This window comes from Mustela putorius, unplaced genomic scaffold (genome assembly GCF_011764305.1).
Source record: "Mustela putorius furo isolate JIRA1106 unplaced genomic scaffold, ASM1176430v1.1 tig00003859_pilon_pilon_pilon, whole genome shotgun sequence".
Classification (NCBI taxonomy): Eukaryota; Metazoa; Chordata; class Mammalia; order Carnivora; family Mustelidae; genus Mustela; species Mustela putorius.
The window spans coordinates 20,271,202-20,343,290 of NW_025422011.1; the positions used below are offsets into that span (position 1 = coordinate 20,271,202).

Below are 72,089 nucleotides of genomic sequence, written 5' to 3' on the forward strand. Positions count from 1 at the left end.
ACTTAGGCTTTTCTTCTTTCTTGCTAGATCTCCCAATGTGTGTGTGTGTGTGTGTGTATACATAAATATATATATGTTGTGTGTGTGTGTACCCGAAACATCTCTCTTCCTCTTGTTTCAGCCAATTCAAACCTAATCCATTCAATTTTGACTATTCTTTTACTATTTATTTTGCCAGTAATAAACTCTATTTTACATCCACTGGCAATGCATAAATTCCTGAGATAGAAGAGAAAGCTAGGGCCCATATAAAATAGATACCCTGTTACTTTATATGACTGTATCATGATTTACTTAACAATTTCTTCAGTACTGTTTGGGGGCATATATGTATATGTGTATGTATTTTTCAGTTATAAATATCCTGCAATAAGTATTTGTATGAATTTATGTTTGCCCATATTTCTGGTTATTTGTTTGGAAGAATTGCTGTGAAAAAAAAAAATCAGCATCTGACAGTTCTTTGTCAACTTGATTTCTTTAGGATTATAACAGCTTGCATATCTACTGATAAGAATGTGCCTCTGGGGGTGCCTGGGTGCAGTGGGTTGGTTAAAGCCTCTGCCTTCAGCTCAGGTCATGATCTCAGGGTCCTGGGATGGAGCTACATATCGGGCTCTCTGCTCAGTGGGGAGCCTGCTTCCCCCTCTCTCTCTGCCTGCCTCTCTGCCTACTTGTGATCTCTGTCTGTACATGAATAAATAAAATATTTAACAACAACAAAAAAAAGAATATGCCTCTGTGTGCACATCTTATAATTTTACCTTGCTATTCATTTAGTCTGTTAGCTCCATAGATGAAAAATGATATTTCAATATAATTTAATTACCGAAGAGGTGAAATACATGTGTGTATGTGTGTGTGTGTATGTGTGTGTGTGTTCATTGGTCACTTCTATTTGTTCCCTGGAAAATTGCCTGTCCATGTCCATTTAAAAACAATCAATATACCAGACAGGTAAATAACTAGGTATGTGTGTGTGAGATTGTAGATAAGAGTTCTTCCAGTTACTTAAATATTTACTTTGACTCCTGTGCCTCAGGCACTATGACTGCTTTTGAAAATACTCTACATTTAGATTTTTATAAATATAGTTCAGACTCTTGCCTCCATAAACAAAATTCTCCCTGCCAATCATTCTTACCTGGATATTTCATTTGTATTCTTTGGAATATGAGATAAAAGTCTGCACATTTCTTTGTTCTGTTGCAACATAGTCTTGACTGCATTTTCATAGCTTGTGGAAGTTCTTAGAGAATAATATGTCCTCCTTATAATCTCCCTATATGTAGGTCATAAATTTATCTGTCTAAAAATAAAAACAAAAGCAAAATAATTAAAAACATTACCAAACCTTATAAATGGTGAAGATGTAGTTCTGTTCATTAACATTTATTCACTTATGAGAAAAATCTAAGGTAAGGTGATATTCTTGGAAAATTTGGATTTCTTCCCAACATGTGATTTTATGTTTTTGTTTTTGTTTTATTTTTACTCTCAACTTTTTTTTTTAAGAAACTATTTTCCACCAACATAATTTCCATTTTGTTTGCCTTTGTGGAAGAGCAGCTTAAGGCCACTAAGTGGTTGTTCCTACCCATTCAGTGGCCTGAGCAATTGGAGATATGGACCAGTGGACTGGGTGAACACTCCAGGCTTTAGTAGGGAAGTGCTGACTAGGCACAGAGGGCCCCCTGCTCATCTGCAGACCAGTCTGTGACCTCAGGCTGAGTAGCAGCAAACTCAGGAGCTGGAGTCATCGACTCACCCTGAAATTCCTTCTTGGTCACAGCCTTTTCATCAGTGGCCTGCTTTTCCTTTTCAGTCTTTTCAAGATCTCTGGAAAAGTAGAGATCCGGCATGACCTCCCATGAGTGTTCATGGGAAATGGTGCCAGGCAAGCTCAGAACTTCCTGGGCCGGCATCTACCACTTTACACCCACTGCGTGAGCTCATTTGTTGTTGCAAGGGATGGCGTTGTCCACATAGCACAGAGGAGAGTCTCTGTTACATAGAATAATAAGGTTAATATAAGACATCTCTCTGAGAGCCTTTGTGAGGGGATGAGAGCCGTGCAAAGGCTGGTGGTCATCCCTGGGATCAGCAACCACCAGAAGTCTTGGCTTGTGGAAGGCTGCCCTGAAGGTTCCAGGAGTGAAGCAGCCAGCATTAGAAGTGGTTCCAGTAGCATCAGCAAATGTCAGCACAGCTTGCTGGCAGGTATTTCTGGAGGATACGACATTGATATCATCAAAGTTTTATATGGCAGCAATAGGATGAGCTGCCAGAAGCTTCTCCCAGATTTTCTTCTCACTTATGATGTAGATACTATCACTTTTCCTTTGGGAAAGGATGTACTGTTCCATTGGGAAGTCAAACTTTGTACCACCTGAATGGGTTCCTGCTGCAAGGAATTTGAAGACATCCTTCTCCTGATCATTTGCAGGCTGTCAAGGTCTTTGAACATTGTGAAAGTGTCCTTTTAAGTTATGATGGGAACACAGAACAATGCTGTATGGATTTTCCCTGGGTTGTGCAGAAAGGCTTTACTCTTCTTACCTTTTTAAATCAGGCTGTGGCTACTGCAGTCTTGACCGTATCACCCAGGTCTCAGACCTAGGTTCCCTTTTTATCACTCTGTGTCAGGGATATATCTTATCAAACATTGTCTTTTACTTGATTTTCTAGAACTAGTAATATTTTCTAGTCCTGCCAGTGCCGTGTCCCTTCTATTTTCCCCTGGGATATTTCTGTCCCTTATTTCCAGATCACTGTCTTCCTATGTACTGACTGCTGACAATTAATTATCTGTGATTCTACTCTTTGTGTTCCTCTTTTAGGATTAAGCTGGCTTGGGTCTGGGAGCTAGTCTTTTTCCAGCCATGCTATCAAGAGTTTCTTTCAATATTTTAATTGGGTGTGTTCCTGCTAGGACCTGCTCCACTATAGGGTGGGGTTCCAGTACAAATTATGGTCTTGTAATTCAGCCCAGTTCTACTGTAGTTATGCAACATTTTTGAGGAGTAAAGAAGCATACTGAATCTGCCAGGGCTAAGTTAAGTATTTATTAGAGATATACTTATTTCTCTTTTAAGTGACTATTGTCATGTGTGTTAATATATTTTAAGTCACTTCTCTCTTGACATTGACAAATCCAAGATTACCAAAAAACTGTTCATCCTTTACTAATTGATAAATACATTTTGATTCCAGAATTGCATGATCATTGAAATGAAATGTATGGCAGCCCTGCAAAACCAATAGCCCACTAAATGGTGAAAATTATTTGTCCATAAGACTTAGATTAAACCAAAGTCATTTGGAATACCTATTCCTTCACTTGTGTTTTTTGGTTTCTAAGATTTTCTTATAATGTCAGTAACGAATAACCTAGAAATTCAGACACATTTAACTGCTGTTAATATAAGGAAATTATTCTTGATTTAGAAGGAAATTAATTATGCACATAGCTTGAAGGATCTCCTCTAGTTTTGTTAAGGCACGGAATGCCATTTAATTATTATATCTATAGCAAGCACATAAGTTTCCAGAAAATTATTAGGTAAAAGAGGACTTTTGAAACTGAACTTAATTTATTTTAAGTCCTGTATAAATATTATATATTACTTGTACTTATTAGACTGTTTTAAAAATGCATAGAGCAAATACAAATTCTATCTCTAACTCTTTAAGAGTTCTGTTGCACAGAAATTATGACTGAATTTGATGTGAGTCAAGGAGAATTTTAAGTGGCTTATGATATTTCAATTTGAGGTCTAAGATGCATCAATAGCATCAGAGATCTGCTGAAATGTGAGGACTGAGATTGGGGGAGAAGGAAAAGAAGGTTAAAGAAAAGGGTCAGAACTCCCTTGTGGAGCAAATTTTGAAGTGATTTCTTTCTCATAAATAATGGAGTGAGGCTTCAAAATATATATGAATACACACATACACACACACACATACACACCTCCACCATGCTCAAAAATTGAAGTGTTTCTTTTCAAGTAAATTGATTTTTGTTTAGTTTTATGTCTTTTAAATATTTTTTTCTTCTTTGAGTCAAAGAAATTACATAGTCATTTTTCACAGGCTCCCTAGAAGTCTCTTTAATCAAATGAATTATAAATTTATTTCCATTACTCTAAAAATGTAACAATTTTATAGATGAATACTTATAAATATTTGACATCATCTATGAATAAAAAGGTTGGTACCTTGCTCTATTGATTAAAAATTTAATTTCATTTTATGTTAAGTTTGGCAGCACCCATTTCTTTCTGTAGGTTTTTCTGAATAATTGCAAAGAATTATACATTCATCCTCTTTTATTTGCAGAGAGTTAGTTAATAGCATAGCTACTAAAGGAAATTTTAGAAATTTTTTTAGAAAGTGAATAAAACAGATGAAAAGGAATGGAGAAAAAAGAGAAAAGATAAGTATATAGAATAAGGTAAAAAATACATGCTAACTATATTCATAATGTCTTGTGTGGTTTAAAGTAGAAATAGAATTAAAGTACATGATAATTAACTTGAAAGCAGCATGATAATTTTTTGTGGGCCAGTCCATTCACTGAGAATAACTAACAAAGCTGGGGGAAAAAATATAAGACAAAAATTAAATTTGAGAGCATATCACAATAAATACTTATTAAATTATAATTTTGAGAGAGAAAGGAAGCTAAGCAAAGTGAGCCAGACATTTGGAAACACTTTTCCTATTGAAGTTAATTTCTGATTTGATATGGGGGTTAGGGATGTTTGGTTATTGAGCTAAGAACTTAAGCAGAAATCTGAAGCTGAACATCTGAGTGTCCAAACTGTACCTTTATTATACCAGGCGACTGGTAGAATAAAAACTTGAGTTGAGTTCCTGTCATAACATACAGTTTCTATAAACTTCCAGAATTTTCTACTAGAATACAAAAGAATAAAACTAATCCAAGGAGTAAAACTAGACTGGAGATAAACCAGTTATCACTGAAAATAAATTTGAAGCACCTAATTTCTGATAAGATTAAGGTAATCTACTCCTAACTAAGCTGCCTGACAGAATAAACTTAAACCCTATCTAGAAGGTATATATACAGATACGAATGAGCTATATAGTTTTTACCCACAAATCAGTCAAACAACTCCATAGAAACATTTCCAGATAAGGTGCAGCAATTCGCAACTGACTAATACTCCTGTTACATCTAATAAAGCCAAATAAGTTACAAAATCATATTTTTAAAGGTATCAGAGGATTTGGGGGCAACAAGACCTGAATGAGCTAAAATTCACAGAAAAAAAGTGTGTTGTGATGATTTAAGGATGATCAACTGTTTTTGCTTTCCTTATAACATTGACTGGTTACTGCATGTGGGCTAATGCCAGGCTTATCACAGACAAGATACTCTCCACAGGTAGAAAGATACTCCAGTAGTATACTTTGCAGAAACTTGGGGCCAGAGTGGCATATGAACCTTTCAGTGGTCTCAAATTTGAAGCTAGTTCTGAGCCCTGAGGTTGCATACAAGGCTGGAAAACTAAGCCAAAAACATATATAAAGGAGTTCACTATCTTGCATGCTTAGGGCAAAATAGATACTCATGGGAAGAAGTCCAGCTTCACAATGAAAATAGTCTCTCTTAGATATATTTATAAAATTTGAAATTGCATGGGCTGGGAAGCTGAAGAGCTAACTTGGAAAATCAAGAATAGCTGAGATATATTATTACAAGACTGAGAGACAAGAACCCTTAGCCCTGAAAGAATCATGCAGGGAAAATAGGGATAAACTTGCTGTAGACTGAACCTTTTTTAAAAATTAATAAGTACAGCATGAGATAATAAAATAAGACTGATAATAAGGGGGAAAAAGGCAGTAAAGGCAGACCTACCAATGAACTGGATATTGGAATTCAGATGTAAACACTCAACTTAGAACATAAAAAGAAAACTGAAAAAAATATAAAAGTGTAAGAGACATATGGGACACAGGCAAGTGTATTAACATACATGCAAATCAAGTTCCGCGGAGAGAATGGAGAAAAAGCAGTAATTGAAAATACAATGTCTGAGCAATAAAACAAGTGGAAGACATGAATACACAGACTCAAAAAGGGAAACATACTCAGAGCAGTATAAACACAGACAGAAACACACACACAAAATCACCTCACTTCTACACATTGTAGTAAAACTGTTAAAAACTGAAAGTAAAAATATTGAAAGTATACAAGGAAGAAAAAATATGTTACTATCAAAGAAAGAAATATTTGTCCATGCTGACCTCTTAATAGAAATAGTGGAAACCTGTAGCAAGGGTATGGCATATTTAATGTACTAAGACAAATAACAGCCAATCTAATAATCTCTACTCAGGAAAAAAAAAAATCCTCAAAAATAAAAGTAAGATAGAAGAAGGAAATTGGAAGCAAGTAGGCTTGTGTGTAAAGAAAGGGATTTTTCAGATTAAAGTTAGGAGATAGTAATGAAAACAAGGATATGTAGGAGAAAATAAAGAGAACTAAAAAGAATAAATAAATGGGCAAATATAAGTAAATTTTGGTTAAAAATGAGCAACAATAACTGAGTAAAATGAACAATATTTAATACTTTGATGAGTTTAGCCCTATGTAGAATTAAAATTCATGGCAACATAGATGTGTATGGTACATATAATTTAATAGATGTAGGGCTCTAACTCTGTTAGGAAAGGTGTAAATATTGTTTTTATTAGACTGTAATAAGATAATTGTTGATATTACAACCCTCTGAGTTACAATTTAAAAAAGAATTAAAAAATCTGTAAACAACTTAAGCAATGTGTAAATAATTTAAAGAAGAATTAAACAATGTGTAAACATGTTTAATAGAGTCAAAAAAAGAGAAAAATGTATGATTAAATCAAAAGAGAAGGGGAAAAAAGAAACATAAACCAAATCTCAAAAAAGGGAATAAATAATAGGAAGATAGAAAACATAACTACATCATTACTTATAATAAATGTAAATATATATTTTGCTCCAGGTAATTGACCCAATTTGGGTACTGCATAAAAGTACAAATTCCTCTTACATACCGCTTACATGAGATGCATTTTAAATACAAGAATGAGACCTTTTAAAAAAATGCTATATAGGAAATCAAAAGCAATTTGGGACAACTGTATTATTATCACAAAATGTAGATTTTGATGCAAAAAATTATTAGGGATAAAAAAGGATTTTCATAATTTTTAAGGAATTTAAGAAGAAGTGTCATAATTCTAAGTCTATGCACTAAATTAAACACATATAAATCAATAATTAAGTGAAGAAAAAGGATAATAGGCTCATAATTATGTTAACTTTTTTAGCAAACATCTAAAAACTAGAAAAAGCAAACAAAATTTCTGTAAGGTTAAAAGGCTTAAACAATCTAAATAATTGATTCAATGTAATTAATTGTCATATGAAACTAGTATAAACCATAATATCATAGAATTTATTTATTTATTTTTTTTATTAAAAAATTTTTTTTTAAGTTGGCTCCACACCCAGGATGGAGCCCAGTCCGGGGTTTAAACTCATGACCTTGAGATCAAGACCTGAACTGAAATCAAGAGTCAGCTGCTAAATTGACTGAGCCACCCAGGTGCCCCACAAATATCATAATATTAAGTTTATATTGAATATTTACCAAATTGACCAGATTCTTACCATAAAGGTTCAATAAATCTTAACAATTGGCAATATTCATGGTAATTTCTCTAACCACAGTGGATCTAAGCTAAATAAAATTTGATAAAAAATAATAAATATAAAAATATCAACTAAAGGGGTGCCTGGGTGGCTCAGTGGGTTAAGCCTCTGCCTTCGGCTCAGGTCATGGTCTCAGGGTCCTGGGATTGAGCCCTGCATCAGGCTCTCTGCTCAGTGGGGAGCCTGCTTACTCCTCTCTCTCTGTCTGCGTCTCTGCCTACTTGTGATCTCTGTCTGTCAAATAAATAAATAAATCTTAAAAATATATATATATCAACTAAATGGAAATTAAACGATGTATTTCTAAATGATATGAGGCAAAGAAGATATTAGCAAACATCTTAAATGAATGATATAATTCAGATACAGGTAAAAATGTGTGATTCAGCTAATATATAGACTTAAAAACATACAGTATGAAAGAAGAAAAACTGTATGTAAGTGATGAATCACTAAATTCTACCCCTGAAACTTATACTGTATGTTAACTAGCTGGAATTTAAATAGAAACTCGAAAAAAGAAAAAAAGAAAAGAAATGATTTGAATGTTTATATCAAAGCCTAGAGAAATCAGCAAGTAAAAATGAAATATATTGGAAGGAACAGGGACGCCTGGGTGGCTCAGCTGGTTAAGTGACTGCCTTCAGCTCAGGTCATGATCCAGGGTCCTGGGATTGAGTCCTATATCAGGCTCCCTGCTCAGCGGGGCACCTACTTCTCCCTCTCACTGCTGCTTCCCCTGCTTGTGCTCTCTCTCTCTCTCATTCTCTTTCTCTGGCAAATGAATATATAAAATCTTTTTAAAAAATTAGAAGGAAGAACATAATATAAGAAAGAAATAAAATGTTAAAGAAATAACAGAAAATCATGGAAACAAATAATGAATTTTTGAAAAAGTAAAAAAAAATTAATGTCTTCGAAAGAGCATTTAACATTAATAAGAGAAAAAAATCAGTCTCAAAAATTAAAAATTAAAAAATCACTAAAAATTGTATATAGATGGTCCTTGACTTCCAAGAGCTTGACTTAAAATGTTTCAACTTTATGGTAGAGTAAAATCAATATGAATTTAACAGAAATCATAGTTTGAATTTTGATCTTTTCCCAAGCTGCAGATATGATAAGATCCTCTGCATTGATTTTGGGCAGATGAAATGAGCCATAGGACCCAGTCAGCCCCATGATCACAAGGATAAACAACTGATAGAACTGTTCCGTACCCATACAACCATTCTGCTTTTCACTTTCAGTATAGTATTCAGTAAACTACATGAGATATTCAACACCATATTACTAAATAGTTTCCGTGTTTTGCCCAACTGTAAGCTATTCAGGTGTTCTGAGCATGTCAAAGTTAGGCCAGGCTAAGCTTATGATATTCAGTAGGTTAGGTTCTTTAAATGCATTTCCAACGTCATGATATTTTCAACTTATAATGGGTTCATTGGCTATAACTCTATCATAAGTTGAAGAAAATATATATAGAAGTAAAGTTAGCAAATAGATATTAAGCACATTTTTATTTCATTTTATTTGACCATTTGGCGAAAGTGAACTGGTTTCTTGATAAATACAACTTTACAAAGATGAAATCGGAAAAAAACTAGAAAATCTGAATTATCTGATATCAACTGAGTAAATTAAATCATCATTGAAAAGTTTTCCATAAAGACAGATCAGTCGATTTTGCCAGTTATTTATTCCAAATATTTTAACAGAGGAATAGAACTCTTTAACAAACTGTATTAGAAAATTCAAAAGAACAAAATTTCAAAGTATTTTTAATAAAACCAACATAAACTTACTTCTAAAACTTGGAAAAGATATAGCAAGTAAGGAAAATTTGGAACAAAATCTTCTCTTGAATATAGATGAAAAATTCCCTAATAAAATATTAGCTAATCAAATATAGTGATAAAAATGAACATTATTAACAAGTCAGGTTTATAATGATGTATTGTATGATTACAAACATAACATAATAAAAAATGGCATTTATTCTAGGTAAGCAAAGACAATTTATCACTAGAAATCAAACAGTATAATTCACCACAATTGAAGAAAAAAAATCACATGATTATTTTAATAAATTAGATAAAGCATATGAAAACGTTTCTCATAAAATTCAGCAAAAAAAGACTATAACTGTCACTTTTGCTTCCAGTATTTTTTAACCATTTAGTTTTTCTTCAAAACAGTAAAAACACTAATAAAACTAAGTATCTAATAAAATAAAAAACTAATAAAACAAAAACTAATAAAAATAAAATAAAATTCAGCAAAATTGAAATGAAGGGAAACATCTTTCATTTACATACATGCACATACATAAATTCTTACACAATACCAAATAAAAATTCAGTGAACTCAATGGAGAAATATTCAGTGTAACCTCTAAGGCTAGAATCAAAACACAAATGCTCTTTAGTACCAGTTCTGTTCAGCCAGTGTTATAAAACAGGGAGGGAAAAATAGAAAGAATATGAACTGGAATAGGAATAATAAAAGAAATTCCCAGGTAAAAAATTATAAATGTTGAAGATTTTTTCAGAAAAGAAATATTTAAATTAATAAGTTAACTTACAAGATCCTCCAATACAAGTTCTCTTTATAATAACCAATTTTATTTTCATGTGAATAAAAAGAATAAGCTGGAGAAAATGTAAATACTATCATACAGTAGCAAAAAATTCAACAATTACCCAAAAACAAATTTAACCAAAAATGAACAAGACATTATATTAAAAGTCAAAGAAACGAGAAAAATTCAAGGTTTAATAAATAAAGCAATAAACAACTATGAATTTAAAGACTAAATTTTATAATGATAGCAGTACCTTTAAATTGATCTAGAGATTGCAAGCAATCTCAATTAAAATACTAACGGATTTGTTTGTTAATTTTTGTAGCAATTAACACATTGACTTCAGGAATTTATACATAAAAGCAAAGGGCAAAGTTCAGACAACACTCTGAAGCTAAATGAAATTTATTAACTCTACAGTAACCAGTATAAAACCCATTATAAATATACAGTAATAAAGGTAGTGTAATATTGGCACAAGAGCAGACAAACCTGCCAATGGAAGAATTTAGAATCTCTGAAAATGATTCCATTTGCTTATGGTCATCTGTTTTATGACCAGGTGATAGTGCAGTAAAGAAAGGATGATCTTTGCATAAATGGATAGATTGGACGTTCATAGAGGAAAAATGATATGTGTACTACTGTTTTACACCAATCATAAAAACTAATCCCAGAATTGCTTATCAAAAAGTAACACAGCAACTTTAAAAAATTACCTCACAGAATCTTCTTAAAGTGGACATTTTTTTTCTTGTGAAAGTAGGTTCTAATAGAAATAACCATATTGGCAAAAAATAACTTGTACAGTTTTAAGATTTTAAAAAAATTCAAATCAGGGGTGACTGGGTGGCTCAGTGAGTAAAGCCTCTGTCTTTAGCTCAGGTCATGATCTCAGGGTCATGGGATCAAGCCCCGCATCAGGCTCTGCTCAGTGGGGAGCCTGCTTCCCTCTCACTCTTGCCTGCCTCTCTGCCTACTTGTGATCTCTGTCAAATAAATAAATAAACTCTTAAAAGAAAAAAAAATTCAGATCATTAAATGGCATCATTAAATGAATGATAATCAAGCTGCAGAACTGAACAAGAGATTTGTAATGCATATACTGAATAAAGAATTTATATTCAAATCTATAAAAAACTTCTATAAATTAAAAAGAAAATGACAGACAACTTAAAGAAAAATGTGCAAAAACATGAACTGGCACTTCACAAAATGGGGATATGAACGTGTAATAAAAATGGAAAAACTTAAGCATATTAGCCTTTGGAATATGCAATTTAAAGCTCAACTGAATATCATTACACACGAGCTAAAATGGTTAAAATGAAAAATTAAAAAATGCTACTAAATGTCAACAAAGCTATGGAACAATTGGAGCTCTCCTAAATTAAATGTAGAAGTATAAATTGGTACAGGTATTTTGGAAAATTGTTTCCTAGTATCTACTAATGCTGAATATATGATCCACTCTGACATATATACACAAAAGGTATGTCTGCATATGGTCTTAAATAAATGCATAGGCACACACACACACACACACACACACACAGAGGCATGCACACAGATGCTCTCAGAAGTATTTGTAATAGTCAAAACTGGAAATACTCTAATGTCTATCCAGAACAGATTGAATGAAAAATTGTGACATATTCATACAATTACATAATACACATCACAAGAATAAATGAATTTCAACTATACAGAACAAAATGGAGATCTTAAAAGGATAATACTGAGCGAAAGTAGACAGGCAAATAGGTCAGACAGTATGGTTCCACTTGTAAAAAATTTACATAAGGGGGCATCTGGGTGGCTCAGTGGGTTAAGCCTCTGCCTTCAGCTCAGGTCATGATCCCAGGGTCCTGGGATGGAGCCCCACATTGGGCTCTCTGCTCAGCAGGGAACCTTCTTCCTCCTCTCTCTCTCTCTCTCTCTGCCTGCTTCTCTGCCTACTTGTGATTTCTGTCTGTCAAAAAATAAATAAATAAAATCTTTTAAAAAAATTTACATAAGGCAAAACTAATATACAAACTTAATAATTATGATAGTATTGTTCTTGGGGTGAGCAGTTGTTACTAAGAGAAGCACAGAGACTTCTGATGTGCTCTTATATAATGCTTCTTTATATATTCGTGCTGTCTACAAGAATGGGTTCCCTATGACCAAAATATTTTAGCCCTCCCATAATGATTCCTTCATTTTTTGGCATATAAACTTAAGTTAAATTTACTAAACAAAGCAAACAAACAAAAGCCTTATAGAATGCAGCTGACACCATCCTTAGACTGAAATTAATATAGCTCTACATGCATATTTTAGAAAAGACTAAAAGTCAATGATCTAAGGAGCCATCTAAAAAGTGAGAAAAGGAATAGCAAACTAAACATAGTTTGTTTAGTTTTGAATGATTTACAGTACCAGAGTATTTTGTCATGTTTGGGATTAAGCAGGAAATAATGAAAATAAGTATGGAAAATAATTAAATAAACAGAACAGAGAAGATGTATAATATAATTTGTTTCAGAATTTTGTTTTAAAAATGTGCCTTTTAAAAAAGATAATATGTGCTTATTTTGGAATAATTTTCAGATCCACTCTAATCAAATTAATTTAATAAAGACCTCTTCTACCTGAATTCCCTGAATTCTCTCAGCTGCACTTAGAGAAGAAACTTTTAAGCATTTCTTGTGTTTTCTTGTAGATAAGTGTATATGTAGGTGAATATATGATACAATATATGACATAATTATTTTTAAGAGTGGGATTATACATATTATGCAATTTATTTTCTTATTTTTTGTAGGTAATATACATCTCTTGTCTGCATGAATGATCTATTTATGTCTATCCTATAAGAAAATGTGCTATACATAAAATGATAAATCACCTTTAAAAATCCTTATTTAACTATACCTTGGGTACACAAAAATCCACCCATCATAAATGTACAAATGAATGCTGTCACAAAAGAACCAAACCTTTGGCATTAATTCCGGTTCAAAAAAACTTGAAACAGAAGCCACGACAAGGATACATTAAATTCGTTTTTCTTTGTTTTTGTTTTTATCTTGTAAAGAGAAAAGGAATAAGTTTTCAGGAAAACATAATGTATTTGCCCAATCTGTTTTATTTACTTATCTTTACGTTTCCCCTAGCATTTTCTCAGGGAGCCAATATTGTCTTTCTTCTCTACCCAATAGTCTTCACATTCTGGCAGAAAATTCCAGCTCAGCTCCACAGTAAGAAAGATGAACTGTTACTGACACTGGAAGTATTAGAATTCAAAATCCTCTGAAATATAAGGTTCAAAATCTTGTCACCTTGGACTTGAATTGAAAGCACCTTGAAGCAGTTGGTGAGAAGGTCATTGATTTCAGGGTAACCTTCGAATGATTAAAAATTTCTCACCTTCCAGAGCAAGGGGAGCAGTCTAGGAAGGACCCACAGGATTCAAGGATTAAATCAGCATAGATTGAGTCAGCTAGAGTTGAATATTGGGCTCATCTCTTTGGGCAGCGTCAGGATAGTCTTCTGATCACAAAGAACCTTAGGTTTCAAAAACTAGAAGAGAGAAGTAATTGGCCTTGGGGACTTTCTCAGTTCATCTTTGTTAGGAGATCCAGCCCTCTCATCCCTCCATTGGAATTTCTCAGTCCCTTTTTAGTTTCCCTGATTTCTGTTGCCACGGTAACAATTCAGAGCCCCTACTGTCTAGTTCATCACTGAAAAGGCAACATTTCAACATTTTCTAACACAAATTGGCAAGATATGTAGCTGTTGGCAGTACTATCTCAGTGGGACTCCTGGTAATCTAGAAGGAAATGTGTGGTAAGGCAATTAGAAAACACCAGTAGATAACTGAACATTCCATGTATGAGAAAACGCCTTTGGGAGGTTTGCTACAGTACTTCTCATGTTTGGAATGCACTGCAGTTTAGTAGCAGTACTCAATTCATGGAGCTTTTTGATGTGCATGCAGACATCACACTGACTGCATATTGCATACAGACAAATTGACATGCTCTCTCACCTCAAGGTACTTGCACCCTACTGGTACAAATAACATATATACAGTCACAAGTCTTAGTGCAAGAACACAGAGAGGAGAAAATCTGTTCTGTGTGAACAATACTAGGAAGGCTTCAAATGGGCAACCTCTCTTGACCCTCTCACAGTAAGCTTATGGGGAAGGTACTAGAGACAGAAAACTACAAGAGTAAAATAAAAGCATGGGCATCCTTGGGCCAGATTTGCTAAAGAAAGGCAGAAAGTCCCCTATGACTTCAGAGTACGTGTAAATAGAGTGGCAGAAGATGAAACTGGACAGTAAATATTCACTTACGTATATTTTACATCTATCTTTCAAATGACTCTGACAAAAGCTAATGTTTTTCCTAATAAATAACCACAGGACTGACAAAAAAGAAATACATTTTCCTTTATTCAAGTTGAAAAAAAAATCCAAATACTATTAATACTACTATTACTACTAATGGTAATATTAATACAGCATCAGCTTGATGCTTTAATAAAATATAACATTAGTTCGACCATTCAAAATGACCAGTTTGGGAAAGATAAAATCTTGATGTCAATGTTTTACATCAATTTAATACATGATACATAATACATAAGCATTTCATATGCTTAGGCATCGATTAATTCACTAATTTATAATTTTTCAGAGATTTTTAACATTCAAAGACATTTACAAAATTATTTTTTCCTCTAATAAGTGGGTCCTGGAACCACATGCATATACATTTACACATGCACTAGTTTTGTGAGGAAGTAGTTGTCAAACAGCACTGGGATATTTAATGTGTATTGTTCATGAACATGAAGGGAGATATCTTTGGAGAGTAAGAATATCAGTTCACACTCATCCAGGCTGCATATGTTCGAATGATGGAAACAGTGGACTAGAAGAACTTGTGACTCTCATGGTTTCTAACTCAATAAATTAGAAGTTCTACAAAGCATGGTCTTTCTTTAATTTTCTAAGGACGTGTTTCTTTGCCATATTAATAGGGCTCTAAATTAAGCTGAATCGTGATGTTGGTTTTGGTTTTGTTTGGCTTAGACTTAATATGTACAACTAATCGCTTTCCACTTTGAAGCCCAAGATAACTTGTATTACTGATTGGTGCCTAGAATGAAAGTAGAAAATAACATTTCGCTCATGAAAAGGGATATATTTTTTTTTTGGCCTTATTTAGAAGAAAATTATTTCCCTTAGACTGATTTCCTGGTAGAATTTCAGAAATTTTGAATTATTTAAAATACCAGAGTTTTGTCATGTGTGGCATTAAGTATGTGTACCCTTCACATTGCAAACTGTTTTACAATAAAAATGAAATTTTACAGAGAAGAGGTGTATGTAGGCTCAAGGGATCTTTGGAATATTCACATTATTTCTCAGTAATTATAGTTACTTTTCTTCTATTCCATTCATTTTTTTAAAAAATTATTTATTTATTTATTTGACAGAGATCACAAGAAGACAGAGGCAGGCAGAGACAGAGGAGGAAGCAGGCTCCCCACTGAGCAGAGAACCAGAGGCTTAATCCCAGGACAGCGAGACCATGACCTGAGCTGAAGGCAGAGGCTTTAACTCACTGAGCCACCCAGGTGCCCCTATTCCATTTATTTTTATAGATGAATAGAACTACAACAAATGACAGACCTAGTGAAGGACTATTTATAGTCCTTTAGCTATATATATATATATATATATATCTTTAGCTATATAAGTGAGAAACTCCCCTGAATTGTTTTCATTACTAATGTATTAAGGCATTCCTAGAGGCAAACTGCAGATAAGATTTTCACCTCCAGACCAGAAATCCAGCAGAGCCTGGCAATGGTTCTATAATGAGGGTGGTAGTAGGTGTAATATACTATATTCCCAACAGGGGATCATTTGCAGAATGTCACTCTCAGAAGTGCCTCTTAACTTTCAGATCCTTGTGCCTACCAGGGAAACATCTGGACAGATTTCTAAATTCAGCATAGCAATGATTGTCTATGCAGTTAGTGGTAGCTGTGTACTAGCAGATCTCTTAAGTGTGCATAGTATAATTTGTTAGTAGAAAATATTACTGTAATAGGAAAGATAGTGTACGTCTTTAACGTCAGAAGGATTTGAGTGGTGTTCTAGGCAGAATTCTAAGCTGATCCTTAATACCCATGGCCTTCTGTAATCCTCCTCCCTTGAGTAACTATGAATGTGATAGGTTATTAGTCCTTTGATTATGTTACATTATATGGCACATGTGAAGTGATATGGCCATACTGATACTTTTTAATTTCCTCATTAATAATAGAAATACTGTGTAAAATGTTCCTTGCACGATGTCCATGACAAAATAGTACTGAATGATAGCTATCATCATTAGTATTAACATAATAAATTCTATCACTCCATGACTGTTAAACCTTGTAAATATTTTTAAATATTTAAATTATTTATTTATTATTTATTTATTTATTATTTATTATTTTATAAAGATATTTCTATTTTATTATTTTTATTTATAATTATTATTATTTATTTATTATTTATTATTATAAATTTAAGCCTTAAAATATGTAAATATTACCAAGCTACCCTCTGTAAGAAGGCTTTCTTGATCTCTGAGACATGTATAATTTTGAGAGCTTTTTTATGTGTACTCAATACAGTATTTATTATATTCCAGTTTATATTCTGGTACTAATTCCAGTGTCTACCTTCTTCATTGTACTCCATTGTCTACCAAATTTAGCAATTAATCAAGTACTACTGATTCTAGCCCTGAAAACATATATATATATATATATATATATATATATATATATATATATATATATATATAAATTTGATCACCTTTTTTCCTCTCATGTCTTATCTGGGTTACTATAATGGTGTAAAGACTAGAAAGAACTAATCTTTCTGTTACTAGTTGAATTTATAAAGTGAAGCATAGAAAATTAATATGTAAAACAGACAACAAAAAAACAGGGCTTTCCACTTGAAGTGCCAATGGAGGGTCACATCACTGAATGCCCAGCTCTTCCTTGCTCTCTACCATGACATTTGAGAAGTCTCTAAGTTGTATCTAAGGATCTGTGGAGCCTATTTTGAAAACCCCAAGTTTATAGTGTAAAGACTGAATAAACCCCTGACATCCCAGTAAATTCTGAAGTTACCTGGGGCTACTGAGTTTGAGACATAAAAAATTTCAAACGTTACATCATAAGATACAATCTTATGACACATCATTAAGATACCTCGCTATGATACATATTTTAAAATACATCATTAGTCAGATGTGAAGATGGATAATAACATAGTATGTTCTGTACCATCAGAGATCTGAGTTCTTTTTGAACATTTCATAACAAAAAGATATTGACATTGTGTACTTGCAATTTACCCAGATATTTGAAGAAAATTTTCAGTAGGCCACAAATAAAATCAATGAATAAAATCCTTAAAACTTTGGAAAATACAGTTTTCATGTGGAATTATTTTTTTCCTTCCTAGAAATTCTCTTACACTCAGAAGCAAAGAAAGACTAAATTTAGGAACCCCAGAGAATATATTGTTTCTCAAAATCATTGGAACTTAATGATGAACTTCAGATTCTAAAAACGTTAAGTGGCAGTTTTGCTTTTTCTTTTGGTAAAAATGTGGATTGAACAGAGGAAAACTTAAAATGGAGATGTAATATATCCATAAATAGTAATACTGAATTTAAGTAATGCATTTCTAGTATGTGCCAAGCATTATGCTTGGTGGCAGAGTCAGTGGAGACTAACATAGATGTGGCTTCCACCTACCCAACATTTATTAAAAAGCCAAAATACTCTTCTGTGTGTACTTGCTTCAAACTATCTGTTGGCTCTTACTGTTGGTGTTTTGTTTTTACTTTTCCTGCTTCTGCTTGATTTGATGTACACTGTGTTCACTGGGCTCCAGGTATAAAGTGCATTGCTTTAGAGCCCAATAGTAGTACTGTTTTTGATTCCAGAGTTTTATTCCCAAATATTGAGTCTTCATTGGGCTGCAGAGATATGCAATAAAATTATCTGCACAAGATTAAGATAGATTTTTAGTATGGTTTTTAAAATAAGCTAGGATATTGTATGAGTTTAGAGTCAAATATTATATTGGGTATATTTTAATTTACTCTTTTATCATTTGAAAAATGCTTTCTGTTTTCCATCATTTCTTTTGATCATTCACTTAGAAGTAAATTTTTAATATAATTGCTCTTTGAAGGTAATGTGTCTTTTTTTTTTTTTTTTAGCTACATTGAATATTTTATCTTTGGGGTTTTATCTTTAACATATTTATTATTGTGGATCTGAGTACTGATTTATTTTAATTTACATCACTTGAGTTTGTTGTAGCTTTATAAATACCTAGCTTAATGTATTACAGATGTTTTGGAAAGCTACTGCTCTATATCTCTTCAACTATTGCTTCTTCTTCATTTTTCCCTTCCTCTATGGCACTATAACTACACTTGGTCAGGCCTTTTGCCCAAAAGATCATAGACCTTTTATGAACTTTTCCCATTTCCCATTTCATATATTAACCTGGATATGTTCTCCTGATCCTCTCCTTTGCTCTGTCTAGTTTATGTGTAAACTCACCCATTTTAAGTCTTTTATTTCAACTATTATGTTCAGGTTTTTTTTTTTTTAAACTTAATTTAGAAAATAACTGCTCTTCTTTGGAAATATACTCAACTGTCATCTGTTTTCTTGAAACAGGCAACCATAGATTTCTTTTCTTTTCTTTTCTTTTCTTTCTTTTCTTTTCTTTTTTTTTTCTTTTTAAACTGCAATACCTAGCTCATCTGGGTGTGTATTGTTTTATTTTTCTCTCTCTTGGTTCAGCTTGTTGTGATGTGTGGAAGATGTTTATAAAGATCATGGAGGTTTGTATGGTAATATACTTTTTCAGCAGAGGTCTGTCCTATTCTCTGGTAAGTTGCATAAGTGAAGTCAAGTCAATTTACTCCAATTAAAAAACAGAAACAAAAATAATCTGTAGTTGGCCACAGTTATTATAAGGTCACTTATCATCTCCTTTTGCCCTCTCCAGCTGAGAACTCATTTTACTTAGTAGGGACTCTCAGTCTTGGTGAACTATCCATCTCTCCTCCCTCTGCAATATTAAAATTCACTCTGTTTTTTGCAGCCTTTTGCTGAATATCTTGGCCTCTTTCTGGTGCAGCTTAGGACTTCAGTAAATGCTTCAATTAGAAGAATATACAGTGTTCAGCTTATTTACTTGCACTTCTCTTGGGCATCTTGGTCCTTCAGATCTGCTCTCTTGATAGCTTCTCACTTTTAATTTTTCTTTTGCCAGTCTGTGAGATAGCCCAAAGCTATGCTAGCTTCTCTGCTTCTTAGCTGAAATTCTTCCACTGAAATCTTATCATCCTTCCTCTTCCTAAGTTTGGGCCAAATTCTGAGCTTTCAAAGTGTCATTTTCATCCCCCTCAGGTGCCTTTTCTCTGTGATCTTCTATCCTCAAGTTCTCATTGTCTCCAAAGCCCCTGTTGCCTTAAAACATGTGTTTTTGTTTGGATTTCTTTTGTATTCAGCTTTTACTTCTCAGAAATATTGTCTTTCTGCAAGGATATCTATTATAATTAGAAATGGAAGACCCAAGGATTTAATTTATGTAAACAATATTGATTCAAGAATGAATGGAGTTTTTCTTGATTTCAGGAGCTGAATCTTGATCTGTATTAGAATGGGCTGAACAACATGGTATCTGTGTTAGATAGGTCCTTCTCTTCCTGGCTCCCAAAACTCTTGTACCTAGCCAGGTACAGATGTTGAATAAGATATTTTCCTTCAGGGGCGCCTGGGTGGCTCAGTGGGTTAAGCCTCTGCCTTCAGTGCAGGTCATGATTCCAGAGTCCTGGGATCAAGCAGAGAGCCTGCCTCCCCCTCCCTCTCTGTCTGCCTCTCTGCCTACTTGCGATCTCTCTTTGTCTAATAAATAAATTTTTTTAAAAAAGATATTTTCCTTCAGTTTTCAACAATTGGAAATGTTTAGGAGTTAGAACAGAGAAGTTTTGTACCATTGTAAAGGAAAAAACTATATGGCCTTGGAACTAAGAGGTCTCAGTAGAAGACAACTTCACTTTAACTACTTTTTGTTTGTTTGTTTGTTTGTTTGTTTTAGCTTAGATAGTCCTGGGAACCAACATCCTTAGAAATGGCTTCAGGGTTGTGCTGCAGGGTATCAGCAACCATGATAGCAACATAACTCAGAATTCAAGTGGCTTTTTGGGCAGAAGGCATCCAAGAGGATGCTGAAAACAAATGTATGATAAGAAATGTTGATTAGTACCTGAGAGATGCAATCTGGGATGCTAGCAGGTTAGTGGGAAATGAAGTAGCATGGGAGGTAGAAAGGTTTAGTGAAATTTGGTGAGATGAAGAGGTATTCTGTTTATGCATTTTTTATTTTAATTTTTAAAATTTTGACTCAAAGTCTATCTCATTTATGTAGTATAATACAAAAGACCTTGATGATCTCTGACCACACACATTCTTTTCTTTTTCCCTTTACCTATATTAAAATTAGGTTTATCGGGGGGACAGGATGGTGGGGAAGTAGGAGGAGGCACCTTTTAAACCTGTACCCTAAAGTGAGCTGATTACCAACCAAAGAACTCCGATCACCCATGAAATCAGCCTGAGATCAGAATTATACACGTCTGGATCTCTACAGGGGCAGAAGACGCCAGTGGGCAGGTAAAGCAAAGTGAGAACAGATAACAGATATCAGAAGATAAACAAAAGGGGGAGGGAGCCACCAGAGGTGAGCGGTTGGAAAGTAATACCCTAATACGAGACCGGTTGGAAAGTAATACCCTAATACGAGTGAGAGTGCCCAGTGTCTGGGGACCAGCATTAACTTGGAGACCGGTTAAAAGCACTTTAAAAGAGAAAGGATTGTGGGAGGCGGGGATTGTGGAAATCAGGGTGGCTAGGGACAGGGGCTTAAGTCTCTGGTCCCAGGACATCCTCCCCTGGCGCTGAGGCAGAGAGAGTGCTGCAGAGAAACCATGTCTTGGTCCCTAAGCCGCCAGCGTGCCCAAGAACACCTGGGGTCCGGCTCCTTTGAGGGGCTGGAAGCCTCGCCAGAGGCCAGAACATGCGAGCCCTGCTATACAGCCTGAGATGTGCGCGCCCCTCATTCCCCTCTGAAAGAGGTACACAAAGGCCCGGCCGGCGCTCTGTGACCCGCGCCATTGTTTCAGAGCCTAAGACAAGCGCCCCAAACTCTGCCCTGAAAGAGGTGCATGAAGGCCCAGCCTAGTGCTTTCAGACCTGTGCCCTGTTCTCAGAGCCTGAAACACATGCGCAACCCACAGCCTCCCCTGAAAGAGGTGCGCATGAAAGACCCGCGGATCCCCTTACCCAAGAATCCAACACTGCCACTGGATGCAAACAGCAAGAGGTTTATTGTCACGCAGGTACCGGCGGGTGGTCGGTAGCTCCGGCTAACCGAACACCCCGACCGGAGAGAAGCAGGGTCTTATATAGGAAGGCACAAACAAGTTTTGGGTGGGGCGCAACTCATTGGTTGACAATTTGAACTTTGAAAAAGGCATACTTGGAGTTTGCTGATTGGTTCTGAGGACCCGCGCGCGAAGGGAGAGGCGGGAAGGGGGAACAAGCTGATTGGTTCTGAGAGCCCGCGCGCAGGAGGAGAGAGGTGGGAAGGGGGAACAAGAAGGGGGAAGGTAGGAATGCCATCATGGCGTCTCTATTATTTCTATAAGCCAAGCAGTTACAGAAGGGCAAAAGAACAATTAATAAGCAATTAATAACCTAATCTACGCCTAAAAGCCAGCGGTTTACAGAAAAGCAAACAAGCGGTTAGTTATCCTATCTATTTTCTAGGGGAGGGGACTTTCTAGGGGAGGGGTCTTTCATTCCCCCCTTTTTCTTTATCATGGACAGAATCTTATATCCATTCGTCTTGTTCTTGCATGTCCTGCCCTTGCATTGAGCTAGTCCAGGGCTCTGTTTGTTTAAGGAGTTGGTATCGCTGTGTCAGTACCATAGTCTGAACAACAGACAGGCGATCTTTAATGAACTGTACTAACCTGTTTAAGACACAAGGACCAAAAGTTAGAATTAATAACAGAATGATGAGAGGGCCCGTTATAGATGACAACAAAGTAGTAAGCCAAGGCAATCTGTTGAACCAGTTTTCGCAGTGGAGAAGGGTGGAGAGGGGGTGTAAGGCATCAGCCCCTTCTCCATTCTCAGCCAGCCTCCTGCTCCCTCATCATTTCCCCCTGAACAATTTTGACTCTTAAATCTTTAAGGTGGTTGAAGGTGGAATGTCTCATCTTCTGTAACTTCTTCCTGCTGAATAGGGGCGTAGAGCTGTCCCTACCTACTGGGGTCAATATTGGTCAGTGGAGGAATGTATAGGGGAGTTACGAAAGGTGGAGGCAGCCGAATCCAGCGCTGACAGTGAAGAGGCGTCCTCTCACGCGACAAGGATCGTCTGTCGTGGTGAAGTCATTGCAGCAATGGAGTCTCGGTACCAAGTTTCGGCACCAAGTAGAGAAACATTGAACAAAGCAACATATTAAGGTTAATGAGGTGATAAAAATGAGAAGCCCAAGAAGGAGATTTGGCCATAGTCCTCTTTCAAACCAGGAACTTAACCAATCACTAAAAGAGAGAGGGACCTTGTAGAGCCTTAATCTGGGCATTTATATCCTTTATTAGTCCTGTGATATTTTTGTGATAGTCTGCGATGTACATACAACATTCTGTCTTGATAATTGCACATGTGCCACCCTGGGCTGCTGTCAGGACATCTAAAGCCATCCTATTTTGTAGGACTGCCTTGCATATTTGTGAGACTTTGGTATTAAGGAGGGAGATGCCATTTAGTGGATCATTGAGTGCCTCTGTAGTATATTTATTAAGGGTTTCTACATGCCACATGACATCCTCTAGTCCCACAGATGGAACAAAGATGGATGCAAAGTGATCATACCATTTAAAAACAGATCATGTCCATCTTTGTTTTAAGTTGGGGAGATTAGCTGGAGTTGTAATGGTTTTAGTAATGCGCCCATGAATCCAGGCAAATCCTAAAGTACAGCGACCTACCCATCCTGGAGGAAGCCAGGGCCACAGGTTGGTTCCACATATCCAGTGGGTTCCATTTGGAGCTGGCCATCTGATGCCAGGTCGCCTTACCCAGTCAGTAGCCTGGAGTACTATTACTTGGGAACACATTTCTATGTCTAGCCATCCTAGACATAGTGTGTTATTTGCCCAAGTACCACTCATATGATTCCTTTGTTCCCAGCATAAAACTGCCTTCTGACTGAGCTGTCCAATCATGGGTGTAAGCCACAGATGTGTATCCCAGATTTGATATATGCCATCCTTAGTATAGCGATGAGGAGGGTTTTGGAACTTAGGCCCATATTTGATTGGGGAGTAATGGCTTGATAGCAATCCCCTTTCTTCCAAATAGCTCCATGGGCATGTAGTACCCGGAAAGCATATTTGGAGTCAGTATAAATGTTAATTCTTAGGCTTTGGCAATTGCAAAGGGCTAGTGAGCACTATGGCACACCTAGCTTATCTTATTCTTTCTATGAAAACTACTGTCATCAGAAAACCAACTGTCATTCATATTTTTAACAGGGGCATCTTAAATCTGGCCAGATAGAGTAAGCAAGATTAATCACCTCTGAACATTTTTGCTCTATAGAGAAAGAAGTACAGTGGTCAGGTTCAGGCATACAGGTAACTAGGTTTAAAGTTTGACAAGTTTTAAGTATTATTTCTGGTGACAGGTTGGCTTTTAGGCAATTTCATTATCCCAGCCACATACAAGGTGTTAGTTAAGTTATATAATTGTAGGGAATTAATCCCATTTTCCAGTTGTTTAATCATGTGCTGTGGGGTCTGCTAATATCCCCACAAAATAAAAAAAGCAAGATCATCTAAATGAGCTATTGTGTACCTTCTCTGAAGTTTACCTCAAATTGTTTACCTTAGGTAAACAAACATTTAAAGACAATCAAATCTAGAATTCAACATCCATAAAGGTGTGTTATTAAAACATAATTTTTCTCTCTAAAATAACCCTCATTTACAGAGATAGCCAAATCAGGACTAATTCACTTGTAAAACAAGTCCAGTTTTAACAAACTTGGCCTATTATTTACATAAGCTCAGCAAGAACAGTGAGTGTGATCAATAGATCTTTTAGAATCTGCTTTGCTGGAACTTTGTATAAGGAATCTCTAGGTTGAACTTTTAGTAGGCTCTCCGGGCCAGAAGCCAAGCCCTGTACTTGCCATCAGGCATGCCTGCAATACCTGTTAATTTGGGCGAATGCCTCTTCTGAGTCTCCGCACCTACCAAAGAGTGACATTCTTTACTCACCTGGTGAGGCTGCTGGGAACTCTGTAAGCAAGGTTATCAGGCCAACAGTCCCAAGGGGCTTTATGGCTCCAGGTTTCATAAAGTCAACCTTAGTTCCTTAAAGCTGTCTGGTCATATCTGAGTTTATGCATGTCTTTCTCAAATATGACATTCCAGTCAAAGCCTTGGTAAAATAACCAGTTTCCAATGGTGTCCTGTTACAAGGAGAACAGATTCTTATTGAACTTATGCAAATGACTGATTGCCAGGGAAGAATGAATACTTACTGAGACCTTTCGGTTTCAGAGGGTTCAGATAGAGAGAAAAGCTTGAATGTTTTGAGGACTTTTACAAATGAGCACTTATACATCTCTATAAGTTACAGATAACTTAAGAAAAAGTATCCCTAGTCTGGAAGAGCAAACATTAGAGAGAACCAGCAATGTTTAAAGTAAGACAAAACATTAAGAGACACAACACTATAATCTCTTAGTTCATTTAGTCCCATGTTACTAATTCTGGTGAATGCAGCTTTAGTCAGTTTTGGAAATTCTTACCTATTTCAGTTTTAGGATTTTCAAGTATATCAAATATCTGTATTTGTCCTGAAAGTCCTTTATAGGAATCTCCTTGAAGATAAAACTCATTTTACAAGAGAATTAAAACAATTATAAATGACAAAAACTCAAAATGGATATGGTTAGAGCTAAAGAGACACGGGAGTAACAATTTAGCTGCAAGGAAATCAGGTTATTTCTGAGATACATAACATTTCCATAATTACAGTATCAAGCGATGATCTCTCAAAATGTTAAAACTTTAGGAAGTGCGTAGAATCTCTAGAATAGTTATAGCATTTTCCCAAATGTAACCCAAGGTTTATCATCGGTTCAGTAGTACTTCATGAGCAACTTCACATACCAAGGAAAAGCTGGAGTTAAAGAGATTTACTATTTAAATCCTGTCAACATTTGCTAAAATTTTAGAAAGTTTTAAAGCACATGCCTAAATATAATTAGGGATGTTAAACACCTGATAAACAAAACATAGAAACTCGTTTTTCTGGGCAGGCAAAGAGAAAACCATTTACATTTTCTTAACAGATCAATTGATCTAAGAAAACATTGTCCTTTTGAACAGAGACAATTTCAGTCTTGTACCAATGTACCTTTAAAACCCATTCATTTCAATCTTAATCCATTCTTGACCATAGCTAAAATTCCTTTTCTGAAGATTTCCCTTCACAAACCTTCTACAACTTTCCTTTGCATTCAGGTTTTGTCCCAAGCCATTTCCTTCTAAACAACCATCTCATTTAGGACAAAATTACCTTCCTTCCTTTAGGATTTTCAAGTATATATACCTTCAAAAAAATGTATTCCCATTCCTTAAATCTTTCTTACATATCTCCTATTTTCCTACATACAGAGTTTCCTTTTATTTCCATCAGTCTTAGTTACACTAAGCAGAATTTTGTATTCTTAGAAACACCTTTAGTTATTAACCAATTGTGAACTGTTAGAACAGAATTCCTCAGGTGGCAATTTATGAATCAGTTAAGTAGAAAACAAGCTTACCAGCAGATTTAAATACTCTTAGTTTCTTTGCAGTAAGAAGTCAAAAGCACAAACCTACATCCAGTAATTAACGACTTAGCATTTTATCCTGTTTGGTTAAGACCTAGATGTCCACAATTTAATTCCATTTGTCATCCAAGCAAAACTTTAAAACTTTCAGGTTACCAAAGACTTTGAAAGCTACTTCAGCAATTACCCATTAGAACTTTGAGACAGACAATTAACCATCAGTTTAGTCATTTCTTTGCTAACAAATTTTAACAAGTAACACAAGCTTATTTGACCTTCAGTAAACTTTGATAGAATAAAAGTTTCACATTTACTGCTGTAACTTCAAAGACACGTCTTATCTTAATTAAACCAACAAACTTAACTTAGTTCCAATACTGATTTACGTTCCACCTGGGCCCACTCCAATTTGAATGTTTACCTGAGACATGCGTGGGAAGATCTGGAGTGGGGAGGTGTTAGGTCCAGGGGGTACTCTTCTTGCTTCTTGACAGTGGAGAGAGAAGGAGCTGTGGTGCATGATCTAGAGGCCAGTCATGCAGGCTGCACACACGTTGGTACAGAAACACATAAGGGGGAAACAGAAGAAACAAAGCGCCGCCAGGAGGCAGAGAAAGGATTCCCGGTTTTGGAGCTCCTAAGCCCCAACAGAGGAGCAGACGCCATGTTTTCCCACCAGCAAGGGGGGAGGGGTTAAGCAGTCTAAGTCAGGCCAGAGAACACAGGGAAACTTCCCTGAAACAAAGAAAGTTTCGGCAGCTGCTTGGGAATATTCCTTATAGTCTCTGTCTCGAGTTAGACCAACCCCAGTTGGCTCCAGTTAACCTTAATCAAGGGAAACACAAAGGGCGACGAGAAAAGCACACAAGACACACAAGACAATTAACAAAAAGGTCGCTGCGCGGTTTCGGTATACTACCGAAAGAATGGTTTCCACCGGCCCAGAGGAGCCTCGAGATCTCCCTGCGGTGGACAAATTCCGTCCAGAGCCGAGGCACCTCTGGAACGGACATATCCCTCGGCAAAATCCATGGGGCGTCCCCCAGGGTGGCAGGGGAGAAGTCCGAGTTCGTCAACTCCTTCTCAAGCTGCCCAAATACAAAGCAACAACACACGCTGTTGTACAATCCTATGCTATCAAAGCATAGGCAAAACAGAGGCCTACAAATGAGAACACGAGACAGGAGATGAGAACATGAGACAGGAGACGAGAACACAGTGCTGGCCAGCTTACCTCCCGGTGGGAGTCGGTTGGATCCTTGGGCAGGAGTCCGATGATCTCGGTGGGACCTCCAAATGAAAGACCCGCGGATCCCCTTACCCAAGAATCCAACACTGCCACTGGATGCAAACAGCAAGAGGTTTATTGTCACGCAGGTACCGGTGGGTGGTCGGTAGCTCCGGCTAACCGAACACCCTGACCGGAGAGAAGCAGGGTCTTATATAGGAAGGCACAAACAAGTTTTGGGTGGGGCGCAACTCATTGGTTGACAATTTGAACTTTGAAAAAGGCATACTTGGAGTTTGCTGATTGGTTCTGAGAGCCCGCACGCAGGAGGAGAGAGGTGGGAAGGGGGAACAAGAAGGGGGAAGGTAGGAATGCCATCATGGCGTCTCTATTATTTCTATAAGCCAAGCAGTTACAGAAGGGCAAAAGAGCAATTAATAAGCAATTAATAACCTAATCTACGCCTAAAAGCCAGCGGTTTACAGAAAAGCAAACAAGCGGTTAGTTATCCTATCTATTTTCTAGGGGAGGGGACTTTATAGGGGAGGGGTCTTTCACGCACAAGCCGGGCGCTCTTAGACCCAAAAAGACCAGGCACTCCCAGCCTGGGCCAGCAGGAAAATCTCAGTGTGCGATGGCTGCTTGGAACCTCTCTGGCGGTCTGGAGCTGCCCAGACAGCCGCCGCTGCTGTGGTTTTGGTTACGAACAAAAGATCTTGCACCCCCAGGGACCGCGACTTGGAACTTGCTCTGCCAGTGGCTAAAAGGGAACTTATTTGGGCTCTGCAGCCAGACTGAGGCTTCTCTCTGAGAGGGAGGTCAGGATGCAGTTTGTTTTCCTCTATAACTACAAAAACCATCAAAAGCAGTCAAGGTGAGAGAAAAAAAAAAGTGAACAAACATAAAAACCTCCAGAGAACAAAAGCTTGAAAAAAACCAGTTTCCTCAGAGCCCACCCCCTTGAAGGGGCATGGGGACTTAACTCAGGGAACATCATTGACTGAAAACCCACGTGTGAGGCCCCTCCCCCAGAAAACCAACCAAGAAAGGAAAAAAAAAAAAAAAAACTACAAGCGAACAACCACCGCTACTTCTTCATAGGACAACTCTTATTTTTAACTTGTTCCCACAATTCTGGTTCTTTTTTTTAAATATAGATAATTTTTTAACCTATTTACCATTACAGTGCATCAAATTCCATAATAACCTTCTAACCTGAACTTTTTGATACATACACCTGTGTTTTTCTTCTGGATTTCTATTTTTTAATTTTTTAAAAATTTTAGTTTAGTTTAGTTTATTCCTTTGTATTTTTTTTTCTAATATTCATATAGAGTTAAACTTCAAAGTAATCCCCTTTCCCCAATCAATACTACCCCAATAGGTAAACCAATTTTTAATCCCCCTTTATCTTAGGAAAGTTGAGTCATTTAACAAAGATATCAAGATACATCCAGGAAAAATCAAAACAACCATCCTCGCTCATACTGAGAATTTATAACCACTCTCCCATCTTTTTCTTCCACGATTGTTTCTGTGTTTTTGTGTTTGTACTTATAGTATATAAATCTTACACTTGGGGTTCTTTTTGACGAGGTTCTTCCTTTATTTTCATTTTTTTTCTCTTGTCATATACTTTTATCAGTCTTTATGTTTGTCTGTTTTTGTGTGTATACTTCATAAATCTTACCTTGGGGGACATTTGGGCTGAACCTTTCTTTCCTGTCTCTCTCTCTCTCTCTCTCTCTTTTTTTTTCTTTTTTCTTTTTCTTTTCTTTTGTCTCTTGTATGGGTGGGGAATCCTGATTACTCAGAAGTGTTCCAGGGTGCACCTTGACTGCATCACGGTTGATACATCCAGCTACATCTGTTCAGTCATCTCTCACCAAAATGACTAGGAGGAGAAATGCCCGACAGAAGAAAAATACAGAGGATGGACCTTTAGCAACAGAGGTAATGGCTATCAACATAGACAATATGTCGGAAAAAGAATTCAGGCTAACAATTATCCAGGCAATAGCTAGGTTGGAGCAAGCCATGGATGACCAAACAGAATTGATTAGGGCTGAGGTGAAAGTGGCCAGAGAGGATGTTCAAAATGTTAGGGTGGAGTTAAAAGCTACCAGGGCGGAACTCTCAATGAGTTCCAATCTAATCTAAATACTCTCAAAGCTAGGGTAACTGGGACAGAAGATAGAGTTAGTGATCTGGAGGACAAACAGATAGAGAGAAAGGGTCAGGAGGAAACCTGGAACAAACAGCTTAGAAACCATGAAAACAGAATCAGGGAAATAAATGATGCCATGAAACGTTCCAATGTCAGAATTATTGGAATCCCTGAAGGGGAGGAGAAAGAAAGAAGTCTAGAAGATATAGTGGAACAAGTTCTTCATGGAAATTTTCCCAATCTTGCGAATGGAACCAGCGTTTATTTACTAGAGGCTGAAAGGTCTCCACCCAAGATTCTACATTCCAAAAAAACATCAAGTCACCTGATAGTCAAATTGAGGAATCATAATTGTAGGTATAATCTCTTGAAAGCCGCTAGGATAAAGAGACTCCTTACCTACAGAGGAAAGCCCATCAGAATAATGTCAGACCTGTCCACAGAGAGGTGGACAAGCCAGGAAGGGCTGGCAAGATATATTCAGGGCATTAAATGAGAAGAACATGCAGCCAAGAATACTTTTTCCAGCAAGACTGACATTCAAAATGGATGGAGAGATAAAGAGTTTCCAAGACAAGTAAGGCTTAAAAGACTACACAATCACCAAGCTGACACTGCAGGAAATATTAAGGGGGGGTTCTATAAAAGAGGAAAAATCCCAAGAATAGCATTGAAGAAATAAAGAGATAATTTACAGAAAGAAAAGACTTCAAATGTAACACGATGTCAATAAAAATGTATCTAGCAATAATCACTCTCAATGTGAATGGCCTAAATGCGCCCATAAAATGGCACAAGGTTGCAGATTGGATAAAACAACAGGACCCATCCATATGTTGTCTACAAGAGACCCATTTTGAACCTAAAGATACACCCAGACTGAAAGTGAAGGGATGGAGAAGCATCTTTCATGCCAATGGGCCTCAAAAGAAGGCTGGGGTAGCAATTCTAATATCAGATAAATTAGATTTTGTTTTTAAGATTTTTTATTTATTTATTTGACAGAGAGAGATCACAAGTTGGCAGAGAGGCAGGCAGAGAGAGAGGAGGAAGTAGGCTCCCTGCTGAGCAGAGAGCCCGATGTGGAACTCGATCCCAGGACCCTGAGATCATGACCTGAGCTGAAGGCAGCAGCTTAACCCACTGAGCCACCCAAGCACCCCGATAAATTAGATTTTAAACTAAAGACTGTAGTCAGAGATACAGAAGGACACTACATAATTCTTAAAGGGACTATCCACCAAGATGATCTAACAATTGTAAATATCTATGCCCCCAATATGGGAGCAGCCAATTACATAAGAAAACTGTTAATCAAGATAAAGAGTCATACTGATATGAATACATTAATAGTAGGAGATCTTAACATGCCTCTCTCAGAAATAGACAGATCATCGAAGCAGAAAATCAATAAAGAAACAAGAGCGTTGAATGACACATTGGACCAGATGGACCTCATAGATATATACAGAACATTCCACCCAAAAACAACAGAAATTCTTCTCAAGTGCATATGGAAAATTCTCAAGAATAGACCACATACTGGGTCACAAATCAGGACTAAACCGATACCAAAAGACTGAGATTATTCCCTGCTTTTTCTCAGATCACATGCTTTGAAACTAGAGTTCAATCACCAGGAAAAGTTCCAAAGAAACTCCAAAACCTGGAAGCTAAAAACCACTTTGCATAAGAATGCTTGGATCAACCAGGAGATCAAAGAAGAACTGAAACAATTCATGGAAACCAATGAGAATGAAGACACATCGGTCCAAAACCTATGGGGTACAGCAAAGGTGGTCCTAAGGGGAAAATACATAACCGTCAAAAACGCTCTCAAAAAAATTGAAAAATCCAGAACACAGCAGCTGTCTCTACACCTTAAAGAACTGGAGAATCAACAACAAATCAAACCAACTCAACACATAAGAAGGGAAATAATCAAGATTAGAGCTGAGATCAATGAGGTAGAAACCAGAGATACAGTAGAACATATCAATGAAACCAGAAGCTGGTATAATGAAAGAATCAATAAGATTGATAAACCATTGGCCACACTAATCCAAAAGAAAAGAGAGAAAGCCCAAATTAATAAAATTGTGAATGAAAAGGGAGAGATCACAACTAACACCAAGGAAGTAGAAAGAGTCATAAGAAGTTGTTATAAACAGTTATATGCCAATAAGCTAAGCAACCTAGATGAAATAGATGCATTCCTGGAAAACTATAAACACCCAAAATTGAACCAGGAAGATATTGACAACCTGAATAGACCGATATCTAGTAACGAGATGGAAGCAGTGATCAAAAACCTCCCAAAAGGGGCACCTAGGTGGCTCAGTGGGTTAAGCCTCTGACTTTGGTTCAGGTCATGATCTCAGGGTCCTGGGATCCAGCCCCACATCAGGCTCTCTGCTCAGCAAGGAGCCTGCTTCCCTTCCTCTTTTTCTGCCTGTCTCTCTGCCTACCTGTGATCTCTGTCTGTCAAATAAATAAATAAAATCTAACAAAAAATAAAAATTAAAAAAAAACCCTCCCAAAAAGCAATAGCTCAGGACCTGACGGATTCCCTGGGGAATTCTACCAAACTTTCAAAGAAGAAATAACACCTATTCTCCTGAAGCTGTTTCAAAAAATTGAAGAAGAAGGAAAACCTCTAGACTCTTTCTATGAAGCCAGCATTATCCTGATCCCCAAACCAGGCAAAGACCCTACCAAAAAGGAGAATTTCAGACCAATATCACTGATGAATATGGATGCTAAGATTCTCAACAAGATCCTAGCAAACAGGATCCAACAGCACATTAAGAAGATTATCCACCATGACCAGGTGGGATTCATCCCTGGGCTACAAGGATGGTTCAACATTCGCAAATCAATTAATGTGATAGAACAAATTAATAAGAGAAGAGAGAAGAACCTCATGGTCCTCTCAATCGAGAAAAAGCATTTGACAAAATCCAGCATCCGTTCCTGATTAAAATGCTTCAAAGTATAGGGATAGAGGGGACATTCCTGAACTTCATAAAATCTATCTATGAGAGACCCACAGCAAATACTATCCTCAATGGGAAAAAGCTTGCAGCCTTCCCGTTCAGATCAGGAACACGACAAGGATGCCCACTCTCACCACTCTTGTTCAACATAGTATTAGAAGTCCTAGCAACAGCAATCAGACAACAAAGAGAAATAAAAGGTATCCAAATTGGAAATGAAGAAGTCAAACTCTCTCTCTTCCAGATGACATGATTCTTTATATGGGAAACCCAAAAGACTCCACCCCCAAACTACTAGAACTCATTCAGCAATTCAGCAACGTAGCAAGATACAAAGTCAATGTACAGAAATCAGTGGCTTTCTTATACACTAACAATGAAAATACAGAAAGGGAAATTAGAGAATTGATTCTATTTACTATAGCACCAAGAACCATAAGGTACCTGGGAATAAACCTAACCAAAGAAGTAAAGGATCTGTACTCGAGGAATTACAGAACACTCATGAAAGAAATTGAAGAAGACACAAAAAGATGGAAGACCATTCCATGCTTTTGGATCGGAAGAATAAACATTGTTAAAATGTCTCTACTGCCTAGAGCAATCTATACTTTTAATGCCATTCCAATCAAAATTACACTGGTATTCTTCAAAGAGCTGAAGCAAATAATCCTAAAATTTTTATGGAATCAGAAGAGACCCCGAATCGCTAAGGAAATGTTGAAAAACAAAAATAAAAAGGGAGGCATCACGTTACCTGATTTCAAGCTTTACTACAAAGCTGTGATCACCAAGACAGCATGGTACTGGCATAAAAACAGACACATAGACCAGTGCAACAGAGTAGAGAGCCCAGATATGGACCCTCAACTCTATGGTCAAATAATCTTCGACAAAACAGGAAAAAAATATACAGTGGAAAAAAGACAGTCTCTTCAATAAATGGTGCTGAGAAAAGTGGACAGCTATATGTAGAAGAATGAAACTCAACCATTTTCTTACACCGTACACAAAGATAAACTCAAAATGGATAAAAGAGGGCACCTGGGTGGCTCAGTGGGTTAAGCATCTGCCTGCAGCTCAGGTCATGATCCCAGGGTCCTGGGATCGAGCCCCACGTTGGGCTCTCTGCTCTGCAGGAAGTCAGCTTCCTCCTCTCTCTCTCCCTGCTTCTCTGCTTACTTGTGCTCTCTCTCTGTCAAGTAAATAAAATCTTAAAAACAACAACAACACAGTGAGATACCATCTGACACCTGTCTGAATGGCCAAAATCAACACAAGAAACAACAGGTGTTGGTGAAGATGCAGAGAAAGGGGAGTCCTCAAAAAAAAAAAAAATGGATAAAAGACCTCCTGTGAAGGATTCACAGGAATCCTTCAGAATCCTAGAGGAGAACATAGGCAGTAATCTCTTCTATAACAGCCACAGCCACTTCTTTCAAGATATGTCTCCAAAGGCAATGGAAACAAAAGCGAAAATAAACTTTTGGGACTTCATCAAAATCAAAACTTCTACACAGCAAAGGAAACAGTCAACAAAACAAAGAGGCAACCCACGGAATGGGAGAAGATATTTGCAAATGACAGTACAGACAAAAGGTTGATATCCAGGATCTATAAAGAACTCCTGAAACTCAACACACACAAAACAGACAATCATATCAAAAACTGGGCAGAAGATATGAACAGACACTTCTCCAATAAAGACATACAAATGGCTATCAGACACATGAAAAAATGTTTCATCACTAGCCCTCAGGGAGATTCAAATTAAAACTACATTGAGATATCACCTTACACAAATTAGAATGGCCAAAATTAATAAGACAGGAAACAACACGTGTTGGAGGGGATGTGGAGAAAGGGGAACCCTCTTCCACCGTTGGTGGGAATGCACGTTGGTGCAGCCTCTTTGGAGAAGAGTGTGGAGATTCCTCAAGCAATTAAAAATAGAACTTCCCTATGACCCTGCCATTGCACTACTGGGTATTTACCCCAAAGATATAGATGTGAAAAGAAGGGCCATCTGTACCCCAGTGTTTATAGCAGCAATGGCCATGGTCATCAAACTGTGGAAAGAACCAAGATGCCCTTCAGCGGACGAATGGATAAGGAAGATGTGGTCCATATACACTATGGAATATTATGCCTCCATCAGAAAGGATGAATACCAAACTTTTGTAGCAACATGGATGGGACCGGAAGAGATTTTGCTGAGTGAAATAAGTCAGAGGGAGGCAATTATCATACGGTTTCACTTATTTGTGGAGCATAACAAATAGCATGGAGGATATGGGAAGTTAGAGAGGAGAAGGGTGTTGGGGGAAATTGGAAGGGGAGGTGAACCATGAGAGACTATGGACTCTGAAAAACAATCTGAGGGTTTTGAAGGGGCAGGGGGGTGGGAGGTCAGGGTACCAGGTGGTGGGTATTATAGAGGGCACGGATTGCATGGAGCACTGGGTGTGTTGCAAAAATAATGAATACTGTTATGCTAAAAATAAAAAAAATTAGGTTTATCATTCTTATAGGTTGTCATTTTTATCTAACTGATTAAAGAGAAACATAAATGGTGATACAGTGTGCATTTTTTTTATTTATTTATTTTTTTTTGTAGAGAGAGAGAGTAGGGGGCAGGGACAGAGGGAGAGAGAAAATCTCAAGTAGACTCCCTACTGGGTGCAGGGCCAGACCCCAGGCAGGGAGAGGGGTTGCTGGTGGGGCTCAATCCTAGGATCTAAACTGAAATCGAGAGTGGATGCTTAACTGACCCAGGAGCCCAGGCCCCCTAAGTTGTGCATTATTATCCTATTGTTGCTCTAGCAAATTGCCACAAACTTAATGGTTTGAAACAATGAAAATTTATTATCTTGTGGAGTTATAGGTCAGAGTATCACTGGCCTAAGTGAAAGTATCAGTGGAATTCTGAATGCTGTAAATGGAAATCTTTCCTTGTCTTTTCTAGCTTTGAGAGGCCAACTTAATCCCTTCGCTCATGACCCTGTGTTTCACTCTGTCCTCTGTTTCCATTGTCCTAAGTCTTTCTCTGATTCTGTCTTTCATGACCTCTCCCTTATAAGGACATTTATGATTACACTGAGTTCACTCAGACAATTAAGAATGATCTGATTTCAAGATCCTTAATTATATCTGCAAATTTCCTTTTTCTATTTACAGTAACACATTCACACTTTTGGGAGATTAGGTCATGGACATACTTGAAGGCCATCGATCTACCTACCGCATCAAGTATATAATTTCTTTTATATTCCCCCTAAATCAACTAATAAACTATTCTAAAAAGAATAAGGTGGGCAGAATATATATGTTTGCTCATCGAAATAATCCTTAATGTCTAATGGGTATTTGGAAACTACTTGGAAGATATTCACTGATGGTTGGCAAATATTAAGCACCAAAATCCCTGAATAAAGTGAGTAGGAATCAATGGTCTATTTAATATAGGAATATTTTGATCATATCTGACATACTGAGAAATGATATCTCTAGAAGGGTCTGTGAAAAATGAACATAAAATATATTAAATAATGAAGATTTCCAATTGGGCATAATAAGGTTTTATTCCTTGTCCCTCTAGATCTATACTCTGAGCTAAATTGTTCTGAGCTCTAGCCTTGGGAACTACATAGTTTGTACATCTACGTAGTTTGGATGATCCTTATTATATTTCCTGCATGATTCTTTCCAGAGAATTTTTCACTTAGAAATATTGTGAATGTTCATTACTGTGCAATTGTATGTACATTGGGGCCACACACATTGGATCCAATCCTATGTTTAAATATATTTTTTACTTTTAAAATTCAATTACCTTTCCCACTCATCAGCTGGCTTCTTGAAATAGGTTGTTCACAGCAAAAAGCTAGTACTATTCTTGAAAAAGAGAACATATTTTACTAATCATAACACTGGGACTGTTAATTTAACACCATATTTTCATAGATTGTTTTTTTGTTTAATGAATTAAACTATTAACTTTGGAACTGTGAACTTTGCAAAGAGCAGGTGGCTATATAGAAACTTCTGATTTTCCTTAACATTTATACAATTTGATATTCTGTGTTCCTCAGTGCTAAAAAATATAATTATAAGGAAAATAGTGATTATGTATTAAAACATAAAATTACTGATTCGAATGAAAATACTTATTTAAATGTGAAAAATTGTCCATAACATCAGATTTTAATGTTATTGAAGCAGGTCAAAACTTTTTTCAGCGATGCCTGATGGCTCAGTCAGTTAAGCATCTGCCTTTGGCTCAGGTCCTGATCCCAGGATCCTGGGATCCAGGCCTGCATTGTGTTCATTGCTCAGTAGGGAGCCTGCTTCTCTTTCTCCCTCTGCCTGCTGCTCTCCCTACTTATGCCCCACCCCTCTCTGTGTCAAATAAATAAATAAAATCTTAAAAAAAAAAAAAAAGGTTTCAGAACAAAGCCTCAACTGTGTGGATGATTCGCCAGTAAGAAGATAATAGTTGCATTACTTTTAATGCCAAAACACTCAATTGAATGTTTTTTTCATTTTGTTCTAAAGTATCTATAGAGTCACATTTCAGAGTGATAGGTCAATTTATGGGGCAAATAAAATTGTACTGTAGAGTAAAAACAAAGACAGTAATAAAGTAGCAACTACTATGTTGAGGGACAATTAATCCTCCAGGCAGCAAATTAAGTGTTTTCCCTACATTATTTCCTTAAACTTCACAATTAATCCAACATATCAGGTAATAAAATCTCCATTCCACAGATGAGAGTGCTGATGTAAGTAAGATTAAGTAATGTGCCCAAGATGATACTGTTGTTGTTGTCATTTCAATAATCTGATGTTCAAGTTAAATGTTGACAGAAATGGCCTTACCATTCCCCTCAGCTTGATTAAACTTTGGGCGGTCATCTTCTTGACTCTAGGCCTCGAATTTCCCTTTTCTTAAAACATTTACTTTAGGGAAACCTTTCATTATAAATTATTTCTTTGCCCCTTTGATATATAAATCTTTTAAAGTCTTTTGTCATTTTACAAGCCAGGGCTGTTTTCCTCTAGGCCCTGGAAGTTATCTCACTGAAATGTAATTATCCAGAATGTCAGTGCCCCTGTCCCCCAGTCTCTGTGAGAGGGTAGGAGCATAACTTGGGTGGGTGCCTTTCTCCAACTTGTAAAACTACTGCCCGTCATGAAGATGCAAGAAAGTTTAATTTTCCTCTGGTTAAGGCTAATTAGCAAACACAAGTGGCCTGCAGTGCCTCTGACACTAATTCTTAGAAATGCTTCTACTCTACTGCTTCAGAGAAGATGAGTTGAGAGTGTGTCTAGTCTCACTCCCTCACTGCAATACCCTTGAGTAGAGGCGCCCTTACCCATTCACATTTGTCTAGTGCAATTGTTGTCTTAGTTTCTGAATCACTTAGCCCCTACTTTCTCACCAGTATAATCTTGCTTCCTGGAAAAGAAAATATATGTGTGTATATCTCATTGTTTTAAAGGTAAACATCAAAAATATTTAAACTGAGTTATGGAGTTCTGTTTCCCTCTTTTTTTTTCAAAGCCATATATCTGCATATACAGTATTGTACATATGTATATCTGCATGATGTATGTTTTCTGATCCCCAAACATACTGTAAAATTCTGTTGATTTTCACGAGTGACAACTTTGCTTCCATTCACAACTTGCCACCTTGCTTTTTGTGGGTCTGTGCATCGACAGACACAAATGGAATAACTATAAAAAAAATAGGTTTGTCATCCATACTAAAAATAGAACAGCAGGGATAATATATATGTGTGTATATATTACACATTATATACATATTATATATATTACACATATATATGTGTATATATTACACATATATATATTATCCCTGATGTTCTATTTTTAGTATATATATGTATATATGTATATATATACACACACACATATATATGTATATATATATTCACATATATTCGCACACACACACATATATGTGTGTATATATATATTTACATATATTCACACACACACATATATACATATATATACACACACATGATGTGACAAGCAATTTCTAAGCACTTTTTAGGTGTTTATTCATTTACTTTTCCAAACAGAACTAAACCTAACCCACAATGTGAACATTAACCATATTGTGCATCGTGGATGAGAAAACTGAAACGCAGTTTCAGGTAAAGATGGTAAATGTTAAGGAAAATGGTTTCTAAACCATTTCAAAGGTAAAGATACCAAGGCACTGTGAGTCTAGTAAATTCCTCAAGATCAGAAATTTGATCAAATCAGGATTTGAAATCCTGGTCAGTTCACCTATAGAATCTGAGGATTTAATCTTCCTGTCATGCTGCCTCTCTTTGCTCCATAGACCAAGCACCATGCAGAAACCACAAAACTTACCAAAAAGTCATCTGATTCTTGAATTCGTATGATCACGCAACTCTGATTGTCACTATCTTAGAAGCCCAAATAACTCAAGGTAAATTGCAGAATGCTCTGAAAAATAGATTCTGAACTGAACTTCATATGCAGAGGAAATTAAACCTCTAGTCATAAGGCAAGAACATGGTGAGCAGAGCAACCAAGAACAAGGATCTAAAAGATTTCACCACTGCTAAATTTCCATTATGGAGCAGAGGCTGAGCACAGAGCTGTTGCTAAGACTAAGCTGTGTCAGGGAATTATTCCAAAATTAGCTGTTGCAGTACGCTAGCCCAGCAATTACAAGGAATACAACTTAATAGCATAAAAACACTCCTGAATTATCTCAGTGGTTTACATTTGTATGGCCTCTTAAGACTATAGGTAATTGACACAACAGAATTGACACTGTGAATAATTTTCAAAAGCATAGTCAGAAATATAATTTTTCTCATCACATTATGGTTAAGTAAACTGAATGAGGAAAGACAAGGTCCCTCACTTGATCTAAGTGCTGTGTAACTATAAGATGCAGAAGACAGAGTTCACATGAGTCACTTCAGGAAGTGAGAACACTTCGGGGATTCAGCAGGCAATAAATGTGGTATCTGTCAGTGGTATGGTGTGCCAGTCTTGCCCAGTTGATAAAGTTTAAGAATATAAGTGAGGTTCAGTGGGGGTGGGGTCCGGAGCCAATGACCAAAAAACCTACCTATCGTGTAGGTTTATGAACCTACACAATACCAGAGGACTTGTCACAGTCAGGTTAAGATTGTTTTTCCCCTCTAGAAAGGTCTTGACAGTAACACGGTTGGGCATTTTCTGGAAGAATGTCACACTGGTCCCACCCAGGAGTAGGGGGTTGGGGGGAGGTCACAGGGTGTCAGCTTCTGCTTTGTCCTCAGCTTGTCTTCTGTTCCATCATCACAGTCACCTAAATAATGATGCCAGCATACGTGATGGGAGTGTTACATAAAAATAGGTACAACTTGGGGCGCGGCATGGGGGTGGTGGTCCCTGACGGGCTCAGTCATTAGCTCACGATTGTGAGCTCAAGCCCCATGTTGGGTATAGAGCTTACTTAATAGACAAAAAAATTTCTTAAATAGGTACCACTCTACTTTGTATCTGTTATCAGGATATCCTCAAAATAACATAATTATTAGAGAGAACTATTCTTTATAAGAGCCATGTAAATGAAATGAAATGTATTCAAAAGAAGCCAGCTAGCCTGGAAATGTGTCAAAAAATTATTTAAGGAACTGATTAAAAACAAGGACATAGTTCTGCCTGGAGAAGTACCTTTACAGAAAAATGTTTAACATTCTGTATAACTTATATCATGACCTAGTAACAGGTGTTGGAAGCTCTAGAGATACACAATTTTGCAATCAGACCTTTGGATGGGATCAGCTACCCCACTGTCTCATTAATAGGCTCTTCAAGGTTCAGACCTCAATTTGCAATTTGAAGAAATTGTACAAGATTAAATATTCAGGTTGAAAGTTAAATTAGATAGCTGTACTGTCCCCTTCTAACTTTTGATTCTATGGTTTTGTTAAGTGAATTTTTGGGAATGGTACAGTGATTGGTAACATGTTAGAGGTAAGCTCTCAGATGATGAGGGTAATGTGGTAAATTACACTTTGGAAGCATGGTTAGTGTCGTTAGTGAATTTCAGCCCATTTGTAAGCATTTCTTGGATTCTAGGAGGGGGGAATAATGGTAATCACTGTATATAGATAGTTACTAATTTTTATGCCTTGAAAGAAGAAGAGGCAAATATATGGGATGCAGTCACATACACTTTTTTAGGATAGAAATCAAAGGAACAACTGATATCCGTAAAGGAGATCAGCAGTGGTAAGTTAGAGGAGGTGTTTCCACCAATAAAATGTCAGCTCAAAGAGCCTTCACAATGGACTTTAACTTGAGGAATTTACTGAGGCTCAGGTGACCTTTTTCTTGTATTGGAATAAGATGACCTCCTCCCTTCTCCACCCACACACTCACATACATGGACTTTTATTTTATTGGAGTCCTTGGGAAGGCAGAATAGCAAGGAGATGCAGTTGTGGCAGTAAGGGATTCCAAATAATTCAGGGATGCGGGATGGTCTAAACTCAATTTTCTAAGTTGGTCATTTCCTTCTTCTAAGACTGTTTCTTTCAATTTAATAATCTGGTTAGTAGTTCCAGTGGGTTTAGTGAACTTTCTAACTCATCCCATTGTCTGCTGTTCTGATTAGTTTAAATCTCAGAGGTCAACTCTATTTTTTTATCTGCAAGATCCTGTGAACATCTCACTATTCCTTATGTCCACAAAAAACAACATAAAATATGGAGCCAAATACCAGAAATCCACTGGAAAGATTGTAGTAAGCCAAATGATTACTTCCATCACTTTTCTCCTGAAGGAAATACCTCAATCTCTCCAATAAACATTTATTATATAGAGAATGAAGAAAATGAAACATTTTTATCACGCTCAGCTCTGTAATATATTTTTAATCAAGCTACAGTAAGAATCTCAAGTGGATTGTAGACCCCCCGGCACCTCTGCTAAGATAAGTTAACCAAGGTGACTGAACTGCAGTCTTCGCTAATATTTTTAAAGAAATGAAAAACCTTTCCATTTTTGACCAGAAATTGCTTCAGTGGATAAACCTATGTCCTCATCTCCCTGCTAAATCCCTGCATTTCTACTTTATGAAGGATAGGACAAAAATCTCTTCCTTAGTGCTTCATGCAGGATTTATTTTTTCTAGTATGTTTCAAAATTCATTTTATGTTTTGTATTAGGTGATTTGATAAACTACAGAAAATAATGCAGAGTGAGTTTATAAGATCAAATTATCTTTTACTATTTCCGTTTTCATTTAACATTCTCTGATGGCTTACAGAAGGCCTCCAGTATGCTGAGTAGGGTTAGCAGAGGGGCAGAGCATGCTTAGATATAATGCTTGCATGGCCATTGCATTAGTATTCTCTAAACACACAGAGGAAGACATAACCCTATCAACGTGAGTAGGGGCAGGACAAGGAAGGCTCCGAGAAAGAAGAAACCTTTTTTTTTTTTTTCTTTGAGATGTGTCTTGAACCAAAGGGAGAGAATCAGAGGTAAAGGGCTCTAGGCAGATGGACCAACAAATCTGAAGGCTCAGAGAAAATGAATAGTGTACTTAGAAAATAATTGGAATTGAAAACTTCCTTAAACATGAGATTTTACATTTTCAAATTAAATCCAGTCTAATGCCATAGATTGTTTAGTTAATACTAGGCTATCTAATACCCATTTTTGATCTGACAGGGAAGAAGAAACAAGAGAACATAGGGCAAAAAATTATTTGGAGGTAATTTTCATGCTCTTTTCTGCAGCCCATCTGTTGAGACTAAGGTCAAAGATCAAGGTCAGAACAAGCACTTCTAGCCCAGGGTTTTTGTCTGCTCTTTTCCCTCCTGCAGGGTAACTGAGTCAGAAATCCATTCCCTAGGAACAAACCTCTAGCTTTTCAAATAATTTGTCAGCTATGGCAACTAAATCTTTATACAAAGTTGGTTTAATTATGTTATGGTATAGATTAAAAATTAGATTTTTACAGTTTGTTTATATTAACTATCTCTGTTTGTGAGGTCTCAGAATTACCAAGTGGCTTATCCTTCCTAAATATTAGCTTTCCCATCAATAAAATAGGAATATAATATTTTATCTATTCTTAAACACTTGTAAGAAACACACTCTCTCTCTCTCTCTCTCTCTCTCTCTATATATATATATATATATATATATATGTCTAAGGAAAAAAATGGCCAATTCAACTTTGTTTTTAGTAATTTTTACTTTTTACTGATTAGGATAATTCTTTTAGTTTTTATTAGGTAGAAGTTTTATTAATATAACTCTAGTGTATAGCTAAAAGAAAAATGTAAGCAAGATATTTAGTAGGGCTTTTCTAAATCCTACTCAGAGTAAGTGTTATTCAGAGTTTAGTGATTCCAACTCAATATTCAACTCAAGTTGAGTATAGTGATTCTAATTCAATATTCAACTCAAATTGATTGATCTTCTGGTTTGTACATACAGTGCCATCTTTTGAGCCATAAATAGCATTGGTGATACAACATCTCAAGATAATTCATAAAATATTTAAAAACGAAATTGTACTGAGCTCTTAAACTGATTTTGAAATGAATGACCTATTTTTCACTTCAGTTTTAGCAATGTTTATTTCCACAACTGTTTGGTCCCTCAAGGTTAAAATAATGATTAAGTGTTGCCTCTTGGATTTTCTTCCAAGCTTTTGGCACCCAGTCTACAAATTTTTAAATTTGCTACTCTTGGTGTTTATTAATGCTTAGGCATCAACAGCTATATCATAGCTAGCCTCTGGCCCACATCAATTATAATATATCATTGCTTATAAGATATCATTACTTATAAGATAAACTTTGATTTGACAGATCTTAAAATAAGATATGATCCTTGATGTCTATGAAACAGTATTAGTGGTACCTACCACCCATAAGAATGATAATTGAAATAATTTAATAAACACTAATTTATTGAGCACTTAGCAAACTGTTCAGTGCAGAATAAGTACTTGGTATTGACAAGTTTGAAAGCTGGTCAGCACTTTTCTTAGGATTACTTTTCTTTGGAAATCAAGATATCATGTTACCTCAGAGAATAGAGAACAATAAAGCCATTCTTTTCCCGTTTAATATTGAGTCTAACTCAGCATTTAAGTATCATATTTGGCGGCAATGTTGTTACTTTCGGTAATAAAAGAGTGTTTCTGATCAAATACAGTTTAATGTTTATCTTTTTTTCCTCAGCAGTACATTCTAGAATTTCCTGCAAGACACAAGGACTAACATCGGTAACATTTCAGTTATAAAGCTATCACCTCTTTTCTTTGCTTTTGCACACATTTTGTTCCTCCAGTGTGTGTTATACATATAATAGTGTGGGACACATGTGGAAAACTAATAGAGAAGAAAACTCTAGTGCTTTTTAGACACATCATTTTATAACAACACATGGAGATAAAATGAAATCAAACATAATTATGCTTTTACATCATAACTGGATATACTTTATTATAAAACTTTGGCCATACTTAAATTTATTCCTTTGTATGCATTTTATAATAATTCGACCTTTGAATCTTTTTGCATTGCTATTTTTGTTTTTAAATGAGTACCTAGTGACTACACCCATAGGAAGAATACCTCTTAGTTTTCATGTTTTCTAAAATCAAACATAATATCTGCCCCAGATCTGGTCCCTCTTAAACATGTTAGTGGGAGGGGCTCCTGGGTGGCTCAATGGGTTGAGGCCTCTGCTCTCGGCTCAGGTCAAGCCCCGCATTGGCATTGGTCTCTGCTCAGAGGGGAGCCTGCTTCCCCCTCTCTGCCTGCCTCTCAGCCTACCTGTGATCTCTGTCTGTCAGATAAATAAATAAAGTCTTTAAACATGTTAGTGGGAGATCACAAACAATAATATTTACTAGCTAGAGAGGTTTTGTCTAAGAAATGCTTTCGTGAGGATGCACCTGGTCTAAGTTGCTTATTATAAAGAATGTATGGTTTCTGACTCCCCACAGAAGTTCTATAAAATATAGAATCAGTAGAATATATAAGACATAACATCAACAAAATTGTGAGGGAAGTAGGGCCTTACGTGAATCCTTAGTGAGGTCCTAGCTGTACCAGAATGCATGGAAAAAAGGACCTGAGGAGCTACACTGGCTTCAGAATGGTCTCAAGATTTTCTTGACCTTTTCTCTGGTCTTTAGATTACTAAAAAATTCGGCTCTAGATAAGAACTGTGATTCCTCTAAGTCTGATCTGAAAATCTCAGCCTTTCTAATGTCTCAAATAATAAACAACATAAAGTCTATGACACTCTCAGATCATTATCTTCATTTTTAAAACAATATGCTCAGCAATATAGTAAGTCTTGTGATTGGAAAAGAAATTATGCAAAAGGAACTTCAATATCAGTTTTTCAATGTGAGTGTCTGGGTGTTTCAGTAAGTTACATTTATATATGAATTGTATTCTTTTTTTACTCTACCAGAAGCTAAGCTTATCACCTTAATAACTGCTAGTGATCTGTGTGTCTGAAGAATGTTAACTATATTTCCTCTGTTCTATTTTATTTTTACATAATTTAAAAATTTCAACTATAGCTGTTTTTTTTTTGTGTATAATATATAAGTGAAGTTGAGAGAGTAAATTTGGATTAAAATGATCATATATAAATATTTTTCAAAGGTATAAAATCTACTATGGTGATGTTTCCCATGAATATGAGCATGTACTATAAACAGCTTATGGATAAGGGAATAGTCAAAAAGTTGACTGGCAGAAGGCATGTCACTTGAATTCAGAACAATGCAATACCATGTATCATTTTACTTTCTGTAAAATAAAGGATCCATTGAAAGGAAATGGTTAGAAGAAGAATAGAAAAATACGTTTTTCCATTTCAAGACTTTATAATTAGAAAAAGGTCATAAGATATAAGTTTATTTCAGTTTTACCTTGAGCATTCACATGAGATCATAAGAACTTCCTGGAAATGGTTTTGAATCAGTAAAATTAAATACATAAAAGTTTTGTGGGAAATAACAGAAATAATTAAACAAATTCTGTTGAGTTAGTGGATTATGAATTTCAAGACCTACAATTTCTATACCTGTAATCCTTTAAAACAGTGAGGTGATTTAAAAGAAAAAGAAGATTTAAAAGAAAGATTTAAAAGAAAATATGGCTCATTGAACCTCACAGAATTTATTAATTTATGTCACCAGTCTAAACACTGGTACATGGGAGTATGGCAATGGACAAACTTTGGTTTGGATATAATTTCACAAAGATTCTTAATAAAAGTCACCTAAAAATTGTAAAACATTTTTCCTTTCTGACTTCTACCTTTTACCACTATTCTCATCCCCAGGAAATGTCCAGGAGGAGTCACATTTCCGTTTTGATCAATGTATCAGTATTTTTGCTTTTTAAGGTCCTCACTTATTTTTCTTGTGATATCTCAGTGACTGTGACATTCAACCCAACATTTTATTATTTTTTTAATTTTTATTTTTTAAAGATTTAGTTATTTATACCAGAGAGAGAGAGAGAATGAGAGAGAGTGTACGTGTGTGTGTGTGTGTGTGTGTGTGTGTGTAAGAGAAAGAGAGAGAGAGAGAGAGTCAGAGGAGAGCCAGAGGAATGAGGGAAATAGGATCTTCAAGCAGATCCCCACTGAGCACAGAACTTAATGTGGGGCTGGATCCCAGGATCCTGAGATGATGACCTGAACTGTAATTAAGAGTGGGCCGCTTAACCAACTGAGTCATTCAGGCACCCCTCAACCCAATATTTTAGAGTTTGAGTTTTTTACCCATTCTCAAAATTGTCAGATGATAAATACCTAGAATTACAAGAAATTAGCATGCCATCTAGGGGAAAGAAAGACATACAGCTGTTGTTTAACAAATAAGGAAATAAAACAGTTCAGATTTGGAGCAGTTTGGATTCCATTCCCACACCATTATAGGGATCCAATAATCTTGGGAACTGTCTCACTGTCCCTCAAACATAACAGTGATTATTGACATACAGTTCTAAAACACAAATTCTCTTACCTCTCATTGTTAGGGTCCGTGATGGAAGGAAGGAGACTGATACAAAGCGAAGGTCAAGCAAAACTCTATTTCGCACCAAGCATCAAGAATCACACTGACTGGTCAGAGCTGTCTCTTAAGAAAGGGTGACAAAGATGACCCCAGCAAGTCCGCTCCCAACGGGGCTGATCTGGATGAGGCCTCTCCCACAATGAGACTGTTACTAATGAGGTCACTCCCTAGACAGGGCTTATCCCAAAAGAGATCCTGAGAAGAGTGGGAGAAGCCCTGTCCGGGAAGGCCTCATGCCAGACGAAACCGCTCCCTGGAATGACGGAGCTCTGGCAAGGCTGTGGCTCAGGATGACAAGGCCACTCGTGACTTGGGGTGGCGAGATCATTCCCAGCGAGGTTTCTGGTGTCTAGGCCATTCCCCACAGCGACACTGCTGAGGGTTGCGGTGTGTTGGGGGGGCTGCTGGTGTCTGGGACCACTGACGCCTGGACCTCTGGTGTCTTGGGACCGCTGGCATCTCGGAGCTGCAGGCGTCAGGACAGGTGACAGCTAGACTGCTGCTGGCGTCTAGGAGCTGCAGGCGTTGGGACCGCTGACAGCTCTCCCGCTTCCTCTCCCTGACAGCCTCGCAGACCAACCTTTATGGGGGTGGTTGAGCCCCGCCCCTACATAGGCAGCCAATTGAATCCCAATTCCCCCAGTGGATATATGCATGCCCCACTGATTGGACATCTCCATCTGGCCTGCCCTGCCCCTAAATCCTGAATCCACAAGCAAGTTCCTCTGGGAGGGGCAGGCCCTTACATTCCCCCCTTTTCTTTGGAGATTAGTCAAATCCTTGACTTTTCAGCTGGTTCTGTGTTATTTTGAACATATAAGACTAACATTTTATCACTCCAGTTTTCTTTAGTACAGCAACAATAAACTTACAGTTTCTTTAGTCTTAGTTTTAGTCCATGGTCAGCGGGGTCTGTCCGCTGCAGCTCCCATCTCTGGGGGGCGTCCTTACTTTCGGCTCATTTGAAGTGACCTGCATGGACCCAGGCCCTAATGCCTTCTATTTTTACTGCCGTGGGGGTGGTTAGGATAACAGTAAATGGTCCCTTCCAGCGAGGCTCCAAATTCCCCACTTGATAGCAAAGTATCCAAACCAGGTCCCCGGGGTTGGTAAGGATGTGGTTCCACCACTGTCTCCGTCCCAGTGTTGGCAATTCAGATCTCTGCATGGGCTTTTTTAAAGACAGACTGTAATGCCTGCAGTAACTGGAGTACAGACTGATCAGTCATTTCTGCTAGGGCAACCTCCTGTAGCCAAGGACAGAGCCGGGGGTGGGGTGTCTCCAAAACATTATTTCAAATGGGGTCACCTTGCTTAAATAGAGTGTACATCTGGCCCTGAGGAGGGCAAAAGGAAGGAGATCTAGCCATCCACCGCCAGTTTCCAGAATTAGTTTTGTCAAGGTCTCTTTAAGAGTCCGGTTCATTCTCTCTACTTGCCTGGAACTCTGGGACCAATAGGCACAATGTAGCTTCCAATTTGTGCCCACGGCCTTGGCCAATGCCTGTGAGAGTGAACTCACAAATGCAGGGCCATTGTCTGACCCGATCACAAGAGTTAGCCCAAACCTAGGAATTATTTCTTCTAGTATATCTTTTGCTACTACTCCTGCTGTCTCATGTTTGGCAGGAAAAGCCTCCACCCAGCCTGAAAAGGTATCCACAAAAACCAACATATACTTATGCCCATATTTTTCAGGCTTCATTTCCATAAAATCTATTTCCCAATAAATTCCTGGTTCCTTACCTCTTTCTCTTTTCCCTCTTACCATCTTAGTTCTTCCCACACTAACTTCCTGGCATTGAGCACATCTATCAACTACATCCTGAACCATACACCCTAATTTAGAAACCTGGAACTGCTTGCCTATAAGCTCCTTGAGTTTGAATGTCCCCAAATGAGTAGCCTGATGTATCTGGTCTACTAACTTCTTACCTAGTCTTTGAGGAAAAATTATTTTTCCTGTTTTAGTCTTAGCCCAGTCCTCTTCATAGTCCAATTTAACCCATTTCTGTAAATACTTTAAATCTTCTTCTGAATAGTTTGGTTTTTCTGGTAGCGCTGGAGCCGGGAGTGTAACCAGTTCTTGGATTGTTTCTCAAGCTGCCTGCTTTGCGGCTTGATCTGCTAAGTAGTTTCCTTTTGAAATCAGATCAGTCCCTTTTGGTGTCCCAGGCAATGCATAACAGCCACCTCTTTTGGGTCCCAAATAGCCTGGAGGAGAGCCAATATTTCTCTTCTGTTTTTAATTCCTTTTCCTTCTGCTGTTAATAGGCCCCTTTCTTTATAAATAGCCCCATGTATATGGAGAGTAGCAAAGGCATACCTGCTGTCCCCATAGATGTTGGCGGTTTTACCTTTGGCCATCTGCAGTACCTTAGTGAGTGCAGTTAGTTCCATTTTTTGTGCCAAAGTTCCATGTGGCAGGGCTGCTGTCCAGAGTTTCTGCTCAGGAGAAACCACCGTGGCCCCTGCATACCTCTTTCCATTGACCATGTAGCTACTCCCATCTGTGAACAGAGTCCTCTCGGCATTGGGGAGGGGAATGTCTCTGAGATCCGACTTTATTCCTGTGACTTGGGTTAAGACCTCCCCAGAGTCATGTGGATGGTCAGCTAGCTCCTCTGGCAGCAGTGTGGCTGGATTTAGCACTGCTGGGGGTTGGAAGGTCACTTTTGGTTCATTGAGGAGAAGGGCCTGATACTCCGTTACTCAGGCGTTCGTCATCCATCCGTCTGGTGGAGTCCGGAGAAGGCCCTCAATAGCATGTGTGGTGGTTACAATAAGATTTTGACCCAAAGTCAAATTACTCACATCCTTGACCAGGAGGGCCGTTGCAGGAATTATGCAGAGGCAAGGGGGTAACCCAGCTGCTACTGGATCTAGTTTCTTGCTAAGATAGGCCACTGGACTTCGCCAAGGCCCCAGAGTCTTGAGTTAAAATTCCTTTGGCCACTCCTGCTTTTTCACATACAATTGGAAGGGCTTGGTAACATCTGGGATGGTCAATGCTGGGGCACTCAGCAAGGCTGTCTGTAATTCCCAAAATGCTCCTTCTGCCTCAGCTGTCCACTCTATCATAGTGAGCCCTCCTTTTGTCAGTTCATAGAGAGGTCGGGCAATCTCTCAAACCATGGTATCCACAGCCTACAGTAGCCCACCACCCCAAGAAACTCCCTTACTTGTAGGGACGTGGTGGGACAGGGGTATTGGGTGGTCACCTGTTTCCTGGACTCAGACAGTGAATACATTCCCTCGTGGAGATCAAAGCCTAGATAAGTGGCATGGCTCTGACAGAGCTGTGCTTTCTTTGCTGACACCCGATACCCTTTTTCCTGCAGAGTCTGTAAGAGAGCTCTCGTCCCCCACAAACGTGACTCATAGTCCTCAGCGGCTACTAGTAAGTCATCAACGTACTGTAACAGAGCGACTCCTGGGTTGGGGGTTCTGTACTCACACAAATCCTCATGCAGGGCCTCGTCAAAAATGGTGGGTGAATTCTTGAATCCTTGGGGAAGTCTTGTCCAGGTGAGCTGGCCTTGAAACCCTTCCTGTGGGTCAGACCACTCAAAAGTAAAAAGGGGCTGAGATTCCCTTGCTATAGGTATACAGAAAAATGCATCCTTGAGATCTAAGACAGTATATACAATTCTTTTGGGGCCCAGGAGGGAGAGTAGGGTATAGGGGTTAGGCACCATCGGGTGGTTATCTTCAACCAGTTTGTTAACTTCCCGCAAGTCCTGACCTGGTCTGTACTCCCCAGTCTTGGCCTTTTTGACAGGGATCAAAGGTGTGTTCCATGGAGATTTACAAGGAACTAGGATCCCATCTCCTCGGAGGCAGTTAATGCGTTTTCTGATCCCTTCCTTTGCTTCCTGGGAAAGGGGGTACTGCCAAATGCGAATAGCCATAGCTGTCACCTTTAATTGTACCACCACTGGAGGTTGTTCTTTGGCCAAGCCAGGGGGCTTCCCTTCCGCCCAGACCTCAGGAAACTCATCCTGTAGGATTCGGAGAAGGCTCCCCCCTTTGTCTCCTCTGGTTTTGAGACTGGCTCATAAAGGAAGTATTCATCTACTGCTGCCATAAGCACTTGTACAGGGTTGTCTCAAGGTTACAGTCATGTCTCCTTCTGAGAACTGAATGTCAGCTCTTAACATGTGGAGGAGATCTCTTCCCAGCAAGTTATATGGGGCATTAGGGAGGACCAAAAATCGATGTTTAACTACTCCCAAAGCCAAATTTAAAGTCCTTTCTGTTGTCCATTTATGTGCCTCTGTGCCATTTGCTCCTTGTACCCAAACTTCCTCTCCAGATAGTTTTCCCATAGGTTTAAGTAATGATGAAAATTGGGCTCCTGTGTCCACCAAAAAATCAACTGATTTCCCCTCCACTTCAATTTTTACCCGAGGTTCAGGGAGGGGCTCTGAACCATGGCCCCTTCAGTCTCTGGTGGCAAGCATTTCTGTCTTCTTTTTAGGGCACTTCTTGGCCCAATGTCCTTTTTCCTTACAGTAAGCACACTGATCTGAATCTAAGTCTTCCCTTCCTGTCTTCTCTATGCTTAGGCTTTTCCTTCCATTTACTATCCCCTACCTGTCTCCTCTCTGTTTCATGTAATGCCAAAACCTTAACCAGTTTTTTTTGTCTGTTTTTCATCCTCTTGCGCATCCCTGTTGTAAATACATTTTCTGCTATTCCCACTAACTCGGTCAGATTTTTTGCTTCAAATCCTTCGATTTTCTGAACTTTCCTCCTTATATCTGGGGCTGACTGACTGGCAAAAGCAAGATTCATTGCCCTCTGATTTTCAGGTGCCTCAGGATTGATCGGGCTATACATTCTATAGGCTTCAATTAGCCTTTCTAGGAAAGCTCCTGGAGATGCATTCTTACCTTGAGTCACCGTACTAATTTTGGATAAATTTATGGGTCTCCTTGCAGCTGCATGGAGGCCTCCCAGTAGAGCCTGGTGGTAGAAACATAAGCTCTCCTTAACTTCATCAGAGTTTGGATCCCAGTCGGGGGGCTTTCTTGGGCAGTAGTCCTCCATTCGGCGGAGATCAAGGTCCCTGCCAAGTCTCTTGCTTATCACCTTATGGGTTTCTCGCATGATGCGATCCCATTCTTCCCCGTTAAAGAGAGCCATAAGGAGCTGTTGAACATCTACCCAGGTAGGTTGATGAGTAAGAAAGACAGTCTCCAAGAGGCTAATTAAATCCTGAGGGTGGTCAGAAAAGGATTTGTGTTGGGTTTTCCAGTTATAGATGTCAGAAGAGGAGAAAGGAATATAGCTTAGGTAGGGCCACCCTCTCCCATCTGGTAGAGCAACCTCATGAAGAGGCAGCATCTGTGCGGATAGTACCGGTGAGGTAGAGGAAGGCTGAGGGGGATAGGGGAAAGGGGAAGGATCAGGGAGGTCTCTCTGCTTGGTGGTCCCATAGGTGGACCCCAACCGTGTATGAGGTGGACTGGTAAAGGCATTTTGGGACTGAGAATCAGATTTAGAGGACAAATAAAGGGGGGGTCGAATTCCGCATCCTCCATATCCGATGGAGAAAGAACGGTCTTCTTCCCTGGATCCCCCTCATCTGTCTGTTCTGGTTTTGGTGCTCCAACCTGCCTTAGAGGGAGAGGAATGGTTTCGTTAGCAGGCGGAAGATGGGACTTGAGCCATGACGGCAGCTCTTCTATCAGATATCGCCAGGCCACAATATACGGTATTTGGTCTTGATGTAAATCAAAGACCTCAATCAGGGTAGAATTAGATCTGAGTCAAGGCAAACATTCCTTCTAGAGGCCACCCTGTGGAGAAAGTGGGCCACTCTAATTGGCAGAGTGTTTTTAGTTTTCCTGGTTAAACCTTGTCACCCGACTGAGTGACTTTACCTTGAAAATCTTTGAAATGTTCAAGAATAAGACCTAGGGGTGTCACAGGCCCCTTACTCTCTGTTTGTCCCATTTCTCCAAATACAACAAACAGCACAACAGACAACAACAAAAAAACAAGGTAAAGACAAATGCAGACCCAGTGATCCTTATCCAGAGCCTGCTGCTGGGGGGGACTTTCTTGGTCCCCTGAAAACACAACAAACCACACAATAGACAACAAAAGAACCAGGCAAAGACAACTGCAGACCCAGCAATTCTTACTTAGAACCTGCCACTGGTGGGAGCTTTCTTTATCCCCCAACTGCCTAGGGGGACTCAAACCCCTCAACTGTCTAAGGACTCGTACCCCCTGACCATCTAGGGGGACTCGAACCCCCCGACCACCCAGGGGGACTCAAACCCCCCAACCACCCAGGGGGACTTGAACCTGACCACATAGGGGGACTCGAACCCCCCAACTGCCCAGGGGGACTCAAACCCCCTGTCAATCTATCAGGAGAGGCATGGGGCATCCCCACATCCACTCCAGCCCTGGGGAGCATGGCTGCGTCCAGCTTCTCCCTGGTGTGCTATACCCTGGAGCTGCAACCAGACAGACAGATAGGATCACAATACCTCAGATCCCAATACCTCCGGAGGCTTTTTCTAAAAATTCTGATGCTGGCTCAGGTCTCATCATTTGATCCCAGACGAGCCCCCAGTGTTAGGGTCCGTGATCAAAGGAAGGAGACTGATACAAACCGAAGGTCAAGCAAAACTTTATTTCACGCCAAGCATCAAGAATCACACTGACCGGTCAGGGCTGTCTCTTACAAAAGGGTGACAACGATTACCCAGGCATGTCTGCTCCCAACGTGGCTGCTCTGGAGGAGGCCTCTCCCAGGATGAGACTGTTACTAATGAGGTCGCTCCCAGATAGGGCTTCTCCCAAAAAAGGCCACTCTGGAGGAAGCCTCTTCCCCCATGATGCTGCTCCCGCAGGGTCGCTCACCAAGGAAGCTTCTTCCCAGACCAAGCCGCTCCCTGGAATGATGCAGCTCTGGTGAGGCTGTGGCTCAGGATGACAAGGCCACTCGTGACTTGGGGTGGCGAGATCATTCGCAGTGAGGTTGCTGGCGTCTAGGCCATTCCCCACAGCAACGCGTTGAGGGTCGTGGTGTGTGGGCGGGGCTGCTGGTGTCTGGGACTGCTGATGGCTGGACTGCTGGTGTCTTGGCACCGCTGGCGCCTTGGAGCTGCAAGCCTTGGGACCGCTGACAGCTGGACTGCTGGTGTCTTGGGGGCACTGGTGGCGCGGGGCCCTTAGGCCGCGCGACTGCCAGAGGCTGCAGGCGGCTGGAGGCTGCAGGTGGCTGGAGGCCACAGCTGCCTGCAGCCCCCAGCCACCTGCAGCCTCCAGCTACCTGCAGCCTCCAGCCGCCTGCAGTCTCCAGCCACCTGCAGCCTCAGGCAGTCGCACTGCCAGTGGCCCCATGCCACCTGCCGGCCGCGCCACCGGCGCCCCGGAAACCCCATTGGTTCAGCTGTCGGGGGTCCCAGCGCCTGCAGCCCCTAGTCGCCAGTGGTCCTGAGACAGCAGTGGTCTAGCTGTCAGCGGTCCTAGACACCAGCGGCTCGCCCACACACCATGACCCTCAGCAGTGTTGCTGCAGGGAATGGCCTAGACACCAGCAACCTCGCTGGGAATGATCTCACCACCCTGAGTCATGAGCGGCCTTGTATTCCTGAGCCACAGCCTCGCCAGAGCTGCATCATTCCAGGGAACGGTTTCATCTGGGAAGAGGCCTCCTTGGTGAGCAGCCCTGAGGGAGCAGCATCAGTCTGGGAAGAGGCTTCCTCCAGAGTAACCTCTTTTGGTAGCAGCCCTGTCCGGGGAGCGACCTCATTAGTAACAGTCTCATCCTGGGAGAGGCCTTGTCCAGAGCAGCCACGTTGGGAGCAGACTCGCCGGGGTCATCGTTGTCACCCTTTCATAAGAGACAGCCCTGACTGGTCAGTGTGATTCTTGATGCTTGGCATGAAATAAAGCTTTGTTTGACCTTCGGTTTGTATCAGTCTCCTTCCTTTGATCACGGCTGTAACACCCATATGCATGCACCAACAAAGCAAAATAAAACATTTAAATGAAAACTTTAAAAAAATAAATAAAAACAAATAAAAAATACAGATGTGAAAGAAATAAGCCAAGACACAGTAAAATCTAGGCTAATAAGTTCCATAAACTCAATTATATAATAAATTTAAGCTAATATTATTTTATATATATTTCAGTAGCATGATGAAAATTATTTCTAATAATCAAAATTTAAATATGGCACAAAATGGATTTTGATTATTCATTCTAAGATGAGATTAGAAACCAGAGTTTCAGTGCAATATACACTGGAATGAAAAGCTATCATTTATATAGTTTGGTATGTAATGTTTTATGTGTTTCCATTTCCTGCAACCTGAGATTGCTTCATATCAAAATTGCTAAATGTCAGAATTAAAATGGATGCTTGGCATGGCATGGCAAAAGAAACACACACATTCAGACCTCTTATGTGAGTCTCACTAGCTTCAGCCAGTGCATTTTAAAACAGTAAGCATAGGGGCGCCTGGGTGTCTCAGTGGGTTAAAGCCTCTGTCTTTGGCTCAGGTCATGATCCCTGGGATGAAGCCCTGCATCGGGCTCTCTGCTTGGCAGGGAGCCTGCTTCCTCCTCTGTCTCTGCCTTCCCTCTGCCTACTTGTGATCTTTGTCAAATAAATAAATAAAATCTTTAAAAAAAAAATAGTAAGCATAAAGACCAAATTCTAAAACATCAATATTTTGTGAAAAGGCCTTTGGGAGAAATATTCGCCTTGTCAGAGTCTTCATCACATTCTAATTATTTAATTTTGCAATGATTGCATCTCCAGTTTTGAAACATAGTGGAAATTTTATCTGTAAGTGAAGATGGATATGTATAATATTGTATAGTGAAAGATTTCTAATAATAAATTCTTTACAAACATACTTGAATCATTCCCTAAATGACAGAAAATAATGGCAGCAAAGGAAGTAGCCAAAAATGGTAAACAGTAAATGAGGACTTGGCCAGAGAAAGGATGATAATATAAAATCCTTCAATGAACCCAAAAAACCATGGCTGTGTAAAGGTTATAACAGGGAGAAGAGGATGGTAGTGGCTTCAACAGCTGAATTCAAGAAAATTCATGTGACAGAGTTTTACCCAGCAGAATGGCGCTGAAAGAGAAAGAATAACAAACACAAGATAGAACTCATTGACTTCTGAATCACTCACCAGTCTTTGAGCCACGTTCAAATCTGCCTGTGTACACCTGGGCAAGAATCTTGATGATTCATCAATGATGAATGAATCACTGGAAAGGACGTAATCCTCCCCTTCCATTTTCTTTCTCTTTTTCTTCTCATCATTAGTATAAATGTAGGTGGGAAGATGAGAATTGAAAAATATATTTTAAAGATGGCAAATACTTCTGGGTTTTTGTTGTTGTTGTTGTTGTTGTTCTCTTATGTATAAAACCATAAAGCAAGTTTGTCTCTAAGGGATAATAAGGTTAAAGAATGTAATTCTTAAATTCAAGCAGAACTCCCCATATATCAGGGCATTTGAGACCAAATGGACTAATTGTATGTTTTGTGATAATAGACATTGTGCTTATGTATATTATGAGCATAATTGGGAGGTAGAATCAATGAGTTTTGTAGTAGGGGATCAAGTTTCATACAAAAATATAGAATGGGAAATTCATACTGAAGTAAAGCATTTAAACGAAATTAACAACTAACTTGGAGCTTAAAACGCAGGTATTATAAAATATTTTATGGAGGGAAAATATAAAGCAGAATTAGAATCTTAGAGAACTCATGTTAAAGTTAGAGATTAACTGTTCTATGGATTTGGTTTTTCAAGGGATGAAATAACATCTAACAATTATTGATCACTCATTCTGGGCCGAGCTTTGTTCTTAGTACTACAGTGTTGCACTTAAACTTTCAAACAATTTTCTGAGGTCAGAACTATAATTATCACTCTTTTAAAGATTATCAAACTGACACACAAAGTAAAGTGTCTTGGCTAGGTTCTATATCTGATAAGTTATTAACTAAGATTCTACTCTTAAGTAGTATGATTCCAGACAATTCTGGAAGTGAGGCTGCTTCGTGATTGGTTCAAACTCACAAAATGACTCCAGTGCCATATGGGACACATTTATACCGGAACAAACAGGAGAATAAAACATCTTACAATTTTTGAATGTTTAAATGAATAATAAAATGTCTTCTTTAGCTCTAAATCCTATTGTTCTAATAATAGCTGTGTGTGCCAAGAACGTACAAAACATACTGCTAAAAGAAATAAAGCAATTCCAGTCATTTCTGTTCCTTTCTATTCCAGTCATTTCAAAGTCTTACTTTGTTTAGATGTAACTGGTTCCCATTTAGCATTATAGCCCTCAGGAAAGAGCAGTACAGTACAGCACTCATCCCTGGGGAGAGCAGAGAGAAAATTATGCACAATTTAACTAATTTCACATTAGGCTTTACGTGAGTTTGTTTTGCTAAATCTCAAAAACACTGGTACCCAGCATTTTATAACCAAAAATTGTATTCTTATCTTCTATCTCACCCTCTCAACCTCCCCCATTTTGCCTAGGATTTTTGTCATGATTTCATGCTATTACAAGCTCTCCTGAATTATCAGATAAAGTTTGAGGACAGCAATTAACTTTAATTCTGCTGTTGCCATGTGCCTGGCACTTTGCAGAAAGCATCTCCTTTACCCCTCTCCACATCCAAATCAGGATCAATATCCCTGCTAATAGGAAAACTGCTAAAGTGTAATGGAAGCAGAATTTGAACTGATGTCTTTCTGGTTCCAAAGTCCATGTCCATCCATGGTGACAAATGACTCAATGTGGGGTTACTCTCTTGATTATAGTAGCATAGTATTTTAAAAATTATCTTCCACAAATGCTTAAGGCTAGCTATTTTATAGGTTTATAATTTTAAAAATTTGATCCATATTAATATGATAAATTTCATGATTCTTTAATTAAAATATCTATTTTCTTGGGGCCCCTCGGTGGCTCAGTCAATAAAGTGCCTGACTCTTGATTTCCACTCAGGTCGTGATCCTAGGTTCATGGGAATGAGCCTTGTGTTAGGGTCTGCACTGGGCGTGGAGCCTGCTTGGAATTCTCTCTCCACTCTCCCTCTGCCCATTGCGCCATTTGCATGATCTCTTTCTCTCTTTCTCCCTCCCTCCCTCTCTCTCACTCATTTTTTTTTTTTTACTTTTGCTATCACTTAAGAGTTTACTATATATATATATATATATATATATATATATTGTGTGTGTGTTTGTGTAATTAAATATTACACAACCACCAAAAGGAATGAAATCTTGCCACTTGCAATGATGTGAATGGAGCTAGAGAATACCATTCTAGCAAAGTAAGTCAGTCAAAGAAAGGCAGGTACCATATAATTTCACTCATATTGTGGAATTTAAGAAATAAAACAGATGAACATAGGGAAAAAGTGGGGGGCATATTAGAAAACAGACTCTAAACTATAGAGAACAAAGTGAAGGTTACTGGATGGCAGTGGGCTGTGGGATGGGCTTAAATGGGTGATTGGTATAGTAAGGAGGGCACTTGTGATGACCACTGGATGTTGTATGTAATCACTAAACTCCAAAGCTGAAACTATTATTACAATTAGTGTGCTCACTAACTGGGATTTAAATAAAAACTTTTGTTTAAATTATTGTTTTAAGATATCCATTAAGTCACCCATTACACATTGAGCTATAACTTGCAGAACTAAATTTTTGGAGCTAATCATGAAAACTAATTGAGTTGATTCTCCCAAAATATGCAACAAATAAAAGGCATATTACAATTGATATTACTTCATGGATGTCACAAATCTATGACCATATATAATTATAGAATGACTATAAAAATCATGTGTGATACTTTTTTCCAATGACATATTAATAATTAGAGTGAAACATTATTTGTTAACAGAGAAGGTTTAAAATGGAAATAAACATTAATATTGATTTTTATTTTATTTAGGTCTATATCTATTCATGCCTCTCTGATCATCTAGTGTTGATTTTTTTTAGATTCATATGTCTTGCTGTTGAATTCATATTTCATGTTTTAAGATGATATGAGTTTTAAGACTTGATATCAAAAGAAGACTGAAAAATTCCAAGGACTGTACTGGAGACAAGTGCTCTAGTCTTTTTTAGTTGTTATTACTAATTAGATATAAAAATTTACACTAAGTTCCTTCTTTCTGTCCCTTAGTTTCAACATTTGAATTATAAGCGTCTGTATATCTCTGTCATTCCTAGTTGAGTGCCTTTAATACAGTGTTATAAAGGATTGCCGTGAATATAGAAGGTGCATGATATTATTTGTTTCTTTTTTTCCCCCTCAATTCAAGGTCAGTTCTATGTAGATATGAAGATCTAGATAATTGTGTGGTAACAGTATCTAGTCCATAAATACCTTTCTTTGGGCTGATAGAAACTTGAAATCCATTTTCAGAGGTATGCTCCTTTACCTTCAGGCTTTAGATCTGTTTACATGCACACAAAACTAAACCAGTCATTGACATGTAGGTAAAAAAAATTCCAAGATCAGCTTATGTTAGAGAGAGGTGATAGAAAAGGCAAAGGTTATCAATAGCAGGAAAACCATGGGATATTTATTTAAGAAAATAGCCCCTCATTTGTTCTATGTATATGATTTATGTTGGGGTATTATGTTAGCTCTGATATGGTAATCATGTCAACTAAACCATACAGGAATAATGGAAATTTCTGAAGAGATAGACAAATCTAATTTCACTGCAGGGGGAAAAAAATCTTATTAAAACCATAATTAGGGGCATCTGGGTGGTTCAGTGGGTTAATCCTCTGCCTTTGGCTCAGGTCATGATCCCGGGGTCCTGGAATTGAGCTCCGCATAGGGCCCTCTGTTCAGCGGGGAGGCTACTTCCCCATCTCTCTCTGCCTGCCTCTCTGCCTACTTGTAATCTCTCTCTCTCTCTGTGTCAAATAAATAAAAATAAAAATAAATTAAAAAAGTAAAACAGAATTATATGGGCATCTGGGTAGCTCAGTGGGTTAAAGTCTCTGCCTAAGGCTCAAGTCATAATCTCAGCGTCCTGAGATCAAGCCTCACATTGGGCTCTCTGCTCAGCAAGGAGCCTGCTTCCCCACCCCTCTCCCTGCCTGCCTCTCTGCCTACCTGTGATCTCTGTCAAATAAATAAATAAAATCTTAAAAAAAAAACAGAATTATAAGAAAATGAATAAGCAGATAGGAGAAACACCTCAGTTAGTCTTCCTTTTAGACTAAACTTGTAATCTTCAAGTAGAGTGTAGGATTACAATATCAAGCCATCTATTTATATTCATTTTTATCTAAAAATATAGAAAAGGCAGATTTACACTAAAGATGTCACTTCTCCCATATCTCAGATTCCCATGTCACTTACATACCCAGAGTATTCACAGTCATTCATCCCACAAATGTCGTTTAAGGACCACTTGTCCTAGGAGCCAAGGGTGCCACAAGTGAATGAAAGAAGAAGCCCCTCCTCCCAGGAGACTAATATTCCAGGTCACCTTTGCCCCTATAATGTTAGGACTAGAAATATAGAACATGAAACTCTGAGCAAAGCTTGGTCTGGTGAAAATATGGGCTTCAATATCATACAGATGTTCACCAAGACAACCTTTTTGGTGACATTGAGAGTAACCCCCCAATGGAAGTGTCCTGTTTTACCGTGGAGGTGATCATCAAGGCATCTAGTCAGTGCTGGCTCTGCACCTGGGAAGACTGTCATTTTTCTTATACTGCTTGCACCTTTATGAGCTGAATAAGAAAGATAATCATTATTTTAGTAAAAATATAGGAAAATGGTCTCAAATTTTTGAAATTTAGTGAAGCTTCATTGTGTATATGGTTCTTATAAAGGTCCTATAAGGCTGCGCCATTCACATCTTTCTTCCTTAGGTTATTTGCTGTATGTAATATAAAGCAGATTTTGCTGTGAATAAAATTAAGACAGTTGACAAAAAGATTACTAAAGCTGTCAAGATCACAATATGTGTCCAGAAAGCTCAAAAAGCTAAACTGATAGCTTCTTTACAACACCAGCTACTGAAGTCGCAATCAGTGGCAGGAGAATGATTCTAGAATCAATGTCTCAACTGACCCGCTGTAGCCTTCTTTTTGTCTACTGTCTTGATTGCATCCACAGGTGTTTTCTCATTATACCTGCAAGGGATTTGTATATTCAGATCATCTGCCCTGCTTGATTTTTTTCTCCTCTTCAAATATTAATAATCAATGCCTTTGTATATCAGCTCAAATTTTCCATTCCTTCCATTACCTCTCCTCTACCTCTCTGAAAAAATCAAAGTTCCCTGCAACAATATGAACTATACATCCTACCTTTTTCAAACACAATTCTAATTTTACAATTTAAGCGTGGCTATTGTTTTGAAGTTTAGCTCCCTTTTTGAAATTTAATGTCCACGTGTAGGGAATATCTGTTTTGCTCTAACTACCATAATGCATGACTAAAATATAGCCACCCAAATTTTTTTCTTTTTAAATAAATGAATGAATCATCCAGAGAGTTTGCATAATAGAATATTTGAATGTTCCAAATGTAGCAAATTCACAAAATTGATGAGGTAATCTCTGTTTTTATTCTCAGGATAAGACTTATTACATTTCTTCATGTATATATTTTATCCCATATACTTTTCATTGACTAATCATATTTTTTTCCAAAAAAAGAAAGAGTCTCTCTACATAAACAGGCTGGAAGACCACTTATAAATTCATTATGATACTTTCCCTTATAATATTTGGATCTTATTCACTAAAATCTATTACACCCTCAGAATTCTTCAGAATGTTTATTAGAAATGGTCTAAACACTTAGGTCTTTCTAGACCCCAAGGAAACTTTATATTTTCCTTTTTTTTTAAGATTTTATTTATTTATTCGACAGAGAGAGATCACAAGTAGGCATAGAGACAGGCAGAGTGAGAGGGGAGAAGCAGGTTCACCGCTGAGCAGAGAGCCCAATGTGGGGCTTGATCCCAGGACGCTGGGATCATGACCTGAGCTAAAGGCAGAGGTTTTAATCCACTGAGCCACCCAGGTGCCCCTATATTTTCCTTTTATTGCAAAGCCCAAGTTATTTAAAAAAAAAAAAAACTTACTAAGTGATAAATTGACTTATCTTTTTTTTCCCCAATAATCTGTCTAAATTTCATTTCCCCTGAGGAATATTTTTGCCCAAAATAAGTGTGCAAAAGACATGAGCAGGAACCAAATATTGTGTGATAGATGAGCTAAGACCCAGGGAATAAATAGTCTGCAGGGAAAGCAGGAGTATGTGGGTAATATAAATATTCATGATCTGCATCTTCAACCTGCTGGTAAGGTTAGAGCACATTAACATTTGGCTCTCAGCTGCACAGGCTGGGCCTCATCCTTTCCACCCCACCAAAATCCTTATTCTTCCTTGGTTATTCCAGGGAGATCTATGAAGTCAGAAACACACAAGCCAAAAATAAGTCAGCTCCCATTTCCCCGCTTTGGTCCGCCCATCCGCCATGCCAGTGACTACACCCTCTGTGTCATGTAGAAATATCACTCTGCAGGGTAAATCCATTCTAAATTGGTAGCATAACTTCTAGTGATCCTCAAAAACCTTTCCATTAGTTCATATTGGTTAGCCACCAGCCATGACCTTCCTCTTTGACGTCTTGAAATCAATCCCTTAGACTAAGCAGGAGAATATGTAACTTATCATTTGCCTTCTTCATTCTTTCTTCTTCTTGTGATGATGGAAAAGTTACCAACTTCTCCCTTCATCCTCCAAATCCCAAATCTGTCATGATGTCAGTTTTTCAAGTGGAATTGTAGTGGGTACATCCATGCAAACAGAATTTGAATTAGTTTTGAATACCTAGGAAGTCTATGATTTCAGTTAGTGGGTTTCAAATAATTACCTAATTTTAGATTCTGGGAAACAAAGAAGCAGAAGCCTCGTTAAAGGGGTACCAATTACTGCTGGTAATGTTGATTAAGAGAGCAAGGCATTTTAGCCATTCTGACTGGTGTGAGGTGATATCACATTGTGGTTTTGATTTGTATTTCCCTGATGCTGAGTGATATGGAGCACTTTTTCATGTGTCTGTTGGCCATCTGGATGTCTTCTTTGTAGAAATGTCTGTTCGTGTCTTCTGCCCATTTCTTGATTGGATTATTGTTCTTTGGATGTTGAGTTTGCTGAGTTCTTTATAGATTTTGGACACTAGCCCTTTATCTGATATGTCATTTGCAAATATCTTCTCCCATTCTGTCAGTTGTCTTTTGGTTTTGTTAACTGTTTGCTTTGCTGTGCAAAAGATTTTGATCTTGATAAAATCCCAATAGTTCATTTTTGCCCTTGCTTCCCTTGCCTTTGGTGATGTTCCTAGGAAGATGTTGCTGCAGCTGAGGTCAAAGAGGTTGCTGCCTGTGTTCTCCTCAAGGATTTTGATGGATTCCTTTCACACATTGAGGTCCTTCATCCATTTTGAGTCTATTTTCGTGTGTGGTATAAGGAAATGGTCCAATTTCGTTTTTCTGCATGTGGCTGTTCAGTTTTCCCAACACCATTTATTGAAGAGGCTGTCTTTTTTCCATTGGACATTCTGTCCTGCTTTGTCAAAGATTAGTTGACCATAGAGTTGAGGTTCTATTTCTGGGCTCTCTATTCTGTTCTATTGACCTATGTGTCTGTTTTTTTGCTAAAATTAACAAGTCAGGAAATGACAGATGCTGGTGAGGGTGTGGAGAAAGGGGAACCCTCCTACACTGTTGGTGGGAATACAAGCTGGTGCAGCCACTCTGGAAAACAGCATGGAGGTTCCTCAAAATGTTGAAAATAGAACTACCCTATGACCCAGCAATTGCACTACTGGGTATTTACCCTAAAGATACAAACATAGTGATCCGAAGGGGCATGTGCACCTGAATGTTTATAGCAGCAATGTCTACAATAGCCAAATTAAGGAAAAAACCTAGATGTCCATCAACAGATGAATGGATAAAGAAGAGGTGGTAGATACACACAATGGAATACTATGCAGCCATCAAAAGAAATGAAATTTTGCCATTTGCGATGACGTGGATGGAACTAGAGGGTTAGAATAAGTCAGGCGGAGAAAGACACCTATCATATGACCTCCCTGATATAAGGAAGTGGAGATGCAACATGGGGGTTTAAAGGGTAGGAGAAGAATAAATGAAACAAGGTGGGATTGGGAGGGAGACAAACCATAAATGACTCTTAATCTCACAAAGCAAACTGAGGGGGGAGGGGGGTTGGGAGTAGGAGGGTGGGGTTATGGACATTGGGGATAGTATGTGCTATGGTGAGTGCTATGAAGTGTGTAAACCTGGCGATTCACATACCTGTACCTGGGAGATAAAAATATATTATATGTTTTTAAAAAAATAAAAATAAACATAAATAAAAAATAAAATAAAAATAAAAAATTTTTAAAAATTTTAAAAATTAAAAAAATAAAAGAATAAAAACAATAAAAATAAAAGAATAAAAAATAAAACAATAAAAATAAAATAATAAAAAAATTTAAAAATTAAAAAAATTAAAAAAAAAAAAAGGGAGAGAGCAAGACATCATCAGTATCAAAGTCAGATTTTCTGAGTTCTGGTGGCCAGACTTGCATATTTGGAACTTCTCCTTTGTGCTTTAAATATATTTTTTGATTCTCCATGTTTTGACATACTGGAGACCATTAGCCATGATTTTCATTTAATTCAAATAAATCTATTTCATTCAAATAAATTTAATTCATTTAATTCAAATAAATTCAGTTGAATTTAATTAGGTATAACAACAACAACAACAATGACAAGAAACTATTGTACCAGATGCTAAACATCAGGCACAAGGTTAGATACCAAAAGTAGAAATAAAAGGCAGATTATTTTTAGATTTGGATGTGTACTGTTGGTCAACTTGATAATTGGCATAGTGTAGCACATCTAGTCAGTAAATAATTAGAAATGAATACTTGAATTTGTGAATGAGTATCAACCCATTTGTTTTACTTTGACAGATTTATACCAAATCTATCTTAATGTTCATATGTATACCTCTATCTTTCTTTATATTGCTTTTTCTAGGGCACATCATTTATAGCTAACTTGAAAGGGGATATAAGTTCATAAGTAAATTAAGAGGTACTATTTCAAGGAAAAATCTAGCATACTATCTGTGACATAAGTAAAATATCATGAGTTTTTAAATATAAGTGACTGTACTCACACTTTTTTAAAAGGTGCTCTACTGTATTCTGTGGCTTTGAAGCTAAGGAATGAACATCCAGAGATAAAGGGGATTTTTTTTTTCTTTTTTTGGTCAGATCCTGTATTTCATATTTCCCTGAGTTCTAATAAGCCGGTAATTATAAAGTGAGATCATCATTTTTTTTTTAAATACAGTTGAGAAAATTTTCCTACCCTTACTTAAATATGTTCTGTTAATTCATATAATTCTTGAGGATACTGTTCTCCCCGTGAGCAAAGTGGTAATGATTGACTAAAATTCTAATCTTTGGGGTCAAAGAGAGCTGAACCTAGACTTTGAGCACTACTGTTAAAAATGGGTATTTTGGCAGGCAGAAAGTAGGCCTGGGATTTACATAACATTCCTCACTTAGACCTCAAGAGCTTGCTGCTGAGTTATTTGAACTTGACTTATATTGAACAAGAATATAAGTAAATCTCTATTTTTAAGTCATCACTGTGACAGCATGAAGCAGTGTTTTCTTTTAAAACTATGTATTTATTTTTAAATAATACATTTTCCACTGTAAATAGTTGAAACAATATAAAAATGTGCTGTTTAAATTCTGTAGCTTACTTCCCTGAAACAACCACTGCTAACATTGTAATAAATGTTCTATTAGACAATTTTCTAGACACACTCACACATACACATACACCCTTACATTTGCTATTTTTATTTTTAAAAGCTCATAATATATGTATTGCTCTTCAAACTGTATTTTCATTTGATACGCTAGAGGCAGTTTTCCATATTAGAACATGTAAATTCATTGTATTTATTTTAATTGGAGCTGGATTGTTTCCAAAATGCATTTATGTTTTTTCTTTCTGTGACCTACTGAGTGAGAAGAAAGTGTAAAAGGGTAAAATTTAGAATCCACACTATTACTTTGACAGGAGGCTCTACTTATAGTTATTTTATACACTGGGGAGTCTCATATAATTTTATTAGAGTTCTTTTTCTAAACTAATATAAATGTAGGTTTCTAAAGCAATATTACTTTTAGAACTGTGATATGTAGAGAAATATAATGATTTAAGATTTCTTGTATACATGTTTAAGACTTTCTCCCATAATTTTTACAAGTTTTTTCAAGTTTGAAATTCACTTCACAGAAAGTGAGAGGAGATGTTCTCTGGGGAACCAACTCATTTATTTTCCTTTGTGAGGAGTCTGATGCTAAAATTAACTCTCCGCTATAATTTTGATATTTCTGCTGTGTTTTCTGAGAATGATGTATGAGAATGCACACACAAATATGGGATTTTTGATAAAGTTAAACTTTCTTCATTTCACTTCCTTTATATAAAAATTTTTGATAAAGTTAGGCTTTCTTCAATATTACTTTCCTTACACAGTATTTTTAAATCAATTTCCATTTAATTTTCATTTTACTATAAAGTCTTTTTCTGTGTTTCAGCATAATAAATTATTTATCAGTATAGCGTAATTTGCTGGATTTTTTTGAGTACTGTTGAGAATTTATCATGGGTAATCTATTGAAACCTGTGTGATTTTTTTTTTTCTTTTGGCAAAGTTTGGATTTTGAAAACTTTGCTGAGATTTTTATAGTGACTCTTCTCTTTAGAAATTGCTTCTAATCCTTTTTTTTCAGTTATCATTATTTTCAGATTTCATTATTTTTTAAAGGTTTTTCATTTTTTTGTCAGAGAGAGAGAGCACAAGCAGGAAGAGCAGTAGGCAGAGAGAGAAGCAGGCCCCCTACTGAGCAAGGATCCTGCTTCAGGACTTGATCCCATGGCCCTGGGATCATGACCTGAGCGGAAGGCCGACTCTTAACCAACTGAGGCCCCCAGGCATCCTTCAAGTTCCTTTAGTAATAATTATTATAATTTTTTAAGTTCCCACTCAACAGAGTTTCTCATGGCAGCTCACCATGTAAGCTTGCATGTGAAATCCAGCTCTATTACTCACTCTCTAATTTCAGTTATTTCAACTGTCTTGTACCTTATGTCCATCACTGGTAAAATAGAAAAGACAGTAGCAATTACTGCAGAGGCATCGTATGAGTTAAATGAATTAATAAACACAAAGAACTTAGGATGATACCTGAGATCTAGAAGACACTCATTATGCATTAGATATGATTATTATTATTCTGAGATTTCATGCTTTTCCCACCATGTCAATTAATTCCTTCCCCTGCCATTATGACCATTGTTTGTGTGTTTTTTAAGGTTTTTTTTTTTTTTTTTTGAGAGTGTTTGTGTGTGTGCGCATGCGCGCGCACAACCAGGGGAAGGGGCAAGAGAAGAGGAAGAGAATCTCCAACAGACTCGGTGTTGAACATGGAGCCATGTTCTGGGACTGGATCTCACCACCCTGAGATCATGACCTGAGGTGAAATCAAGAGGCTTGTGCTTAACTGACTAAGCCACCTTTAGGACCATTATTTCCAGTCATGATCATTAGTTGTCATCCATAGCATTTATCCAATATTTGCATTGTCTTAAACATTCTGCTAATGTCTTAAACATTCTGTTAATATGCTTTAAGCATATTAACCCATTTAAAATGCACAGCTATATTAGCAATTTATGCTATTAATATGTTGGCTTCATAGTTTAATACACCAAATTTTGAGATTCGAGAGGTTGAACAAAATATGATGGTTGATCCCGCAGCGTCTATGTGGAAAAAAGGGAATTTGAATCCAGATCACATCCACGCTCTTAACCAGTTACAGGGCTTTCTACCATGAGATCTGTATTTACCCCATGCTATAACCTATTTTTCTATTCTTAATATCTCTTTGCCCAGATATCGTTATCTCTACTAATTGGTGAATCTGAGCGTGTGGCACTTTGTTGATCGCCTGGTGCTGCAGTCAGCTCTCAATCCCCTGAGAGCTCCTTACTTGACTTCTTTGCAGACATCGTTCTTCTTTCTGCACTGGTTTCCAGCCTTCCCATCCCAGTTACGTTTCACCCATGATCCCCTCTACTATTTCGAGCTCAACTGCCCCATTGACTTGGTCAATGGTAGATTATTTCCATGATCCCAAATATTAACCAGGTTCCGTCTGTATTCCATTCCACTGAGACAATTTTACAGGCATTCCCAGGGGCTGAAGCAGGGGGATTTATGTGTGATGAAAGCCTAGTTCACCTATAATGAATGTTTCTCCCAACCATAGATTTTTTACCCTTTGCCTTGCACACACGCACTTGTTTGGCTTCCTCATCCTCATAGGTTATTAACTTTCCGTGTCTATACCACTCCAGCTTTTTCATCAAGCCGTAATCTCAGGACAGGATTTTGTCTGCCATCTTTGCACAAAAATGTCAATCCCAGGATTTTCAGTTATCCAACCCTCAGCCTCTACATCCTCCTAACTATTTCACCAGATGGTTTAGGAAGCAGTGTAATCAGTGGGGAGAACAAGAACTGGGACTTCTGTCTATACATATATATATTTTTTTTCAGCTTCATAAAAGATCGTTAGGGATTTTATGAATATTAAATACAATAATATTTTAAAAATGTAAAAATCTGGAAAAATGGCAAAACAGAACAGAGTAATAATAATGTCTGTACTATGATTTGGACACCTAAAATCATGTAAAAAATTTCACTCAGTATGAATCCCACTTCATGTGTATGCATGGGTGTGTAACGTGTGTGTTTTGAATGTATGTGATATATGAACCTATGATTTATTTCTTAGAATGAGACAGAAGTGGATCCATTTATGTATATCCTACAGAGAGAATATGGAAGAAGGGCTTTTTGCTTAATTGAGGTGTGGAAATAATGCACCTCCTGAAAAGAGTATACAAATTATTGACATCTGGGAAACATCATACAGGGTGAGGTCCAAGCCTAGTGGTACAGGTTCTGAGGACATTCATAACCTTGTCTCATCACTTGACCCATTTACCTACTTCAGTTCTTATTGTTTGTCATCTTGCTGCCTTTACTTACTACTCCTATATTATTCCCATCCTATGTATGTATACATGCTTTATAAAGACTATCATAATACATTGCATTTGGACTGTATTTCTCTCTCCTGCTAGAAGAGACTGTGATTTATTGAATGACTAGGACTTTATCTAATTCATCTTTGCTTTCTCAGAGTCTCACAAATAATAAGAGCTCAGTAACATTTTTAAGTATGAGTATACAATTAAGATTTACTCAGTATCCCCTGAAATCCATCTTGTAATAACACATTAGCTGGAAATGTACCCTACAATATGTATCTCTTAAATTTGGCACCTTACTTTTCTAATAAATTTTAATATCATTGTAACAGGCTAATAAAAAGCAAGATAAATCTTTAAGTAAGTCATACTAACTCATGTTTAAAATGCCAAAACTGTGGTGCTCTGTACATTGCCTAGGATAAGCTTGAATTTGGACTGAGATTCTGATTTAATATTGAGTGAATACACATAGGAAATAAAATAGTATATACAACTTTGTGTTCACTGTCCTACTTTTCAAGGTGATTATGCTTAAAGACCATAATCAATTTCTCAGCAAGAAGTTGCCTGAAATGCCATGAACAAAAGCTGCACACAGGCATTACATGTTCTATCATTTTATTTCCCCTTACCTAGGGGTATTATAATTTTATATCATTGTCATTGCCTGGGAAATAATTCAGCTAGGAGTATTGTCTTAGTTTTTCATTGCTTCCGTAACAAATTACCACAAACTTAGTGGCTTAAAATAACACAGATTTATTATCTTACAGTTCTGTAAATCAGAAGTCTGACATGATTCTTCCTAGATCAAATCCATCTGCCAGCAGGGCTGAGTTCCTGTTTTTTATGCTCAAAGGAAGAATCTATTTACTTGCCTCTACCATCTTCTAAAAGATGCCCACATTCCGTGGATAGTGACCTTCTGCTTTCATCCGAAAGCCAGCAATAGTGCATTTCTCTCACCATGACCAAGTGAGGTTTGTTTCAGGAATACAAGGAGGTCTGATGTCTGAACATCAATTAATATAATACACAATTTGAATGGAATAAGGGAGAGAAACCACATAATAATTTCAACCCACACAAGGAAAAAATCTTAATATTTTCCAGACAGATTTTAAGCAAAACTTTCATACATGATATTCTTTAGTCCAGGAATTTTTATTGCATTAAAGTTGCTCTCACTTCTTAAATTAGCCCAAAGCATCAAAATGAGACACAGGTTTATCAAAAGAAAGGTTAGGGGGAAAAAAACAAGCAAGTCATTAAAGAAATGATGTTTCCGAACCTCAAAACATGCTGTAATTTAGAATCACATTACTGTTTTGACAGTCATTTAGTGTGTATAAGAATAATGTATCTGACAGGAAAAGATATTCAAACAGGTCATAAGAACAAAGATAAAAGTTATTTGATCAGCCTAGCTAAGATATCAGACAATAAATTTTTAAAAGCTTTTAGAATTTCAACCTTTTGGAGTTTCAACTTCTAAAATTAAATGAAATTGAAAGAAAACTTGTGGCTAGTGACCATTGATTATATGTTTACAGAATTTAGGTACACAATTAACTTAAACATAATGCCTCCTCTTTCATAAAATAGCATTTGTAACAGTCTTGTTTTTCTCAAATTTTAGATTTTGATATGCTAGTGCTTACACTCACTGGTAATGTTCATATTTATTCTTTTTTTTTTTTTTAGATTTATTTATTTGAGAGCAAAGAGGGGGTGAAGGGGGAAGGGCAGAGAGAAACTCAAGCAGACTCCCTGCTGAGCACCATCTGCCCCCATCCCAGCCCCCAGGCAAACAGAGTTGGATCCCAAAACTCTGAGATCATACCTGAGCCTAAATTAAGAGTTGGACACTTAAGCAACTGTGCCACCCAGGAGCCCCTTTTCTTTATAGTATTTTATTTTATTTTTTTTAAGATTTTATTTATTTATCAGAGAGAGGGGGGAGGGAGAGAGTGAGCACAGGCAGACAGAATGGCAGGCAGAGGCAGAGGGAGAAGCAGGCTCCCTGCTAGCAAGGAGCCCGATGTGGGACTCGATCCCAGGACGCTGGGATCATGACCTGAGCCGAAGGCAGCTGCTTAACCAACTGAGCCACCCAGGCGTCCCTCTTTATAGTATTTTAAAGCATAATTTAATGGACATTAAAAATTTAAATGTGCAGAAAAGCTTATGAAATTCCTGCCCCACATCTTACTACCCTATCCCATTTCTATTTCCTTTATTTTATCCATTTCCATTTCTTAAAACAACCATCTTTTTGCAGTTCTTAAATATTTCCTCTGGTAAATCTATGACAACAATGTTATTTCTGGAATGATTAATATTGGACATTTAAATATTCTTTGTTGACTACCTACCATGATATATGAGAATTCATTTTCCTTGTACCAACATCCAACCTACTCTGATGAAGAGAGCCAATTCATACATCACTTTTATTATTATTTACTGAGATTTTTATTTTGCTGGATATTTCTATTTTTAGTGTTTTTATATCTTAATTGTAGAATAGTGTAGCTACTAAAAATGTATATAAAACTTCTTTAGTGTTTAAAAAATCTTTGCCCTACGTCAAGCTTCATGAATTAATACCATCATACTTTTAACATCATCCATAAGCCTCCCTCTGATTGTATCCACCTCCCTGACAGGTAACTACTATCTTCGATTTTGTGTTAATGATTTTCTTGATTTTGTGATTTTTACCATCAATAAATACATGCACTGTACATATAAATTTTATTTTGATATTTTTAAATGTTAGCTATGACTTTTACTGTACATATTTGACTTAACAAAAATAAGTGGATAATTAATACTTTCATTCCATTTTTAAACCAGAGAGGGATTCATGCTTTAACTCTGTTCTAGTTATCCATTGTTGAATAATGCCATTAAAAAACTTAGTGGCTTAAAAAACAATATTTTGTTATCACTTAGCCAGCTAGGTT

At 37.6% G+C, this 72,089-nt stretch overlaps 1 pseudogene; it reads right to left on the minus strand.

Annotated features, from left to right (window-relative positions):
* Positions 1-1,579: 1,579 nt before the first annotated feature.
* On the minus strand, positions 1,580-27,367 carry LOC101687020 (annotated as a pseudogene).
* Between the last annotated feature and the right edge of the window lie 44,722 nt (positions 27,368-72,089).